Genomic DNA, 72,089 nt, shown 5'->3' with positions numbered 1-72,089 from the left:
TACTGTGTATAAAATAGATAAATAATGAGAACCTACTGTATAGCTCAGGGGGGGCTTCCCTGGTGGCTCAATAGTAAAGAATCAGCCAGCAATGCAGGAGCTATGGTTTGCACAGGTTCCTTCCCTGAGTCAAGAAGATACCCTGGAAGAGAAAATAGCAACCCCTTCCAGTATTCTTGCTCAGATAATCCCATGAACAGAAGACCCTGGTGAGCCACAGTCCAGGGGGTCTCAAAGAGTTGGACACAACTGAGTGACTGAGCATGTGCATATAGCTCAAGGAACACTAATCAGTGCTCTGTGGTGACCTAAATGGGAAGGACATCCAAAATGAGTGGATATATGTATATGTACAGCTGATTTGCTTTGCTGTACAGCAGAAGATAACACAACATTGTAAAGCAACCATGTTCCAATAAAAATTAATTAAAGTCATAATGTTTGATTGAGTAAAAAAATAAAATAAATGATACCCACCACCCTAACTTTCTAGGGAAATTTGAAGCTGATGGTGAACCCAAGGTCACCACAGCAACAAAAAGCCCAAACTCAGCTCAACTACTGACTAAACCTAACCCAACTCTGGCCTCCAGCACACCCTAAGGGCCTAGAAGAGGTATATCATTTCTATGCACAAATACTATTTGCTTCGGTCTATACTCTTCTAAATGTTGTTCATGGCAATGAATAAAATATGAGGGAAATACAGAAAAAGTGAGAATAAATAATCCATGGTAAAGAGCAAAGCAATCAACAGAATCAGATTCAGAGATAACCCAGATACTGGAGTTAAATGACAAGGGGAGTTACAGAGATGAAGTATATCTTTGATGGCTGTGATGGTTAATTTTGTGTTAATTTGGCTGAGCTAAAGGATGCCCAGATCACTGGTAAAACATTATTTCTGGATGTATTTTGTGAGGATTTTTCCAGAAGAGATTACTGATTCAAGGCAGGCTGAGTAAAGAAGATTGCCCTCATCCCTAACCAGTGTGGGTGGGCATCACCTAATCCACTGAGGACTGGAAGAGAATAAAAAATGAAGGGAGGGTGAATTTAGTCTTTCTAATTTAGACAGGATACCTATATTTTTCTACCCATAGACATCAGTGCTTCTTGTTCTCCAGGCTTTGGACTTGGACCAGAACTTATATATATATCAACATTTATATCCCGGGTCTCCCACATTGCAGGCAGAAGAAAATAAACAACTCAATTAAAAACTGGCAAAATTTTAAACATTTCACCAAAGAACATATACAGAAAATAAATGAATGTATAAAAAGATGCTCAGCATCACCAAATATTAGGAAGTGAAAGTTAAAATTATTGGGTTGGCCAAAAAGTTCACTCGGGTTTTTCTATACCCTCTTATGGAAAACCCAAACAAACTTGTTGGCCAATCCCAGTATAATGGTATATGACTATACATCTATTAGAATGTCTAAAAAACACCCTGTGAGTACCAAGTGCTGACACGACTGTGGAGCAGCTGAAACTTTCATACATTGCTAATAGGGTATGCAAAAATGGTGAAGACACTGTGAAAAGCAGTTTGGAAATGTCTTATAATGTTAAAATAGACCTCTCATATTACTCAGAATGACCACTATCCGAGAGAAATGAAAACTGATACTCACACAAAAACCTGTGTATGAATGTATATAGAAAGTTTATTTACAACTGCCAAAAAACTGGAAATAATTCAAATGTCCTTCAATTGTGTTAGCAAGCTGAGATACATCCATATAATGGAATACTACTCAACAGAGAAAAGGAACAGACTTCTGAGAGATACACAGCGTATGAATCTAAAATGTACTATGCTAAGAAAAAGAACCTAGACTAAAAAGGCTTATAGGATATTCTGGAAAATGATGGGAATAGAAAATAGGTTAGGGGTGTGCAATGCAGGAGACCGGAGTTCAATTCTTAAGTCAGGAAAATCCCCTGGAGAAGGAAATGGCAATCCACTCCAGTATTCTTGCCTGGAAAATTCCATGGATAGAGGAGCCTGGTGGGCTACAGTCCATGGGGTTGCCAAGAGTCAGACACGACTTAGTGACTAAACCACCACCACCACTAGGAGTTGGAGCAAGGATTGGCCACAAAGGGACATGAGATAATGTTTTGGGTAATGGAATTGTTCCATATCTTGATTGTGGTCATGGCCATTTGACTGTCAAAACTCACAGAATTGCATACTAAAATTGGTGAATTTTACTGTATATAAATTATATCTCAATAAATTGAATTGAAAAAATCTGGATGGGAGTGTCATTTTCCACATTTGATCCTGTCAGACTGTTCTGCACACCATGAAGAAAGGGGCTCCTTGAAGGTACATGTTCTTTAAAGGGACAGGCATATAATTTTGTACACACTTAGATACATGATATCATATATTGTCTTATTTGTTAGCTTTCATTTTCCAATGAAAACACAGAGTTTCATTATAGATATGTAATGTCATTCTCATTTTCTTTATGATAATGCTATTATCTTGGTAAAACATATCTATTTAAGATTAGATCAAAAAGATTTTCTCATCAGTTATACGACAACTAATTTGAAATGTTGATTTTTTTTTTTCTCCAACCAGCTCTCCAATTAGAATGCTGTCAGTGTATCGCATCTTGATGATTTGTTAACAAAAAATGTATGGCCTGAACTTGTTCAAAGTTTGAAAAATTTATGGGCATTTTTGTCCCTTTGGTAGTCATAATTTACTGGGGATTATGGTAGTATTTGGTAGTATTTGGGTTTCCAGGTGGCTGAGTGATGAAGAATCCACAATGCAGGAGATGTGGGTTTGACCCCTGGGTCAGGAAGATCCCCTGGAGGAGGAAATAGTAACCCACTCCAATATTCTTGACTGGAGAACCCCTTGGACAGAGGAGCCTGGCAGACTATATAGTCCATGGGGTCACAAAGAGTCAGACACAACTGAGTATGCACACATGGTAGAACTTAATATGTTAATTCTAAAAATATAAGGGTTCGTAAAGTCTGAAGATCTCAAAGCATGTGAAAAGACTTGTAGCTTTTAAAATACTTCAACATCTTCTCTGAAGCCCACGTAGTTAACATTGAGAGTTACTGGGCTGGCCATGGACAGCAAGAGCCCATTGCTGAGTCAGTGTAGGTGGGAAATAGTTTGGCATGTTAGAAAGAATTTATAATTTAGAGTTAGAAAGGCTGAGTGTGTAGGTGGCAAAGTCAAGCTCAAGATCTAGGGATTCAGAGAAGGGCTGACCATCAAGATTTGAAGCTCCTCCTTGGAGTTCCCCTTCCTACGCCACCTCATTCTAAGTAAAGCTACTATGTTTGAACACGGACACTGCATTACGACTTTTCTTGCACTGAAACATTAATAATCTTCATGACAAACCTGTGTGCCATTATTATCATTCTCATTTTACAGGAAAAGAGACTGTACTTGTAGCAAAGTCAGGAATATCTTTTCGATTCCAACGTCCCTCCCCTACTTGATGTTCCACACTATCCTGCATCTTACAAGGAACTGCCCAGCATTCAGCCTTTCTGGCCCTCTCACACATTTTCCAGATTTGTGAAGTCTCTTTCCACATCTCCGAACAATCAAGCCACTATTTCCACTGATACTATCTCCTTTCTTTATGATTTATGGCACCTTCTAGACATCAGAGAGGACTGCTCCTAACCCAGGCCTTGTCTCACAGGCTCCTACTCTTTGCTTTTTTGAAAGGAACACACGTTCTCTCTCCTGTAGAAGGTTCATACTTTTTTTTTTTTTTTTTTTTAACTAAGATCACCTTTCTCATTTGAAGCATCACCATTTTCAGTTTTATAACATTTCTTGCTAGCCTGGAGCCAATGTCAAGGTCTTCTTCACAGTGAAAACCTCATAGCATCATAATTATCCTTAATCAAGGGATAGGGAAAAATCTTCCCCCTAAAAAAATCCAATTTGATGATTATTATCAAGATTTAAAAGGTACATCCCCAGATCAGTTCTGATTTGTTTTAAAATGTTTTCTCTGAACTCTCAAACAAAAGACAGGTTTTATTTTGTTTCTTTCCAGAAATGGTAACATAGTATAACTGAAACCCACTGTGTGAATGCCTGTGTGCTCAGCTGTGTTGATGAACTGGTAATTAAGAGACTTGTTCTATCAGAAATCCATTGTTGAAACAGCTGTATGGCCTTGAGTAAATCATATAATTGATTTGAACTTTGGCTTCTTCGTTCAGAAAATCAGGTATTGTTTTGCCAAACAGTTTCTAAATAGGTCTTAGAGACCCCAGCCTTACTCTAGATTGCCAAAGTATGCATGTGATAAACTTTTACTAGCTAGTGAACAGCTTGTCTTAGAATGTTCTCCTCATGTAATTGTGTTTTCTTTGTATTTATAGCCTTTGTTTGAACAGAATTCTTGTTCCGTCATGATGGACAAAATGACCAAAGAAAAAACAAACACCTCATTTAGAATATACACACCTCTATAGAAAACATACATAAAACACACGCCTACACACATCCAGTTTTACTTGCGGAGGTAACTCCTTTAAAGATGGTGTCTTGAATGAACACGTTGCCAGCACAAAGCCAGAAAAAGAACCAGGCCACCTCCCCCAACTTAGGCCCCTTTGTTTTAAAGATCTTGGTTGATTATGAAAACTGACCATTTGGGCCTTATTGGTTTTTTTCGTCTTCTCACATTTACATTCCTACTTTTATGTTTTAAATTTAACAATAAAGGAGGAGCCTGAAAGACACTAGGCCCCCACCCTTGACCTCAATAAAAGCAGAACTCCAGGACCACACCCTCTGCCTATAACCTCCTGACTGCAGATGTACTGTGTAAGTTTCAGGTCCTGGAAGTAATAAACCTTTATTTTTCCAAAGTTTCCTGCCGGTTACTGCTGAAGGGTGACTTGCGCTCACAGTAAGAACCACAAGGGCTTGTCTACAACACTGGTTATTGATGGGCTGAGACAGGCACAGAAAACACCCTGTATGTACATGCCTCAGACACACAAAGGCAGCGCTGAAAGTGGCAACTAAAATTGTCACTCCCCATCTGCCTCTGCAGGGATCAATTCACTAGCCATTGCAAGTACTGACCTTCAATGCATCCTAAAAGGAGGTTAGGGCACAGGTCAGGAATGGGGCACTGGATGCTCTGGGAAAAACTGGCCGAAGAGGCTTTAAGAAAGTTAGATATTTTTCAGGAAAAGATTTTATGCGTCCTATTTTTTACATCTTCTTATAACTAGAAAAGTACTAAAATCATTAACAGAGACATCTGCTTCTCTTGACTAGCAGGAACCTTCTGTGGAGATGTGTGCCTGACTGCCCGTACCCCTTCACCAAAATCGTACGTATATTGACACTCCCCTACCTCTTTGGAGCAGTTCCTCACAGTTGTCTGGTAGTCTGTCTCCCAGGCTATAGTCCTCATATTTTTCCCCAAATAAAACTTAACTCACAACTCTCATGCTGTGGATTTTTTTTCAACTGACAAATATTGAAGAACACCTAAGCTCTCCACCTCTGAACTTAGGCACCTACTTTCCTTAGCTCATTTGAGCTGCTATAACAAATTACCATGGACTGGGAAGGCTTTAAACATACATTTTTAAATGTATTTATTAAAAATACATAAATGTATTTTTTCAGTTCTGGAGGGCTTGGAGTATGCTATCAGGGTGCCAGCATGGTTGGGTTCTGGTGAGAGCCCTCAGTTGGGCTATAGACTGACTTCTTGCTGAGTCCTCATGTGGCAGAAAGAAGGCCAGGCGTCTCTTTCATGAGGGCAGTCATTCCATCATAAGGATTCCATTTTCATGAACTTATCAACTCGCAAAGGCCCCATCTACTAATACCCTCACATTGAGGGTTAGAATTTCAACATGTAAATTTGAGAGGAGGGAACACACACATTCAGTCCATAAAAATGGTCATTCTTTCATTTATTCAACAAAATTTTATTAACCATCTACTACTACATGCTGAGTGCTGTTCTACTGTGTTATGAGAGTCATATGGGCCAGTGAGTTATCTAAGTATCAACAGGTATTTTTATGAAGATCAAGATTCTGCTCAACAGAGAGCAATTGAGCGGTTATTTTCTTCTAGAACTTAAAGGAATATGTCTGGATTTTTCTAATTCTTTTTTTTCCCCCCAGTTTACAAGTCAGAAGACTGAGAAACGGAGTAGCAGAGTGAAGATAAAAGGAGAAAGGGCTTCTTTATTAATCTAATTATAATTAGCAACTAGGCAAGTCTCTCTTAAAACACTTAAACACATTTGAAGCGACACTCTGAAGTAACAGACTTCTAAGTGTTTATTCAGCGGGAGGCCATTCATTTGTTAATTAAAAGAAAACATGCTATACGCTATATGTCATGATTCACTCTGCTGTATAGCAGAAACCAACACAATAATGTAAAGCAATTATCCTCCAATAAAAATAATAAAATCTTTAAAAAAGGAACTACCCTTATTGCCCTCTTCTCTAACTTTCAACATCCATAAAGGAATTCCCCCTTTAGTCTCTTGAGCCCTACTTCACCCGGACCCTCTGTGAAGCTTATGGGGTTTGATAATCCCACCTCTTTCCTAGGCTCCCCCAGCCCTAGGGTGATGACTGCTTTCTGCAGTTACTGTCTCATGTACCTCACTGTTCCTCCCCTTGGTTCTTTTTGACTCCACCAATATCTGTTTCACTTTTTCTCTAATTTAACTTCTCTCTGTTGAAATACCTAGTGTATGGTTTCTGTTTTCTTGAATGGTCCCGGATTGATACAGGTAGGGAGTAACCAGGTGAGAGAGTGAAGGGTATCCCAGACAGAAGGAAGAGAAACAACAAAGCAATGAAGGCATGAGTGTGCACAAGGTAATTTAGAACCTGGGCAGACAAGTGGGGAAAGGGACAACATAGGAAGATAATGGGAGAGGATAGGGGTTGTGACTTGTTTTTATATTTTCTTTACAAAATGTCAGTAATTAGTTTGTCAGTCTTTCAATGGACACTACAGGTATAAAATGAGACTACTGGGACATGACTGATGGATTAGTGGAACTGGAACCTTGGAAAATCCTTCCCCCCAAAACCAACTGGACAAAATTATTAAAAACAACTATTTCTGAACTCAGAAGTTAACCAAATGCATGCAACAAACAGAGAAGCATTTATTTGAGAAAAACAACTGGATCTTGATAAGAAGAGTGGAATCTCTGACATTTTAACTCAAAAATGCTCATTCCACTCCCAGTACCATGGAGCAGTAGCCATGAGGAATGGACAGGGCTGGACAGGGCTAAGCTGATTTCGAGATTCACAGAAAAGCTCTACCATCAGGGATGATTTTGAAAACAGAACAACCCAGAGACAACTTCTGAAACAGTGGTTTGAGGGGCAATGTGTGGACCTTCTTCCTAGTGAAACAACTGTAACTGGTGAAAATTATAAAACACAGATTTAATGTCTCTGGAAGTTATCCTAAGGGAATACAGTAAAGGAATAAACATTTAAAAAAGAAAATATGCTGAATCTTGGTTAGAACAGCAAGAGTTTATGGCATTTGAAACATGAAATGCTTCTTTTCTCCACACCCCACCCCGTACCTGCCCCCTTGCCAGATGAGAATGACGGAAACTCTGTTCTGGTGGGCACAACCAAGAACACAGGGCTTCCCTTTCCCTAGCTTCCAGTAGAGTGTATCTTCCCCAGAAGGGTTAAACACCAGCATTTCTCACCCTCTCCAGCTCCATGTTGCAGAAGTTCTATTCCAGGCAGAAAGACTGAGAAATTGAAGACTCCCTTCCTCCTCCTAGCCTCTACTTGTAGGGCACGAATTTGTATTCCAGGTGTGGTAGACTAATAATCCTGGGCCCAAATATCACTCCCATCCAACTTCCTTGTTGGGAGAGACAAGCTGAGAAGATCTGTGTGCAAAGCTGGCATGTCACTCTGGGGACAGTGGGCCACTGTCCCTGTCCTCAGTTCTGGAGCAAATTGCAGAGGTTTCAGAAAGGCAGAACATAGAACAGAGTGCTCCAAAGTTCTCACTGAGAGAACTGAGTTTATTTGGGAAGTTCAAGCCTAAGGACACTCTCTAAAACAGTGGATACTGGTGGTAGGCAATTAGGAAGAGGCTGGTAGTTACATGAGAGCAACAAATTAAACCACAGACTGACTAGTTTACCAGAGAAAACCCATAGAAAGAGGAAACTAAGAGCCCTCTGGAGTTGGAACAAATTGCAATGACTAGTCTCAAAGACTACCCATGCAGAGGGGCCTACATTTAATTGACTGGTCAAAAATAATGAAGTAATCAGTCAGCAATTACTCGAGCTGTTAGGATGCTGTGTCAATAGATGCAGACAGCTTAACAGATCAGGATAAGAGATAGTCAAAGAGCCAAGAAATTTTCCTAAAATCACTGTCAATTCAGGGTGATTGTGTGCACGCCCAGGGTTACACCTTCTGAGGAGTAAAAGCTGCATTCTCCAGGAGAAATAATCTTTACTAAAATAGTCAAGTAAACCACTAAACAAACAAGTAAACAGCATCAACATCCAGCTCCACAGAGGGAGATCAGTGCACAGAGTTACTACAGTATATTACCTCAAATGTTCAGCCTTCAACCAAAACAACAGCAGCAACAAAAAGAGACATGCAAAGAAACAGGAAAGTATGACCCTAAAACAGGAAAAAAGAAAAAGAGCAAGCAACAGAAACTGCCCCAGATAGGACCAAGTTATCAGATTTAGTAGGGGTATGCCTCGATGTTCAGAGAACTAAAGGAAATTCTGCTAAAAGACATTAAAGAAAGATGTTATGACACTATCTCATCAAAGAGATCATCAATAAAGAAAAATTATTTTTAAAATAGCAAAATACAAATTTTAGAGTTGAAAAGTACACTGCTGCTAAGTCGCGTCAGTCGTATCTGACTCTGTGTGACCCCATAGACGGCAGCCTAACAGGCTCCCCCGTCCCTGGGATTCTCCAGGCAAGAACACTGGAGTGGGTTGCCATTTCCTTCTCCAGTGCATTAAAGTGAAAAGTGAACGTGAAGTCGCTCAGGTGTGTCCGACTCCTAGCGACCCCATGGACTGCAGCCTATCAGGCTCCTCCATCCATAGGATTTCCCAGGCAAGAGTACTGGAATGGGGTGCCATTGCCTTCTCTGGAAAAGTACACTAGTTGACTTGAAGTGAAAAGCTCAATAGTATATTTGAATTGGAAAATTATATTTGTAGATACATTGATAGAGATTATAGAGGAATAGAGAGAAAGATCATGAGAAAAATAGATATGTTCTCATAGATATGTGGCACAATTTTAAGTACATGAACATACACATCATAGGCAAACCACGGGAGAGGGGAAAGAAAAAAAATAGGAAAACTATTAGAAGAAATAACTTGAAACTTTCTCAAATTTAATGAAAAACACTAATCTGCATATCCAAGAAGCTCAGCCAGCTCCAACTAGGATAGTATAAAATAATACACTTCCAGACAATTAGAAAAAGTAAATAAGTTCAGCAAAGCTACAGAGTATAAGGTCAATATACCAAAACCAATAATATTTCTATAAATTACCAATGAAAAATCTGAAAATGAAATTAATAAAAGATTCTGAAACCATTTACCTCAGATTGGGAATTGAACCCATGTGTTGGGACTTTAACCCAGCCAAAACCCAGTTTGGGACTTGAACCCACGTGGCTGGGGCTTGAACCCAGTCAAAATCCTGCTTGGGACTCTAACCCACGTGGCTGGGACTCAAATCTAGCCAAAACCCATGGTCTTCCAACTGAGATTTGGTTTTAGGACCTAATGAAGTTCAGGTTCTTAATGTCTCATCACAGAATGAATTCAGTGAAAGACAAAATGATATGTAAGAAGTATACTTATTAAGACAGAAACATACTCCACAGACAGAGTGTGGGCCATCGCAAAGGGCAAGTGCAACAGCCTTTAAATGTGGCATGGTTAGTTTTTATGGGCTGGGTAATTTCATAGGTTAACGACCATGTGGATCACAACAAACTGTGGAAAATTCTTAACGAGATGGGAATACCAGACCCCCTGACCTGCCTCCTGCAAAACTGTATGCAGGTCAAGAAGCAGCAATAGTTAGGACTGGACATGGAACAACAGACTGGTTCAAAATTGGGAAAGAAGTATGTCAAGGCTATATATTGTCATGCTGCTTATTTAACTTATATTCAGAGTACATCATGTGAAATGCCGGGCTGGATGAAGCACAAGCTGGAATCAAGATTGCCAGGAGAAATAACAATAACCTCAGATATGTAGATGAAAACCACCTTTATGGCAGAAAGCGAAGAGGAACTAAAGAGCCTCTTGATGAAAGTGAAAAAGGAGAGTGAAAAAGTTGGCTTAAAACCCAGAATTCCAAAAACTAAGATCATACCATCTGGTCCCATCACTTCGTGGCAAATAGATGGAGAAATAATGGAAACAGTGAGAGACTTTATTTTCTTGGATTACAAAAATCACTGCAGATGGTGACTGCAGCCATGAAATTAAAAGATGCCTGCTCCTTGGAAGAAAAACTATGACCAATCCAGACAGCATATTAAAGAGCAGAGACATAGTTTGCATAGCTTATTTGACAAATGGTGCTCAGTCCAGTTCACTTCAGTTCAGTCACTCAGTCGTGTCTGACTCTTTGAGACCCCATGAATTGCAGCACGCCAGGCCTCCCTGTCCATCACCAACTCCTGGAGTTCACTCAAACTCACCTCCATCGAGTCAGTGATCCCATCCAACCATCTCATCCTCTGTTGTCCCCTTCTCTTCCTGCCCCCAATCCCTCTCAGCATCAGAGTCTTTTCCAATGAGTCAACTCTTCACATGAGGTGGCCAAAGTACTGGAGTTTCAGCTTGAGCATCATTCCTTCCAAACAACACCCAGGACTGATCTCCTTTAGAATGGACTGGCTGGATCTCCTTGCAGTCCAAGGGACTCTCAAGAGTTTTCTCCAACACCACAGTTCAAAAGCATCAATTCTTCAGTGCTCAGCTTTCTTCACAGTCCAACTCTCACATCCATACATGACTACTGGAAAAACCATAGCCTTGACTAGACAGACCTTTGTTGGCAAAGTAATGTCTCTGCTTTTGAATATGCTATCTAGGTTGGTCATAACTTTCCTTCTAAGGAGTAAGCATCTTTTAATTTCATGGCTGCAATCACCATCTGCAGTGATTTTGGAGCCCAGAAAAATAAAGTCTGACACTGTTTCCACTGTTTCCCCATCTATTTGCCATGAAGTGATGGGACCAGATGCCATGAGCTTCGTTTTCTGAATGTTGAGCTTTTTAAAGCCAACTTTTTCACTCTCCTTTTTCACTTTCATCAAGAGGCTTTTGAGTTCCTCTTCACTTTCTGCCATAAGGGTGATGTCATCTGCATATCTGAGGTTATTAATATTTCTCCCAGCAATCTTTATTCCAGCTTGTGCTTCTTCCAGCCCAGCGTTTCTCATGATGTACTCTGCAGATAAGTTAAACAAGCAGGGTGACAATATACAGCCTTGACGTGCTCCTTTTCCTATTTGGAACCAGTCTGTTGTTCCATGTCCAGTTCTAACTGTTGCTTCCTGACCTGCATAGAGGTTTCTCAAGAGGCAGGTCAGGTGGTCTGGTATTCCCATTTCTTTCAGAATTTTCCACAGTTTATTGCAATCCACGCAGGACAACTGCATATTCACACACAAAAATAAAGTTAGAACACTTCCTCATAGCTTATATGAAGACAAACTCAAAATGGATTATAGTCCCATTGTTACAGCAAATCTACAAAACTCTTGAAGAGAAAATATATAACAGAAAAGAATCTGAAAAGAAATATTTGTATAGGAATGACTTTGTTGTACACATGAAATTAGCACAATATTGTAAATCAACTATAGTTCAATAATAATAATAAAAATATAAGACCTATGCTAAGAAAAAACAGCCAGGCATAAAATACCATATATTGAACAATTAATATTTATATGAAATATCCAGGAAAGGCCAAGTGACTGGAAGAAGATTAGTGGTTGCCTGGAGCTGGAGGTGTGAATATGGAGACAAGGAGTCTTTGGGGGTGATAAAGATATTCTAAAATTGATTTTTGTAATGGTTTGATAATTAAGTACATTTATTAAAAGTCAGTGAACTAAGCACTTAAAGTGGGTAATTTTACCGAGTGGATATTATAACTTAATAAAGCTGTTAAAACAAAAAATTTACAGTTATGTGGGATATATGTCCAAATAGCAAAAGGCATCACATACTAGAAACAAATTGAGGGAAAATCAATCACTGTGTTTTGGGTTGGAGGGTACTAAACATGAAACATAGATTGGAAACCATTCTTGGTTTTGTCTGTACCTGAACAAACCCCAAAACCCACTAAATACAGTCACTTGTGGTTTTCTAAGGTTAAAGTTTAAGCCAGTCCACCATGAGATTGGTGTAGAGGAAAAGTTCACATAGGTACTGGTGGTGGGAGCCAAGGGAGCAGAATCTACATTGCAGCACTGCTTTGTTATTTTCTCCTAGTGTGATATGAATATTATATGTAGAAAGTTGAATGTGACAGTAGTATTTGAAATGGGGAGATTCTTAAAACATCACCTTGGAGGTCTCCTATACAGTCCCTTTAACAACAGTGTTTTTTTGTTTAGTTACACACATTTTTATTTGTCTGCAGATCCTCATTGAATTATGTGCAGGTGGAGCAGCAGATGCTGTGATGTTTGGTAAACGACTCTTTGTTGTTGTTGTTTTCAAAATTTTAATTTTATTATAGTTGATTTGCAATGTTGGGTTTGTTTCAGATGTACAGCAAAGTGAATCAGTTGTATGTATCCACATATCCATTCCTTATTAGATTCTTTTCCCATATAGGCCATTACAGAGTATTAAGTAGAGTTCCCTGTGTTTTACAGTATGTCCTTGTTAGTTATCCAACTTGTATATCAGTTCAGTTCAGTTCAGTCGCTCAGTCGTGTCAGACTCTTTGCGACCCCATGAATCGCAGCACGCCAGGCCTCCCTGTCCATCACCAACTCCCAGAGTTCACTCAAACTCACCTCCATCAAGTCAGTGATGCCATCCAAACATCTCATCCTCTGTCGTCCCCTTCTCTTCCTGCCCCCAATCCCTCCCAGCATCAGAGTCTTTTCCAATGAGTCAACTCTTCGCATGAGGTGGCCAAAGTACTGGAGTTTCAGCTTTAGCATCATTCCTTCCAAAGAACACCCAGGACTGATCTCCTTCAGAATGGACTGGCTGGATCTCCTTGCAGTCCAAGGGACTCTCAAGAGTTTTCTCCAACACCACAGTTCAAAAGCATCAATTCTTCAGCGCTCAGCTTTCTTCACAGTCCAACCCTCATATCCATACATGACCACAGGAAAAACCATAGCCTTGACTAGATGAACCTTTGTTGGCAAAGTAATGTCTCTGCTTTTGAATATGTTATCTCGGTTGGTCATAAACTTTCTTCCAAGGAGTAAGCGTCTTTGAATTTCATGCAGTCACCATCTGCAGTGATTTTGGAGCCCCCAAAAATCAAGTCTGACACTGTTTCCACTGTTTCCCCATCTATTTGCCATGAAGTGATGGGACCAGATGCCATGAGCTTCGTTTTCTGAATGTTGTAGATAGTAGTGTGTATATTCATCCTAAGCTCCTGATTTATCCCTCCCCCACCTGTTTCCCTTTGGGAACCATAAGCTTGTTTTTTACATCTGTAAGTCTGATCCTGTTTTATAAATAAGTTCATTTGTATCATTTAAAAAATTATATTCCACATATGAGTGATATAATTTGATATTTGTCTTTTTCTGCCTTACTTCTCTTAGTATGATAATATCTAGGTCTATCCATGTGGCTGTAAATTCATTATTTATAGCTGAGTAATATTCCACTATAGGGCTTCCCTGGTGGCCCAGTGGTAAAGAATCTTCCTGTAGGTGTCACTTCAAAATTATAGCACTATTTACAATAGCCAACATACGCAAGCAACCTTTAAGAGCAATTCAAATAAAAATGCCTAGAAATTTATAGGGTTTCCCTGATGACTCAGCAGGTAAAGAGTCCACCTGAAATGCAGGAGACACAGGAGACATGGGTTCGATTCCTGGATCAGGAAGATCCCCTGGAGGAGGTTATAGCAACCCACTCCAGTATTCTTGCCTGGAGAATCCCATGGACAAAAGAGTCTGGTGGGCTGCAGTCCAAAGGATTACAAACAGCTGGATACAACTGAGTGACTACACATACACACATACAGAAATTTGTTAGTGATACAAAAGGACATGTCAGCCAGGAGAGCACTATGATCTGTGATGGCCTTAGGTGATTACTGGGTACTGGATTTATCAGTGTAAGTGGCAAGGAGCCAGTAGAAAGCGAGGGCTGCCATCAACAGAGCTGCTTTCAAACAATTAAATCTCCATTTTCTTCTGTAGAATTCCCCCTCATTTTTGAGGATCATTCTCTTCTGCTAATACCCATCACACCCTCCTTTATTTGCCATGTATCAATCTTTCCCTTACATTGTAATTGAGTTTAGTATTGAGTTCATGACCTTCTTTCCATCCTAAATTTTGCTTTCATTCCACGTGTTTTCAATAGTCTTCCGGATGACACATCTGACATCTAAACCCTCATAGTTTCTTGCCTTTTCAATCCAGTGATCTTCTTCCCCTTTTCATCACTTTAGAGAATCAGACCCATGGGCATACATTACAGCTTGTCATTAGCTGTAATTTCTCTGCCACCTCACTGCTCCTCTTAGTGAGTACACCCTCCTTTTCTTCCTGTAGCCTCCTGGATTTTTCACTCTTACTAATCTAATAAGTTATTAGACTGCTTAGACCCAATATCGAAGGCAAATTTTCCTGTCAATGGCCAGATAGTAAAAATTTTAGCCTTTTGGATCACATGCTCTCTATCACAATTATTCAAATCTGCTGTTTCAGGGGAAAAGCAGTCCTAGACAATATGTAAGCAAATAGGAATGGCTGTCTTCCAAGGAACACTTTACTTACAAAAACAGGCCACAGATCAGATATGATCCATGACCACAGTTTATACTCCTCCCTGGAGTTTAGACTCAGACCTAGACGTGGGCTTATGCAAGAAAATGCAAGTTATTTAATTTTTCTGAGCCTTGTTTCTCTGTCTATGTATTGGGGATGATGCTTTCTAACTCTCCAAGTTTATAAGAATGAAATGAAGGAACTTTGCTGGTGGTGCAGTGGCTAAAACTCCATTCTCCCAGTTCAGGGGATCTGGGTTTGATCTCTGATCAGGGAAGTAGATCTCACATGCCTCAACTGAGAGTTCACATGCCACAGCTAAAGATCCCTCATGCCGCAACTAAAAAATATCTCATATACTGCAACAAAGATGGAAGATCTGGTGTGCCTCAGAAAACTCTGTGCAGCCAAGGAAATAAATAAATATTAAAATAAGAATTAACTGAGAAGATGTATCAGCATCATGTGATTGACGGCACACAGTTGAGGAATTAGAAAAAAGCAAATGGAAAACATTGCCCCACCCCCAAATTCACTGTTATTTATAAGAAATCTGGCATTGGAGAAGGTGGCTTATATCTGTAGGTAAGTGGCCTTTCTAATACTGAACCTCAGAATCACAGAAGCTTACCTACGTTGTCTAGGCAGCACCACACCAAGCCAGGCCTTCTCAAACAGGAAGAAGTTGAGGAGACTGGGTACCTTTTTATAAAAAATCATTAAGGTCTGTCCAAATGGATGGAAATACCAGGAATGGGTTCTTAATGTTCTGGCGAGGGCAAATGTTCATCCCCTTCTCCCACTGTTGCCAGTCTGGATGTTTATGTTTATGAGGTCAAGGCCGCCTCTCCCACCAGGGTGCTGGCAACATGCTGACACATTGGCATAGTTTCCTGAGTGTGTGCCAGGGGAGTTTTTCTGCGTTTAGCTCTAATTTCTCTGTGAATGTATTCCAAAAGCAGACTAGAAGGGAATTTAAGCTTCCAGGGCTTCTGGATGTGAGTAAAAAAGACCCCACTAAGGGGGTAAGATTCCTTGGCCATCTTTTCTTTTTATGCCAATGTTGCATTTCCCTTGGGGTATGCTAAAGTTTAAATTGACAAAATTGTCTAAGTTATTTTCCAATTAAATATTTTTAATCCTCCCTCACCCACCAAATCATTGAGTAAAATTAACACTATAGGAAAAGTGTACTTTTGAAGTATATAAGTACCCTCTTCCCCTCGAATGTGGCTTCATACCGTCCCTGCCATTGGGCAAAGTAATTTTGAGAAGCAAAAGCCAAGGCTTTGTTATTTCAACCAAAAATAGTTCTCCTTCATTACACTTATTTCCTTTCAAATTGGTCTCTGTGATGTGGAGACACACGCTGAACCCACCACACCCATTCCTGTGGAGTGCGGGCTTGCACAAGTCCAGGGCTGGGAGCTCTAGCCTCAGCTCAGAGGCCAGCCTCAGCTAGCCTCACCTCAGCTCTAACTGCAGCTCAGTTGCTGATGAGGTGACCTCAGGCCAGTTTTGTAGATCCTCTCTGTGTCTCAGGGTGGTAGTAACTATCCCAACTAGCTCAGCAACTCTTACATAAACAAAATGAGTTAATTACATATTTTAGGGGTACAAAGCATTTGTCTGTTTACTATGCTATTATCTAAGGGACTGTGGGAATTATGCTGTGGCTCGGAGCATACATTTATCATCAAAAATTTAGGGAGCCAAGTGTTTTCACTTATTTCTACATGAGAGAAGGCTGTTAGGGTTTACTTTAAGAATCCTGGACCCACTATTATCAATGTCAGAATTTGAGTAGTACAAGGCAATAGTCAGAAATATGCCTTAGAAGGGGCAGGGAAGGATTGGCAGGATCTAGATCTCTTTTCTTTCAATATAATCCTTTAGAAATTATCTACTCAATCTCTGTGCCAGTCTCCTACATGCTGTGATCACAGTCCTGATAGCCATACAGTTATATATATAGATTAATACAGATGCAAACACACAAATGTTATGTGTACATCATAGTATGTATGTGAAATAAACATATGTCTATCTATATATGGGCTTCCCTGGTGGTTCACTGGTAAAGAATCCACCTGCAAATGCAGGAGACCTGGGTTCAACCCCTGGCTTGGGAAGATCTTCTGGAGAAGGAAATGGCAAGCCACCCTAGTATTCTTGTCCAGGAAATCCATGGACAGAGGAGCCTGGTGGGCTACAGTCCATAGGGTTGCAGAGTCAGACATGACTTAGTGCCTAAAGAACAACATCTATATACACATCTCTACCTAGATATTCATCTCTATAGTTATCTTTATGCAAGTGTACATGCATACTCAGTCGCTCAGACGTGTCTGAATCTTTGCCAATAGAATTTTAGCATGGAGTCCATTCTATGGACTCTGTCCATAGAATTTTCTCTTTTGGATGCTCCCCTATCCTGTTACAGAGGCAGGGTATGGTGGGATTTAGACCTATGCCTCCTCCTTTTACAGCCTGAGATTTAATCTAGATCATCATTGTTGGATTGCTCAATCGATGTAGTTGCTTAGAGCAAGGGAAAGACTTTACAAAGAATACAACCTGAATGTTGAGAAGAACCAGTCAAATCAAATTTTAGTCATTCAGCAACTGTGGTCAAAGGCTGTTTTCCTTCTTTCCAGTTTTTCAGATACTTCTGCTATTGTGTAAGTAACTAATTCCACGTGACAGGGAAATGAGGGCATAAGCAAGGGAAATTCATTATGTAAATACGTAAAAAGTGAAGACTGCAATAAGAGGTGACCATGGGCTGGGATTAGATGTGTCTGTTTTCTAAAATGAATTTCCTCCTCCTCCTGGCTTCTTTCTCTGGCTCTGTGAAGTGAGCGGGGCAGGGCTGTGATCCTATGAGTCACACTTGAGCCACCAATGGCATTTCAGCTTTTGATCAATGAAGCTTATAGGCAAACTCCAGTCCCGAAATAAATGCAAAGACTGCTTTATCTGAAGAGAGTCTGGACGGCTGCAATTTCTGTGAGAGAATATGAGAATATGATGGAGAAGACATTCATTCATAGGTACTGTCCAACTCTTATTTGTAGGTTTAATGGCAGAAACAGGAGGAAGAACCATAGACCCATCAGTGATTTTCAAATGGTGCAACCCTGTAGGGGATAAAAATGAGTTTTATTGGGGCATGAAAAAAATACTTTTAAAATGAAATAGTCACATAGAATAAATATAACAACTAGAAAATATCATAGTACAATGGATGCAATAAGAATAAGCATTGTTTATGAAACTTGTGTTGTGTATGTGTATACACGTGTGTGTGCCCTGAAATGAGATTTGATATGATCTTACTGTGTGTCTCAGGCAAAAGAAGTTTGGGAAATGCTGCCGTAATTTAGCTCTTTGCCACATACTTTTGGCATTCTGTGTTTGCAAAACAAACTAAATTTCTGGCCACTCAACAGTGACCTTCTCTAAGGAATATACCCTTGCCCTTTATGGCAATGTTTCTCAACTACTTCAACATGAGGCGATTAAAAACCCGAGGTGGAAATAAGCTGCCTAAGAAAGCAAAAGGGAGATTTAGAAGGAAGCCTCCTGAAGCGGGTAACACCCCCTTCAGGGAGACAGGATACCAGATAATGCATATATACGTATGTGTGTGCGTGCATGCATGTGTGTGTGTCTGAGAGAGATTTAGAGACCAGAATTCATTAGAGGGCACCAGAAAAAAAAAAAACAAAACCCTGTTTCTTAGGGTAAACAGCTGTAAAACATTACTACACCTGCTGCTGCTGCTGCAACAACTGCTGAGCCATTAATGCGAGACCCCTGATATGACTCAAATGGAAAAGTTCATCTGAGAGTTAGGAACCAAGAGTTCTTTCCTGCTTCACCCAGTTCAGTTCTTTTCTTTGGGGAGGACAACTGTTTCTGATTTCTAATAGAACCTACGATGGAACATCCTGGAAACCCAGAAGAGGGCAGCTGTCTAGAACATAACCTATTCTGGAAAAGTACTGAGGAGGAAGCTAGGTATGCAGAGCAATGTCATGTTTATTTGATTCAACATGTGATTATTTTTCCTGTCCTCTCTTATAGGCTCCTCACTTTGTTTCCAAATGCCATAGTTCATAAGTTACTGCTGATGTGGATGTTTGTATTAGCTTTCTGGGTCATTTTCTTCTCTCTCAAAGACCATACAAAGGTAGGTATTGTTTCCTTTTTCAGAATTTCAGAAAAGATCACAATGGAATGTTGGAAAGTTCACTGGGATTAATGCAAGAATTAAATGTTAAAAGCATGTAATCTTAGCAATAGATGTGGGTGAGAGGATCCTTTTTTTTTTTTTACTTTACAGTATTGTATTGGTTCTGCCACACATCAACGTGAATCCGCTACGGGCGTACACGTGTTCCTCATCCTGAACCCTCCTCCCACCTCCCTCCCTGTACCATCTCCGGGTCATCTTTTTCAGCAGTAATTCCTTTAACAATATGCATTCTATTATTATTATTTTTTGAGTGGCAGGTAGATTGCAGCCTCTATGTAGTGTTTGGCACTGCTAACCATCCTGCCTAAGCGTTTTCTCCAACCTTGGCCTCGGAGCCTCCAATCCAATTATCTCCGTGTCAGCCCTTGCCTTTTTCAGTTTTTTTTTTTTTTTTTTTCCAATTCTTTACATCAGTTCAGTTCAGTCACTCACTTGTGTTCGACTCTTTCCGACCCCATGAATCACAGCATGCCAGACCTCCCTGTCCATCACCAACTCCCAGAATTCATCCAAACTCATGTGCGTCGAGTTGGTGATGCCATCCAGCCATCTCATCCTCTGTCGTCCCCTTTTCCTCCTGCCCCCAATCCCTCCCAGCATCAGGGTCTTTTCCAATGAGTCAACTTTTTGCATGAGGTGGCCAAAGTACTGGAGTTTCAGCCTCAGCATCAGTCCTTCCAATGAACACCCAGGACTAGTCTCCTTTAGGATGGACTGGTTGGATCTCCTTGCAGTCCAATGGACTCTCAAGAGTCTTCTCCAACACCACAGTTCAAAAGCATCAATTCTTTGGCAGTCAGCTTTCTTCACAGTCCAACTCTCACATCCATACATGACCACTGGAAGAACCATAGCCTTGCCTAGATGGACCTTTGTTGGCAAAACAATGTCTCTGCTTTTGAATATGACATCTAGGTTGGTCATAACTTTCCTTCCAAGGAGTAAGCATCTTTTAATTTCATGGCTGCAATCACCACCTACAGTGATTTTGGAGCCCCAAAAAATAAAGTCTGACATTGTTTCCACTGTTTCCCCATCTATTTCCCATGAACAGATGGGACCAGATGTCATAATTTTAGTTTTCTGAATGTTGAGCTTTAAGCCAATTTTTTCACTCTCCTCTTTCACTTTCTTCAAGAGGCTTTTTAGTTCCTCTTTACTTTCTGCCATAAGGGTGGGGTCATCTGCATATCTGAGGTTATTGATATTTCTCCCGGCAATCTTGATTCCAGCTTGTGCTTCTTCCAGCCCAGCGTTTCTCATGATGTACTCTGCATATAAGTTAAATAAGCAGGGTGATAATATACAGCTTTGACGTACTCTTTTTCCTATTTGGAACCAGTCTGTTGTTCCATGTTCAGTTCTAACTGTTGCCACCTGACCTGCATATAGGTTTCTCAAGAGGCAGGTCAGGTGATCTGGTATTCCCATCTTTTTCAGAATTTTCCACAGTTTATTATGATCCACACAGTCAAAGGCTTTGGCATAGTCAATAAAGCAGAAATAGATGCTTTTCTGGAACTCTCTTGCTTTTTCAATGATCCAGTGGATGTTGGCAATTTGATCTCTGGTCCCTCTGCCTTATCTAAATTCCAGCTTGAACATCTGGAAGTTCACAGTTCACATATTGCTGAAGCCTGGCTTGGAAAATTTTGAGCATTACTTTACTAGCGTGGGAGATGAGTGCAATTGTGCGGTAGTTTGAGCATTCTTTGGCATTGCCTTTCTTTGGGATTGGAATGAAAAGTGACCTTTTCCAGTCCTGTGGCCACTGCTGAGTTTTCCAAATTTGCTGGCATATTGAGTGTAGCACTTTCACAACATCATCTTTCAGGATTTGAAATAGCTCAACTGGAATTCCTTACCTCCACTAGCTTTGTTTGTAGTGATGCTTTCTAAGGCCCACTTGACTTCACATTCCAGGATGTCTGGCTCTAGGTGAGTGATCACATCATCGTGATTATCTGGGTCGTGAAGATCTTTTTTGTACAGTTCTTCTGTGTATTCTTGCCACCTCTTCTTAATATCTTCTGCTTCTGTTAGGTCCCTACCATTTCTGTCCTTTATTGAGCCCATCTTTGCATGAAATGTTCCCTTGGTATCTCTATTTTTCTTGAAGAGGTCTCTAGTCTTTCTCATTCTGTTGTTTTCCTCTATTTCTTTGCACTGGTTGATGAGGAAGTCTTTCTTATCTATCCTTGCTATTCTTTGAAAGTCTGCATTCAGATGCTTATATCTTTTCTTTTCTCCTTTGCTTTTCACTTCTCTTCTTTTCACAGCTATTTGTAAGGCCTCCTCAGACAGCCATTTTCTTTTTTGCATTTCTTTTCCATGGGGATGGTCTTGATCCCTGTCTTCTGTACAATGTCACGAATCTCTGTCCATAGTTCTTCAGGTACTCTGTCTATCAGATCTAGTCCCTTAAATCTATTTCTCACTTCCACTGTATAATCATAAGGGATTTGATTTAGGTCATACCTGAATGGTCTAGTGGTTTTCCCTACTTTCTTCAATTTCAGTCTGAATTTGGCAATAAGGAGTTCATGATCTGAGCCACAGTCAGCTCCTGGTCTTGTTTTTGCTGACTGTATAGAGCTTCTCCATCTTTGGCTGCAAAGAATATACTCAATCTGATTTTGGTGTTGATCATCTGGTGATGTCCATGTGTAGAGTTTTCTCTTGTGTTGTTGAAATAGGGTGTTTGCTATGACCAGTGCGTTCTCTTGGCAAAACTCTGTTATCCTTTGCCCTGCTTCATTCCGTACTCCAAGGCCAAATTTGCCTGTTACTCCAGGTGTTTCTTGACTTCCTACTTTTGCATTCCAGTCCCCTATAATGAAAAGGACATCTTTTTTGGTTGTTAGTTCTAAAAGGTCTTGTATGTCTTCACAGAACCGTTCAACTTCAGCTTCTTCAGCTTTACTGCTTGGGGCATAGGCTTGGATCATCATGATATTGAATGGCTTGCCTTTGAAATGAACAGAGATCATTCTGTCGTTTTTGAGATTGCATCCAAGTACTGCATTTTGGACTCTTTTGTTGAGCATGATGGCTACTCCATTTCTTCTAAGGGATTCCTGCCCACAGTAGTAGATATAATAGTCATCTGAGTTAAATTCACCCATTCCAGTCCATTTTAGCCACTGATTCCTAGAATGTCAACATTCGCTCTTGCCATCTCCTGTTTGACCACTTCCAATTTGCCTTGATTCATGGACCTAACATTCCAGGTTCCTATGCAATATTGCTCTTTACAGCATTGGACCTTGCTTCTATCACCAGTCACATCCACAACTGGGTATTGTTTTTGCTTTGGCTCCATTCCTTCATTCTTTCTGGAGTTATTTCTCCATTGATCTCCAGTAGCATATTGGGCACCTACTGACCTGGGGAGTTCCTCTTTCAGTATCCTATCATTTTGCCTTTTCATACTGTTCATGGGGTTCTCAAGGCAAGAATACTGAAGTGGTTTGCCATTCCCTTCTCCAGTGGACCACATTCTGTCAGACCTCTCCACTATGACCCCTCCATCTTTAGTGGCCCCATATGGCATGGCTTGGTTTCATTAAGTTAGACAAGGCTGTGGTCTGTGTGATCAGATTGGCTAGTTTTCTGTGATTATGGTTTCAGGTCTGCCCTCTGATGCCCTCTTGCAACACCTACCGTCTTACTTGGGTTTCTCTTACCTTGGACGTGGGGTATCTCTTCATAGCTGCTCTTTACTTTGGATGATGTTGCCCCTCCTGACCTTGAACTTGGAGTAGTTCCTCTCGGCCCTCCTGTACCCGCACAGCCTGGTGCTCTCGGTCGCCGCCCCTGACCTTGGGCGTGGGGTAGCTCCTCTCCGCGGCACTTCTGCGTGTTCTGTCGCAATTCTTTACATAGTTGAGTTCATATTTCTTGACTTTCCTTTTCCTCAGTCTTTTTAAGAACTGATTTTGCTTTACTTTTTCCTCTTCTCAACCATTCAGTACAAATCTGATCTTTCAAAAATTCTGTTTTCATCATCTTCTTGTCCTGATCAAAAACTTTCACCAGTGGCTTTCAGAGGGCAGTGCTGAAGAGATCAACTCCTTAACCATTCAAGTGTCTTCTAAATTTGAGCCCAGCTTCTTTTCAAAGTTATCTATTCCACCTTGGTCTAATACAGACCCTCACCTCCAAATGAGAAGGACCACAAATCTAGGATGTTCAGACAATGATGGAAACTGGTAAACTGTAGAGCTCTCAAACCACAGCTCAGAAACTTCCTCTCTGTGAACCCTCTCTGTAAATATGTGTCTTCTAGATTTCTTCCATCAATCTTCTTCTTGTTCATGCTTGTACCCTTTAATTCATATGTTCAGGTCCCATCCACAAATATTTGTGTTTCTTAAAGTGAGGCCTGGACAATCTGCACTGAAATGCCCATGTTTGTGCATGTGTGTGTAAAATGCAGATTCCTGAGCCCTACTCCGAAGCTGCTAAAAACAAATCTCTGGACTTGAGCCTAAAATGAAGTTTTGAAAAATCTAATCGAAAAGATACAAGTACACCAATGTTCATAACAGCACTGTTTACAACAGCCAAGACATGGAAGCAACCTAAGTGTCCATCAACAGAGGAATGGATAAAGAAGATGTGGAATACATACTCAGTGGGATATTACTCAGCCATGTAAAAGAATGAAATAATGCCATTTGCAGCAACATGGATGGACCTAGAGTTTATCATACTAAGTTCACTTCAGCAAGTCAGAGAAAGACAAATGTTGTATGATATCACTTATTTATGGAATATAATAAATGATACAAGTGAGGTTATTTTCAGAACAGAAATAGACTCACAGACTTGGAAAACAATCTTATGGTTGCTAAAGGGAAAGTAGGGATGGGGGAGGGGTAAATTAGGAGTTTAGGATTAACAGATACACACTACTGTATACAAAATAGAGGGACCTTGGTGATCCAGTGGTTCAGACTCTGATTCCACAGCAGGGAACTGATTTCTGCTTGGGGAGCTAAAGATACCACATGCTGTGCAGCACAGGCCCCCCCCCCTCCCCCCCCCCCCCCCCCCCCCCCCCCCCCCCCCCCCCCCCCCCCCCCGCCAAATAGAAAAACAACAGGACCTACTGTATAGAACAGGGAACTTTATTCAATATCTTGTAATAACCTATAATGAAAAAGAATCTGAAAAAGAATATATATATATAAATAAATAACTGAATCACTTTACTTTAGACCAGAAAACAAATACAACATTGTAAATCAACTGTACCCCAATAAAAATGAACAAAATGATAAAGTTTCAACAAGTCCCCCAGCTGATTCTCACACTCACTGAAGCTTGAGAATCACTGCCTTTGTATTTCCAGATCTGAGATCTTTTCTGTGCCTCACTCTTGAATTCATTCCTCGGTTATCTCTACCTCAGTTTCACTAGTGTTACCAACACAGAGAAAAGCACACAGAGGTTATCTTCTTCCTCGCCTCCCTCCTTGGCAAAACAGAATCATATGGAAACAAATTCTCTGCACTTTCTCCTATGTCTCCTGTGTTGCCTCAGCCCATTAGTCAACTAAACCAATACTCTCTGCACAAGCAATCAGTCACGAATCTCCTAAATTCTACCTCCTGTTTCTCTCATATCTATCCTTTTATCTCCATCCCCAGAGTCTTGATTTAGTCAAGTCCTTTGTCATTTCTCATCTATGGTGTTGAAATAGTCCCCTCATTAATTTCTCTGCCTCCAGTCTCAGCCTGATCCAATCATTCATTCAACAAACCTTTGTTGGGTATAGATCGTGTGTCAGAGCTGAACTGGGTATTAGGGATACAGAAATATAGGACATAATCTTTGTGTTCAAGATCCTGAGATTGTATTTCTAAAAGAAAAATGCCATGCTCCCAACTTTAGGGGAAACATGGCAAGGTTCAGACTTCTTGGCTCAGTGTCTTAGTCAGGCTTTTTTATGAAAAGATTTAGGACCTTTCATAAAAAAGGATCTAGGTATTCTTGCACTGGCTGATTCCTCTGCTTATTCTTCCTCCAAGTTTTCATGTAGCTAGTGCTCTGCCTTCAGGTCTTTGCTCAAATGTCGTCTTTATTTAGCACTAGAAATGACCCCCACCCCACCACTTAGCATTTCCCTTACTCTGACTTTAAAAAGTAATGATAATACTTTTCACTTTCTAAAATACTATATAATTTACTTATGTACTCTGTTCATTGATTATTGTCTCTCTTGGCCTGCTGTAAGGTGACCTCCATAAGAGAAGGATTTTTATCATTATTTATTTGTTGGTATATCCCAAGTGCCCAGAACAGTGGTTGGCACATAGTAGGTGCTTAACAAATAAATTTCTTTAAATTACAAAATAAGGACTGCTCAGTGGTCTTGGTGAGATATAATGGTGACCTGAAATAAGGTATAACAATGAGGATGGAAAAAAGTCAAGGAATTTGAGTTATAATTGACAGGAATAAATTGACTGTGGGGCGGGGGTGAGGATGTGGAATTAAGTAGGAATTATTCCAGATATGTACAACTGCCCGGCTGGTGATGCCATTCGTTGAAGTATAGAATAGAGTAAGAGAAATAGTTTTGGAAGAAAAAAGACAAGTTTAGATAGGAACAGTCTATGTTGGAGGTGCTTTTAGATCATCTAAATGGAGAAGTTGCTTCAGTAGACTTGAATATACAAAGCTGAAGCTAAGAAAGATGTGGTTTAGAAAAATGGATTTAGTGGCTCCCCACTTCAGTACTCTTGCCTGGCAAATCCCATGGATGGAGGAGCCTGGTAGGCTGCAGTCCATGGGGTTGCTAAGAGTCGGACACAACTGAGCGACTTCCCTTTCACTTTTCACTTTCATGCATTGGAGAAGGAAATGGCAACCCACTGCAGTGTTCTTGCCTGGAGAATCCCCAGGGACGGGGGAGACTGATGGGCTGCTGTCTAATGGGTCGCACAGAGTTGGACACGATTGAAGCGACTTAGCAGCAGCAGCAGCAGAATATAAATGGCAGCTTAGCTTATTGATGTGGGTGACAATTCCTTGGGTGAGCTACAGAGTGAAAAAGAAAGGGCCTACTATACAGCACAAGGAACTCTACTCAATACTCTGTAATGGCCTATATGGGAAAAGAATCTAAGAAAGAGTTCAGTTCAGTTCAGTCGCTCAGTCATGTCCGACTCTTTGCAACCCCATGAACCGCAGCACGCCAGGCCTCCCTGTCCATCACCAACTCCCGGAGTTTACCCAAACTCATGTCCATTGAGTTGGTGATGCCGTCCAGCCATCTCATCCTTTGTCGTCCCCTTCTCCTCCCGCCCTCAATCTTTCCCATCATCAGGGTCTTTTCAAATGAGTCAGCTCTGGTTATATGTATATGTATAACTGATTCACTTTTCTGTACACCTGAAACTAACACAATGTAAATCTACTATACCGCAATACAAATTTAAGAAAAGAAAAAAAAAATGTTGCTAAAGCTATTGCCCCAAGGAACAAAAAGAGCACTGGTCTGTGAAGTGAGTGGGAGGACAGAAAGAGACTGACAAGAACTCCCGAGAAGTTTAACTGTGTAGGTTTAGGGAATAAGCAGAAGTTTCAGTATAGCAGTTCTTTGTATAATATGGGAGATACGTGAATACATTTAAATTCTTATGGAAAGAAGTTAACAGAAGTAAATAGGAAGTAGAGGAAAAAAATGTGGGTCCAATTAAGTAGGGAAGGGTAACAGAAAGTTGAATTGCTATATGACTACTTAAAAAATTTATTTGGATTAAAATTTTTTTTAATTAATTAATTAATTTATTTTTGGCTGTACTGGGTTTTTGTTACTGTGTGGGCTTTTCTCTAGCTGAGGTGAGTGGGGGCTGCTATCTAGTTGCAGTACATGGGCTTCTCATCATGATGGCTTCTCTTCTTCTTGCTGAGCATGGGCTCTGGGACATGTGGATTTCAGGGCTCAGTAGCTGCAGGTCCCTGGGCTCTAGGGCACAGGCTTAGTTGTGGCGCATGGGCTAAGCTGCACTGTGGCATGTGGGATCTTCCTGGAATAGGGATCAAACCCGTGTCTCCTGCATTGGCAGGTGGATTCTTTACCACTGAACCACCAGGGAAGCCCTGGATCTTTTTTTAAAAATAAGAATTAAAAAAAAAAAGTACTTATTTGGCTATACCAAGTCTTTGTTGTGGCATGTAGGATCTTGGATTTAATTCCCTGACCAGGGATTGAATCCACACCCCTGCATTGGGAGAAAGGAGTCTTAGCCACTGGACCACCAGGAAGTCTCTGATGACTTTTTTAGATTTTTAAAGTTTAGGAACAAAAAAATTCAGTTATTGGAGGAGTTGCCTCCTGGATGTTGAGGGCTGCTTTGAGGTTATCAGGATTTTTAATGATGAAGACTATATAAGCCAATTTCTTCAAAATTTTCAGTCAATGAGTTGAATAGAAGCTACCAATCATTAGAACATGATGGATGATAGGAGGATTATGTAGTGATATTAGTGAAATTTGGTTAGACATATCTTAGAAGACTCTAAAATCTTTCAGAAGATCTTAGAGTCTTCTGAAAAATACAGTATGTATTAGGGCCTATATATGGGAAATATAAATGCATTTAAATTAGGTATTTATATTTAATATGCATTTGTATTTACTCTGTATTTATCTCTAATATACACTTGAAAAAATATATATATCCCTAATATTTATATTTGAAATAAGTATCTTTGAAACAGGTTGTCAAAGGAATGAGGCAACTGGATAGGAGAAATTGAGCACTGAATCCTGATCCCCACCCTACTACTACTATCTTAAAGAGATATTCCCCTTTCTAGGACTCATTTTAAGGGTCAGGCACAAAATTGTTTTCCCTAGCTCATATTTATGGCTCATATATTATGTGATTTCACTACATAATATTTTTCAAACAATGGAGGAAGAGAGAACAAAGGATAATGGATTAAGAAGGGGTGGGAATGGGAGGGACTAAGTGTGACTAAAAAGGGCTATATGAAGGAGGCAGATGGTGATGGAAATATTCTGTATCTTGATTATCTGAGTGTCAGTCTCTCAGTCATGTCCTACTCTTTGTGACCCTATGACTGTAGCCTGACAGGCTCCTCTGTCCATCAATTCTTCAGGCAAGAATACTGGAGTTGTTAGCCATTCCCTTCTCCAGGGGATCTTCCTGACCTGGGATCCAACCTAGGTCTCCTGTGTTGCAGGCAGGTTCTTTAATATCTGAGCCACCAGGGGAGCCCCATCTTGATTATATTCAGTGTCATTATGCTGGTTGTGATATTTTACTACAGTTTTACAAGGTGCTATTGTTGAAACTGGGTAAAGGATACATGAGGTCTCTCTGTTATTCTTATTTTTTTGTATTTATTTTATTCTATTGTATTTTTATTTACTTTATTCTATTGTTATTATTACATATGTGTGAATTTACAGTTGTCTAAAAATAGTTTTTGTTCGCTCACTGCTATACTACTGTTCAGATTAAACATCTCATTACAACCTGAATCTTGCCCGAACTGTATATCCCTTAAGAGTAGATCCTCATGAGGTACTTAGATTGCCTTTATCAGTTGTTGTTGTTGTTTACTAGCTAAGATGTGTCCAGTTCTTTGTGAGTCCATGGACGGTAGCCCCCCAAGGCTCCTTTGTCCATGGGATTTCCCAGGCAAAAATGCTGGAGTGCCATTTTCCTACTCAAGGAGATCTCCCAGACTCAGGGATCGAACCCACATCTCCTGCCTGTCAGGCAGATTCTTTACTACTGAGCCACCCGGGCCTTGTTCAAATGCTCCTGCCTGATTCGGGTGCTACAGGAGTTATAGGGAAACATGTTAAGTTTCTCATGCAGGCTACGAAACCTTCTTCTTGCCCCATTTGCCTGGCTGAAGGGCCAAAAGTAGGGATTCCATAGAGTGGGCAGAGAAGACAAAGCTCAAAAGGGTTATCCCGCAAAGCAGAGGTTAGCCCGAGTCATTCTTACCCTAAATAGCATGCTAAAGGCTTGGGGGAATTGAACTACAGGCTGGACATTGCCCAGGTCCCAGGGTGGCCACTGGATGTTAGATGCATGGGACAGATTCAAACAGTACAGGCAAAGGCTTACAGAGCTGAACGGACCTTGAAACTAGGGCTTGTAAAAGGTAGGTTGGAAGTTATGGGTTTACCCTAACTAGGTTTGATTGCCTGGTTAAAAAAAAAAAAATCAATATTATCTTTAGGGTTTAACAAGACCCGAACCTCATAGCACAATAGTTAAAATATCCAGTATCTGAGCCAAAACGATTTAGCATATGAGGAACCAGGAAAACTATAACTTTCAGGAGAATAAACAAAGTTACTAACTCTTAGACACATAGCTGTTGAAGTTATCAAAAACTTTAAGACAGTAGTTATAATTGTATTATAACCACTGCTGTGACATATTGGCACCAACTTGGTGGCTTACATGATACAAATGTATTTTATGTTAGGTTTCTTGAGGTCAAAATTCCAGAATGAGGTTCAACTGGGCTAAAGTCAAGGTGTTGGCAGTATGTACACCTTTCTGGACACTCTGTGGGAGAGTACATGCCCTTGCCTTCTCTAGCTTCTAGAATTTGTCTGCTTTTCTTGGCTCCTCCATCAGTGAAAGCCAGCAACTTTGGGCCAAATTCTTCTTAGCCGGCTGTCTGGTCCTCCCTCCTCTGCCTTCCTCCTTTATTTTTTTTTCCCCTATTTTACTTTTGAGGACCCTTGTTACATTTGGCCCACCTAGATAATTCAATATAATTCAGTATTCCCTATTTTAAGGTCAGCTGATTGGCAACTTTAATTGCATCTTTGATTTTACTCTTGAGATGCAATCATCCTGGGTGGACCCTAAAGCCCATGACAAGTGTCTTTTTAAAAGAGAAGAAGGTAGAAGATGCACAAGGAGAAGGTGAATCTGATGGCAGAGATGGCAGTGATGCTTCTGTAGGCCAAGAATACCAAGGACTGCCAGCATCCACCAGAAGCGAGGAGAGAGGCATGGAGTATATGCTCCTTCAGAACCCCTAGAAGGAATCGTATCTGTTGACATCTTGATTTTAGAATTCTGGCCTCCATAACTGTGAGAGAATACATTTATGTTGTTTTAAGCCACCAAATTAGTGACAATTTGTAATGGCAGCCCTAGGAATCTAAAACAGTCAGCAAAAATATAGAAGAACTAAAGAATACAAGTAACTGAATCTGTTTGACATTTATAGAACATTTCACCCAGCAATAGCAGAATATATATTTTCAGTGCACATAAAACATTCACCAAGATAGAACATATCTAAAGTCATAAAATAAACCTTAATAGACTTTAAAGTGACTGAAATTACACAAAGTTTGTTCTCTGACCATAATGAAATTATACTGGAAATCAGTAACAGAACAATAACTGGTAAATCTCTCAGCATTTGGAAATTAAGTGACACAATTCTGCATAATCCATGAATCAAAGAATAAGCTTCAAGGGACATGAGAGAACATTTTGAACTAAACAAAAATGGCAATATAACATTAATATTTGTTGTGTTTCTAGTAGAGCTAAGGCAGTAGAGTGAAATTTATACATGAAAGAAGAGCAATGCAGGAGTCAACAACTATACTTTTTAATTTGTTCTTTTTTTCTTTCATGTATAACTCATTTATAAATTAAGTGGTTATTTTAAAAAAGAAGAAAGTTACCAAATCAATAATCTAATTTCCACCTTAAAGAACAAGAAAGAGAAAGCAGAAATAAGGAAATAATGAATATTACAGTAGAAGTCATTAAAATTGGAAACAAATACAATGGGGAAAATCAATAGAACAAAAGTTGGTTCTTTAAAATGATTAATAGAATTGATCAAACTTTAGCCAAACTGATATTGAAAAAAGAAAGAGTAGGCATAAATAACCAATATCAGAATTGGCAAAAGAGACATTATTAAGGAAATTACAGACATTAAAGATAATAATAGAAAACCACAAGCTACTCTATGAATGTAAATTTGACAACTTAGATAAAATGGATGAATACCTTAATGACCATAAACTACCAAAAGTCACCAAGAATAAATAGATGTTCTGAATAGTTAAAACTCTTCTAAAATAGAAATATCTAGGCCCAGATAGTCATTTTACATGGTAAAATTCTATCACATACTTAAAAAATAAAGAACACTAATTTTACACAGTCTCTTTTTCTATAGGATAGAAGAGAAAGGAAAATTCCTAAATTATGTTATTAGGCCAACATTACACTGATGCCCAAACCAAAGAGTACAAGGAAATAAAATAACAGACCAATATGCTTTATGAACACAGGTGCAAATATCCTCAACAAAATATTAACAAATCAAATCTAGCAATATATAAAAAGACTAATATACCATAACTAACTGGATTTTATCCCAGGAATTCAATTGCTGGTTTAATGTTTTTAAAAATCAATCAAAATATTCAACCATGTCAACAGGCTACAGAAGAAAAAAATACTTGATCATATCAATTTATACAGAAAAAATTTGATAAGATTCACATGTCATTTATGACAAAACCTTGAGCAAGCTAGGAATGAAAGAGAACCTCTTTAACCCATTAAAGTACATCCATAGCAAATATAGAGCTAACATAATTCTTAATGGTGAAAAGGATTCTTAATCCCTGAGACTGTAATGAAGGCAAGGATGTCCATTTTCACCACTTCTGTTTAACATCATACTGGAAGGGCTAGCCATTGTAGCAAGAGAAGAAAAAGGAAGTAAAGCACATATACATTGGAAATGAGGAGATAGAACTGAACCTATTTGCCCTATTTGTCCCAGGTGACTTGATTGTCTACATAGAAAATCCTGAAGAACCGACAAAAATGCTCCCAGAACTATTATGTAATTTTATCAACGTCATAGGCTATAAGGGTAACACAAAATTCAGTTTTTTTCTATATACCATAATTTTAGCAATGAAAAATCAGATATAAAAACCCACATAATGCTATTTTAGTTCAGTTCAGTCGCTCAGTCATGTCCGACTCTTTGTGACCCCATGAACCGCAGCACGCCAGGCCTCCCTCTCCGTCACCAACTCCTGGAGTCCACTCAAACCCATGTCCACTGAGTCGGGATGCCATCCAACCATCTCATCCTCTGTCGTCCCTTTCTCCTCCTGCCTTCAATCTTCCCCAGCATCAGGGTCTTTTCAAATGAGTCAGCTCTTTGCATCAGGTGGCCAAAGTATTAGTTTCAGCTTCAGCATCAGTCCCTCCAATGAATATTCAGGACTGATCTCCTTTAGGATGGACTGGTTGGATCTCCTTGCAGTCCAAGGGACTCTCAAGAGTCTTCTCCAACACCACAGTTCAAAAGCATCAATCCACATAATGCCATTTACAAGAGATTAAAAAATGAAATCCTGAGATAAAATCATAACAAAATAGGGCAGAATCTATAGTCTTAAACTTTAAAATACTGAAAAAATATTATATACATAAAAATGTTCATACAGTGTTCATGGATTGGAAGACTCAATATAACTGTCATCAAACTATAGATTTAACATGATTTGAAACAAAATCGTCACAGGAATTTTTGTTGATCTAGATAAGATAATTCTAAAATTTATATGGAAAAGCAAAGGAAGTAGCACAGACAAAGCAAGTTTTAAAAAGAAGAATAGAGTTGGAGGCCACACTTAAATAATTCAAGACTCATTATAAAGATACAGTAGTTGATACAGTACAGAATTAATGAAGGAATAGACCACAAAGGTGAGTAAAACAGAATAGAAAGTCCAGGAATGTAGCCGCACAAATAAGGTGACTTGACTTTTGAGGGATGTAGAAAGGAAGTTCAATGGAAAAATGATAGTTTTATAATGTGGTTAGAATCATCAGCCATCTGTATGGTAATAAAATGAATATCAACCTAAACCTCACAAATTATACAAAAATTAACTCAAGTGGATCATAAAGTGTTAAACCCATAAAAGTTTTAAGGAAGCAAATTATCTTAACCTCCTGTGGTTAGTCAGATTTCTTAGATATAATGCTAAAAACATGATCCATAAAATTAAAAAAAATAATAATATGGGACTTCATCAAAGTTAAAACATTTTTCTTTCCAAAAGATACTGTTGAGAGAATGAAATGACAAGGAATGGAATGGGAGAAAATATTTGCAAATTATACATTCAACAAAGCACTTGTATCTATAAAATACAGTGAACACTTGAATAACATGAGTTTGAACAGCACAGGTCCACTTACATGTGGATTGTTTTCAACAATAAACATGCCAGTTCTACAGGATCTGCCGCTGATTGAATCCATGGATGTGGAATCAAGTGTATGGAGGAGTTGCATTTACTGTTTGTAAATGACTATGAGTTATACTTCTAGTATACCTGACACATAGTGTAAATATAGCTGACTATAAGTTATACTTGGATTTTTGACTGTGTGGAGAGTTGGTCCCCCAACCTCCACATTGTCCACGGGACAATTGTATAAAAAAAACTCTCAAAATTCAACAGTAAGAAAGCAAATAATTCAATTAAAAATTAGGCCCCCAAACTTGAATAGATCCTTCACCAAAAAGATATAATGGATGGCAACTAAGCAAAATAAAAATATATAATCCATGTGATTTGGCACTAAAGACATCCAAATTAAAACTCTGATGAGCTGACCCTATGTACTTACTAGAATGGCAAAAAAAAAATACAAAAAATGAAAACCCTGCAATTTCAACTGCTGGTAAAGACATGGCACTTTCATTGCTGGTGAGAATGTAAAAAATACACATGTTCTAGAAAACAATTTGGAAGAGAAGGAGAAGGGGACGACAGAGGATGAGATGGTTGGATGGCATCACCGACTCGTTGGAGGTGAGTCTCAGTGAACTCCGGGAGTCGGTGATGGACAGGGAGGCCTGGCGTGCTGCAATTCATGGGGTCGCAAAGAGTTGGACACGACTGAGCGACTGAACTGAACTGAACTGAACTGATTGTCAGAAAGAAGGAAACCAAGATGGCTGATTCTCCTTATTAGTTTGTTCCCCTGAGCTCCTCCAAGTCCTTTAAATATTTAGATTAGACTTTTTGTTCTTTTTTCTTTTCTTTTTTGACACTAATTGCCTTCTTGACTCAAAGAATTGTTCTTGATGAAAGGTTAATGTTTCTGGACTTATGGCCACAGTTTAGAGATACGTAGTAAAGATAGTCCTTTTCTGCAAAGATAAAAATCTCAGTGCAAGAAATAGCTCTCTTTAAAAAGCCTTTTTTTCTCTTCTCTATGTGGTAATCTTCCTCTTATCTTTTGAGAACTATATGTCATCAGCTCTGTGAAGCCATTCATTCTTCAAGAGGGCAAAAAATTTTATTGGGGTATAACTCGTATAACATACTACTCACTCATTTAAAATATATAATTCAATAATTTTGGGTTACAATTGGTTTTACAATTATTAATTGTAAAAACTGTGATCAAATATAACATAAAACTTTAACATTTTAACAATTTTAATGTGTATAACACAATGGCATTAATAACATTTATAATATTGTGCAACCATTACCACTATCTATTTCTAAAACATTTTTATTGCTCCAAATAGAAACTCTGTGACCACTAAACCCCAATTCCCATTTCCCCCTCAGGAAGCCATTTTTAACAGTCTGGGGCCAAGTTTGCAGCAATCTCTTTGAAATGCCCTTGCAGTTCTACTTACATGTCTTTCAAATTATTCTTTTTTTAATAATAAGTTTATATATTCATTCTTTTCACTAGGTCAGTTTTTCTGGATATACAATCATATCCTCTCATAATTAGTCAGAAATAATTAATTAAATTAAAATTATTATTATTAAGATCAATAAAGGCAAAGAATATCTATACCATAAGAACCAGTAGACAGAAATCAACACAATATTGTAGTGAAATTATCTTCCAGTTGAAAAAAAGAGCCAATGGAGTAGATCTTTCTATTCACTTACTTGAATTCTAGATAGACAAAAGAATTTAAAAATCCAGTCATACAAAATATGAAAAAACTGATTCTAAAGTTTGTGTGGAGAAGCAAAACCCCCAGGGTAACCAAATCAAGAGTAAAGAACAGAGTCAGAAGGCTGACTTCAAGACTTACTATAAAGCTTACTATACTTACTATAGTACAGTAATCAAGACAGAATGAGATTAGTGAAAGAATGATGAACAAATCAGTGGAGCAGAGACGAGACTCCAGAAACAGACCCACATATATAAAGTCAACTAATGGTTGACAATGGAGTAAAGACAGTCTTTTCAATAAATGGTACTGGAACATGTTAAAAAAAAAAAAACAACCTAGACAACTTTTCTAAAAATGAATCACTGACCTAAATGTAAAATGTAAAACTATAAAATTTCAAGAGATAACAGGAGAAAATGATACTGACTTTGGGTATGGAGATGACGTTTTAGATATCATACCAAAGGCACAATCTATAAAAGAAATAATTCATAAACTGAACCTCTTTAAAAGTAAACCTGTGCCCTATGAAAGGCAAGAGAATGAGAAGACAAGCTGCAGACAGAGAAAATATTTGCATAAGACACATCTGATAAATAAATGTTATCCAAAATATACAAAGAACCCTTTTTTCCCCTCTAGGATTATTTGGCACATTTACACGTGAAAAAATTAGAAACCACTTGAAACATATATAATACACACACAGAGCAACTGAAGCATCATCTTTAGAATTTGAAATATGAACCTTAGATAAAGCTGTAGCTGTGATAGCACATCCGTTTCCAAACTGAAAGATCCTCTTATTTAATCTCAAAATTGCCACAGGAGATGGTAGTTGTGCAATATTAAACATCTTCTCCTAAGGGAACACTCTACCATTGCTTAAACATGAAATTTATCTTCACTACACACATATCCTTTGCCAAACCCAATTGAAAAGCCATTTATTTGGAACATTTATTTGATCAATCTAGTTTGTAGCCAAAATATCTTCTAGTCCTGTAATCAAAATTTGGAGCGTATTTTCAAACAGAACCAGATTCTATATCCTAAAAGATAAATGTGAACTAAAACTTAGTAAGACAACTCACAGTAACCACATCAAGATGAAATGTTCCCTGCTAAAGTAGGTCAAAATTGTTTATAAAAAGCACAAAATACATATATATTAAAAAAAAGACTTCATGGTAAAAAATAAACCAACTAAGCTTTTTAATTTATTCCCTTCTTGTCGACCAAAGAACTTCTTCAGCGTGTAGTACAATTTAGTGGTTAAGACTACAGGTTCTAGACTCTGCCTTCCTGCATTTGAATCATACTTCCCATCACTTACTAGCTCTGCATCTCTGGCCAAGTTATTTAACTTTCTCAGGGCTTCAGTTTCACTTTCTGTAGAAGAGGGGAAGCAGTTCTACTAGCTTCAAAGGATTGTCACGAGGCTAAATTAGAAAATCCAATTAAAACAATTAGAACAGCATTGACACATAGAAAACGCTTGCTTATTATTATTATTAATGTTATTTAATACTGTTGTAATTTCTTACTTTGTTCTCTAATTTTCCATCTAAGTCTTCCAACTTAAAAATTCAGGGGAGATCAGGTGCGTCTTGCTTATGTTTCCACATGTCTCCATAGTTAACACAAGGTTGGGTGCATAGCATGGACTCACTATGTATTTTATGAAAGAAGGAAGGGGAAAGAAGGAAAAAAGAGAAATGAAGTAGGGAGGAAGGGAAGGAAGGAAAAGGAGGAGGGGAGGAGAGGAGAGAAGAGAGGTGGGAGAAGAGAGGAAAGGAGAGAAAATAAGGAGTAAAAGAAGTGAAAATGTTTACTCAGAAGCAGAAAACCAATAATAATACGGCATGATTTCATGATTTGGAGTAATACTCTCTTAATAATTTCACAGGTAACTTGATTGTTCTTTATCTAAATCTATTTATTTAATACTTTTTATATATATGTACAATCACAGTTTGAATACATTATAGATCTGTTTTCACCTGTGGCTCATTTATGCTGATGTGTGGCAGAGGCCAACGCAATATTATAGAACAATTGTCCTCCAAAAAATAAACAAAAAATGTATCCAAATATTTTAAAACATTTAATCCATTTGGTTTATACACATACACTGAAAGGTATGAGGGAAAACACAGAATGAAGCATAAATTCATGTACACAGGCTAATTCAAAGTTTAGCTTTTAGACTTATTTACCTTGAGACCCGTCTTCAGCTTTCAGGTTGGTTGGGGTGGTAGGCCCAAGGCAGCTTCTGGAATTTCTGAGTGGCTCTAGTCAGTACCAGATAGTTCCGGTAGTGTTGAGTTATATGTATAGTCTACTGAGGCTGTCAGACGTCTCACTACTGATCCTCCAAGCTGGCTCAGTGACCGTATTACTGGGTCTGCCTTTGAGCACTTTGTCAACAGTCAACTCCATGACTGCTCTGACCACATCTGCTTCATCAGCCCTGAAGCCACTCAGTTCATCAAGGACACTGGCAACCCAGGTATTAAAAAGTTTTTTTCTATGGGTAGATATAGCCCAAGCCATTAGGTGTTAAATGTGTTCATTTGAAAGTGCTATATGTTACATGGCAGCTTGGATGGGAGGGCTGTTTGGGGGAGAATGGATACATGTTTATGTATGGCTGAGTTTTGACCAGACCCCAGTACAAAATAAAAAAAAATTTTTTTTTTTAAAGTGCTATAATTGAGACTTTCTTGGTGGTCCAGTGGCTGAGACTACAGCTCCCAATGCTGGAGACATGAGTTCAATCCCTGGCCAGGAAACTAGATCCTGTGTGCTGCAACTAAGACCCAATGCAGCCAAATAAATAAACAAACAAAGTAAATATTTAAAAAGTGCTATAATCTTAATAAGAAATAATAAAGTTGTTATCCAATTTAAGATTAAAAATTGCGGGGAGTGATTATTTACTAGGTAGTGAAATTACGATCATATATGGTAATAAAAAGGAATGAAAATAATGCAATAAAGTGAATAAATTCAAAACAGGTAATAATCCTGCTAATTTAACTAAATCTAATTAGAATGATTATGGGTAGCTAAATGATCTAGTTTGGCTGACTAGGTTTTTTCCTTAATAAAATAGTTGATTTTTTTCTTTGACTTAGTACCTGATAGACTTAGTACAAAGGTACTTGTTTATAATTTGAAATGACATATTTTTCATGATTTTCCAATAGTGCTAATTCCTATAGAACAAATGCTTTCTCAAAATTTTGCTCTCTACTGAGCGGGTATTTTTATTCACTAAATAAACATTTTATTTTGTTTAAAAAATAGAATTGAATATTTAGAAAATGAAAGTGTGGAGAACAGTCTAAGATTAGAAGCAATAGAAGTATATCACAAAGGGATTTTTCAGCACTTTTACAGCAAACATTAAATACTTGTAAAAATGTCAAGAAGTGACATTTGCAGGTAAAAAGTTTTTTCTGCAAAACTGAGAGACAAAATGTTAAAATGTTTGTTATATAAAGTACTGATGTACCAAGAAATTAAAAAACATTGAAATCAATGAAATCAAAATAAAAAATTGAACAAATGAAATAAACTATATGGAAGAGAAGAAAACACTATTTCTTATACAATATTTGAGAGAAAATAAAGTTGAAACATACTAGTATTAAAATAAATGTAATTTAAAACAACAGTAAGTCTCCATTTTTACCTGTCAACTTTGCAAATAGTTTTAATGACAATGTTTTGTAATTTCACCAACAGTATTTAAAATGATGAATTTTGTAAGGGAAACTTAATTAACTGAGATATCCAACTCCTTTCTCTCGGTGAGCAGACAGCTATCCAAACTTCTCAGTCAGAAGGCAGATTTTATATGACTCTTTTAGTCAGCCCACAATCCAATTATTATAATATGAAATGGATGCATGTGTGCTAAGCTGCTTCATTTGTGTTTGACTTTTTGCAACCCCATGGGCTGTAGTCCACCAGACTCCTCTGTCCATGGGATTCTCCAGTATTCTTGCCAGGAGAATGGAGTTGCCATGCCCTCATTTAGGAGATCTTCCCAACCCAGGGATTAAACCCACATCTCTTATGCCTCCTGCATTGGCGGGCAGGTTCTTTACCACTAGTGCCACCGGGGAGGCAGAATATGATATATGTGATGTTATATATTGTTTTGGCATAACTAAATATCTTGTTCCAGAAAAACCTTTGACTATAGTTGCAGTGCTGCTTAGTCGCTCAATCATGTCTGATTCTTTGCAACCCCATGGACTGTAGCCTGACAGGCTCCTCCGTGGAGTTTTCCAAGCAAGAATACTGGAGCAGGTTGCCATTTCTTACTCCAAGGGGTTTTCCTGACCCTGCAATTGAACCCGCGTCTCTTGCATATCCTGCATTGCATCTTTATGACAGAGGAAATAAGACATCTGAGCCTCAAGCCTTTCTGTATAAATATTAAACAGCAGTTGACTTAAAAAGCAAAACAAAGTAAAACAAACCACCAACAAGCCAATTAAGAAACAAACAGGAGTTGTTTCCAACCCTGGCTTTACTCATGTCATTTTAGGCTACAGCTAAATGTACTTCCTTGAGGCCTGAGAGATTCCTGGGACCTGAACAGACTTTAAACTGGTGGTGATGTTTCCTCCAATTACCTCATTGTCCCGCAGAAACCATGCATTCCTTGTCAGCTAAACAAACTTCTGAGTTGATTCAAGATGTCTTTCAGTACCCTTGTAATGGAGCATTGTACTTCACTCATACTTTGCTGCAATGTGGCATGCCAGCTAGTCTTACATATTGTTGGTGGCAATGAAAACTCTTATCTTGAGGATATATATTTGACAGTTAAGAATAGAAATGTTTATATTCTTTGGTTGACAGATAATTCAATAATATGTGATCTGATATGCCCATCCCTAGGAATCCTTCAAAGAAGTATCCTATGTTTGGAAAGTTGGAAACTATCCAAATGTTATGTAAGATGGAAGTGAATAACTATAATCCAATTGTCTAGTGGCACTGGCCACAGAATTCATTTTGCATCCTCTTGACAGAGTATCATGCAACCATTAAAACTGATCATGAAAATTATCTAACAATATTAAAATGTGTATAATCCATGGTATTATCTGCAAATATGTGTTAGTACTATATATTTAGTATGGTTACAACTAAATGAATTATATGCATGGAAGGAAAAAGAAAGAGTGAACATAACAATTCAAAAACACCATAAAGAGCAAAGCTTAGGTAAGATCATATTTTTAACACATGGTGTTTTCCCTATTGCCTATAATATGGCTATATGATATTCATAAAGAAAAGTAGGCCAAGTGAAGCGTTGGTGAAGGAAAACATTAAACAGCCAATCATTTGGTAGTATAAAATTATTTCATATATTTAATTTTTAAGCCAATGACTTCTAACAGAAATCATCAGCTGGTAGCTAAGGAAGTTACATTTCATGGAAATTAGTCCTGTGATTCCAAAACTGAAAACTAGTTAGAATCCATTTTTTATCTGTGTGATTATACCAATTGAAATGTATATAACTAACCCATAATAGTTTATTTTGAAAAGCAAGCCATATTATTTGCTGATAATATATCCTTTTTTCCTCAATACTTCAGTTCTTGTTCAGCTTGAGAAATTCTATTTCTCTGAATCATTGGAACATATTCAGAAATTCCACCTACCTGGAAGCCCCACCAAATCCAGAAATTTCACCAACTGAGACTGAGCTGAGGATAAAGAGGATCATGGAGAAACTAGACCAGCTGATCCCGCCGAGACCCTTCACCAACGTGAGCTCCACCACCAGCGCCACACACAGCAGAGCCACACTCCTCAGCCCTCGAGACACATACTGCAGGGGGGACCGGCTGGACGTCCTGCTGGAGATGAGGGACCACCTGGGACGCAGGAAGGAATATGGCGGGGATTTCCTCAGGGCCAGGTTATTTTCCCCAGGCCTGAAGGCAGGTGCTTCTGGAAAGGTGACAGACTTCAACAATGGCACCTACCTTGTGAGTTTCACCCTGTTCTGGGAAGGCCAGGTGTCCCTGTCTGTCCTGCTCATCCACCCCAGTGAAGGGGTGTCGGCTCTCTGGAGGGCCAGGAACCAAGGCTACGACAGGGTGAACTTTACAGGCCAGTTTGCTAATGGCTCCTCCCCGGTCTTCTCTAAATGTGGCCTGACCCTTCACACCAGTACTGAACTGTGCAAGTACCTGGACTATCGCGACCAGGAAGCCTTCTACTGCTTGAAGCCTCCCCGTGTTCCCTGTGAGGCGCTGACCCACATAACCACCAGGAATGCAAATATTTCCTATATTAGACAGAAAGAATGGGCCCTTTTCCACAGGTAAATAGGCCTTCAAATACTATTACTGATACAAAGAGGGAGACTTAGGTTCAGACCAACTCTGCTTAATAACTTTTCATAATCAAGCTCCCTTAAGTCAATAATGTTGACTAGGTTATAATCAGAGTCAGTTGGGATGGTAATATATTAGCAGAGCCCCATACAGGTCACCTTCTCAACTGTGCTTTTAGTCATCCTGACTATTTGTAAAACAAGTATAACCCATGAAGCAATTTCTATAGGTTGAAGGAGATCAGCCCTGGGATTTTTTTGGAAGGAATGATGCTAAAGCTGAAACTCCAGTACTTTGGCCACCTCATGCGAAGAGTTGACTCATTGGAAAAGACTCTGATGCTGGGAGGGATTGGGGGCAGGAGGAGAAGGGGACGACAGAGGATGAGATAGCTGGATGGCATCACTGACTCGATGGTCGTGAGTCTGAGTGAACTCCGGGAGTTGGTGATGGACAGGGAGGCCTGGCGTGCTGTGATTCATAGGGTCGCAAAGAGTCAGGCATGACTGAGCGACTGATCTGATCTGATCTGATAGTTCTCCATGGCTTGTCACACTTTTAGATTCAGTAATTTTCTGGAGACCAACATTTTCTATAATATATTCCATGGGATGCCAATCCTACAGAGTGTTAATAGATGCTATGCAAAATCAAAAACAGAACAACAATGATAAAAAAAAAAAACCCCAAACAAACCAACAAAAAACCCACAGGGAGTGAATGTTGTCATTATTTGGTCTACCTCACCCTTTACATCAAATGACTCACCAAATCCCATGAATTGTACCTTCCAAATATTTCCTGAACCCAGCCATTTCATTCCATGGCTGTTCCCTCTGTCCTTGTATAAACTATCATCCTGCCTCAGATAATTGCAACGATCTCCAGAGATGTTTCCTTGCTCACAGCCTGGTTTCCTTCCTATCCATACTGCATTCAGACCAGTGTTTTACTTTTCCTTGCCTAAAATCCTTAATATGATCCCATTCCTCTAAGGATGACATCTAAACTCTTTAGTATGTTTACAAGGGCTTGTCTCTCTCTGAAGCCCCTTATCTCACCTTTCAGCTACCTTGCTCTCTGTCACTCAAATTGAACTCCTTTAATTATACAAAAGGACCATGCTCTCTCTCAGCTCTGGCATTTCACAAGCCTGCATCTAAACATCATTTCCGCTTTGTTTGGGTAAACTGCTAGTCCCATAGTCTTCCATTGTATTCTATTCTCCCCCAATCAAAATACTCATTACACTATTAAATTTCAGATAAACATTTTATATCCTCTGCCAAGCTGTAAGCTCTGTGACCCAATAACTGTGACGATTGGGTTGGCTAAAACGTTCTTTTGGGTTTTTCTGTAACATCTTATGGAAAAACCCAAACGAACCTTTTGGCCAATCAAATTTTTTTCAACATTCATTCATTCAATTTGTAAATAGTTCTCACTTTCTATATTCCAGACATAGCTCTAGGTGTTGAGAATTTAACATTCTGGGCTGGGGTAGAAAGACAACAAAGAGATTTGTAACATAAAGTCATCAGAATAAGATCAGAATGTGATAGTGAATGTTATTTTATTTATTTTTCATATGCATGCTCCTGTGCTCTTGGAGTCATCTATGATATTTATTTTTTTCTCTCTTTTTTAAAAATTTTATTTTATTTTTAAACTTTACAATATTGTATTAGTTTTGCCAAATATTGAAATGAAAAGCATGGTCAGGTAAGTATCTTGAGCAGCAAACTGAGAATGGGTTACTTGAACAGCAACCTGAATGAAGTGAAGAAGTTAGCCACATGCATTTAAGGGGAACACTATTTCAAGAAGGGGACTAGAACCTGAAGCAACAGCATGCTGGAATCTTCCAGGAACATGAAGGGGACCATTGAGGCTGGAATGCAGTGAATGAAGGAAAAAGGAGATCCAGCAAGTAGGTAGAGCGTTGGAATATCTATTAACTTTAGTATCTATTCCTTCAAGTCAGATAGAACACAAAACACTTCCCAAAATTATTTGACTATGGACCACCCATTTAATGGATTATTTTAAGGGGTTGTGGTTCTATAGTAAATGCTGCTGCAGAATGGCCTTGGTTTTCTAAAACAGGTTCAGAAAAGCAAGTTGGATAGCATAATACCCTGGAAGTTCAAGTTCAAATCCAATTCAAACATTATGATGACACAAGGGGAGGGGGCAGGATACAACAGACCCTACCTGGCTATAAGATTTCCCTTCCACGCCTAGGTTGCCTTTATTTCTTTTTGTTTTCCTGGTCAAGGTGTGAAAAAATCCATTGATCTTATAGCTCAGCCAAAAAAGGCAGGACTTTTTCAAATATTTTGCTAATAACTAAAGGATACATAATCATGGAGACATAAAGGCCTAAATAATCACAAAAGCATAGAGACTTTCCTGTCTTGAAGGTCTCAAAACCACATCTCAACTCTATGCACAAAGATTACCTGTGCTGATTCCATATTTCCCATTCACTACACCTGCTCCCTCTTGAGAAAATGGTCCTCCTTGCAGTTTGGGATGGAGGAGCTCTCCTTGCACATTCTCCTGTCTGCTCTCAGGAATGCTAAGTTCTGGGTCTGGCAGGTCTGCAGATCTGTATTTTGGGTCTAATCATACTTCTCATCTCACACGCTAGTAAAGTAATGCTCAAAATTCTCCAAGCCAGGCTTCAGCAATATGTGAACCATGAGCTTCCTGATGTTCAAGCTGGTTTTAGAAAAGGCAGAGGAACCAGAGATCAAATTGCCAACATCTGCTGGATCATGGGAAAAGCAAGAGAGTTCCAGAAAAGCATCTATTTCTGCTTTATTGACTATGCCAAAGCCTTTGACTGTGTGGATCACAATAAACTGTGGAAAATTCTGAAAGAGATGGGAATATCAGACCACCTGATCTGCCTCTTGAGAAATTTGTATGCAGGTCAGGAAGCAACAGTTAGAACAGGACATGGAACAACAGACTGGTTCCAAATAGGAAAAGGAGTTCGTCAAGGCTGTATATTGTCACCCTGTTTATTTAACTTATATGCAGAGTACATCATGAGAAACGCTGGGCTGGAAGAAACTCAAGCTGGAATCAAGATTGCCGGGAGAAATATCAATAACCTCAGATATGCAGATGACACCACCCTTATGGCAGAAAGTGAAGAGGAACTCAAAAGCCTCTTGATGAAAGTGAAAGAGGAGAGTGAAAAAGTTGGCTTAAAGCTCAACATTCAGAAAACGAAGATCATGGCATTCGGTCCCATCACTTCATGGGAAATAGATGGGGAAACAGTGTCTGACTTTATTTTTTCTGGGCTCCAAAATCACTGCAGATGGTGACTGCAGCCATGAAATTAAAAGACGCTTACTCCTTGGAAAGAAAGTTATGACCAACCTAGATAGCATATTGAAAAGCAGAGATATTACTTTGCCAACAAAAGTCCGTCTAGTCAAGGCTATGGTTTTTCCTGTGGTCATATATGGATGTGAGAGTTGGACTGTGAAGAAGGCTGAGCACCGAAGAATTGATGATTTTGAACTGTGGTGTTGGAGAAGACTCTTGAGAGTCCCTTGGACTCCAAGGAGATCCAACCAGTCCATTCTGAAGTAGATCAGCCCTGGGATTTCTTTGGAAGGAATGAGGCTAAAGCTGAAACTCTAGTACTTTGGCCACCTCATGCGAAGAGTTGACTCATTGGAAAAGACTCTGATGTTGGGAGGGATTGGGGGCAAGAGGAGAAGGGGACGACAGGGGATGAGATGGCTGGATGGCATCATTGACTCGATGGATGTGAGTCTAAGTGAACTCAGGGAGTTGGTGGTGGACAAGGAGGTCTGGCGTGCTGCGATTCATGGGGTCACAAAGAGTCGGACATGACCGAGCGACTGATCTGATCTGATATTTCTCAAGTGAGCTATGTTCATGACAATAATCTGCCTGACTTCATTTTACTTCCCCAAAGACACATTTACTTCCTCCATACCCTGCTCTATTCAAGCCATTTATCCCTCCCTCCCTTACCACACACCCCCTCCCCCCTCCCCTGCCTATCAATGCATGGAAGTAGAGATATCAGTAGTTGAGTTCATGCTGCTGCTGCTAAGTCTCTTCAGTCGTGTCTAACTCTGTGCGACCCCATAGACTATAGCCCACCAGGCTCCTCTGTCCATGGGATTTCCCAGGCAAGAATACTGGAGTGGGCTGCCATTTCCTTCTCCATATCTGGCTTATTTATTTAGCAAAATGGTCTCTAGAATCATCCATATTGTTGCAAATGGCAGGACTTTCTTAAGGCTGAGAAATATCCCACTGTACATATAAACCATATTTTTCTTTATCTATTTACCCATTGATAGACACTTAGGTTGTTCCCATATCATGGATATTGCCAATAATGCTGCTATGACCACAGAACTGCAGATATCTCTTCAAGTTTGCAGAACTCTTACATCAGAAGCTCTGAAGATGAAGCCCAGTGATCTGAGTTATAACAAGCACTCTAGATGATTCTGATGCAAACTCGAATTAGAGAAGTACTCGCCTAGGAAAATATCCATGAAGGACTAAATTACTATGCATGCTAAATGTGGTAGAATGTGGTCAAAAATAATTTGGATGGTAAAATCGAAGAGATTTATACTTGATTAATTGCACATACAAGGTGAGTGACTCTCTGGATCTCTGGATTCCTATCATTAGCAGGAGAACAGTTTTACAGAATCCTGACCTGTTTCTTTTCTGTATAATATCTAAAATATATCAAAATAAAGAAAAAATGTATTTACAGAGAGTTGAGAGTGGTTTGATTGTTCTAAGTCCCCCATGATTTATTCTTACTTTAATGTCTCAACAGTTATCAGGCTAATTTATTTTCTAATTTCTTCAAGGTCCAATGTGGGGGTTGAAATGATGAAGAACTTTGCCTCCATCAAGGTCTTAGCATGTGGCAGTAAGTCTATTGTGTTCAAAATTTATCCATTTAATGGACATCCTTACTTCAAGAGATATTTATTGAATATTAACCATTTCAATTTTTCATTTCCTGGGATAAATAGTATTAATTATCTTGGGCTTTGCAGAAGGGGTTTTATTCTTGGAAATTATTTTCATATAAATTTAAACCAATTTTCATCTTGAGTCAGCTATAAAAGGCTAGGCAACCCTTCATTTCAGCTGCCTTCTCTCAAAATGTACAGGTTATTTGTATTTGTATTTCAACTTGGGATTTGTTCCTGAAAAACCAATAATTGGGTACTGGTGAAAATGTCTCAGATGAACTACAGAGCTTGGAAATTTCTTTGATGGTTTCTAATCTCTCTTTCAGCCAAACCATCTCAGTTAAAGTTCTATAAATGAAAATTCCTGTGGATTTCTTTCAGTTTTATCACATAAACTTCGGTGGTCAATTCAAAGCCATCTCAGTTATCAAAGTGATGTTTCTGCTATACTGAAATTAAAGTGAACTTCAAAGAAGCAAATTACTTCCATTTTAACAGTCAATAGGGTATACATCTACCCATTGCCCTTTTCTCATGTATTCAGAAATGTTTATTGAGGACCTACTATAGGCTAAGAACTTTGCTAAACCCTGTGGGGATATAAATAAACCAGAAACCCAGATCTAAAGCTCACAGGCTATGGGTGAAAGATAGATTCCTTCCCTGCCATGGCAACCATCATCTATACATCACTTTTACACCAATGAAAGTTCTTTGACTCTTGAGGCCAATTAATTTGTAACACCCCTTCTTGGTTTCCCTCTTGCCTAGATAGTAATTTCTAGTAAAGTCTTATAAGATGATGTGTTCCTGAACATATATCCCAAATCTGAGCAATGTAGGTAGATAACAAAAAGATGTGGCTTTAAAAAAATTATGTATTTATTTATTTATTGGCTGCACTGGTCTTCGTTGCTGCACATGGGCTTTCTCCAGTTGTGGTGAACAGGGGCTACTCTTCCTTGTAGTTCATGGGCTTCTCACTGCGTTGGCTTCTCTTGTTGTAGAGTACAGTCTATAGGCTCAAGAAATCAGTAGTTGTGGCTCTTGGGCTTAGTTGCTCCGTGGCATGTGGCATCTTCTCGGGCCAGAGACTGAACTACCGTCACCTGCGTTGGCAGGTGGATTCTTAACCACTGGACCACCAGAGAAGTCCCAAGATTTTTTCTTTTTAACTTATTTATTTATTTTAGTTGGAGGACAATTACAATATTGTGATGTGGCTGATTCATGTTGATGTATGCCAAGATTGGTTTTAAAGTGGCAAAAGATAAAAATAGCTCAGTTACACATGGATGGAAAGATTTTGATATGAGTCAGTGAGTTCAACTTAGGCCACTTTTAAAGTGGAATATTCGGGCTTCTCTGGTGGCTCAGATGATAAAGAATCCACCAGCAATGCAGGAGACCTGGGTTCGATCTCTGGGTTGGGAAAATACCCTGGAGGAGGGCATGGCAACCCACACCAGTATCCTTGCCTGGAGAATCTCCATGGACAGAGGAGCCTGACAGAGGACAGAGTCGGACATGACCGAGCGACTAAGCACTGCAAAGCAGAATATTCAGAAAAAGCTGATATTGTTCTTCTCTTTTTCTGCACTAATCAGACCACACAGCATATTAAGTTCAGTTTTGGGCACAAGGAAGAAACACTGAAGGAGTTTTCCTGTGAACTAGAAAACATGGCTCTGATATATACAGAATAAGAAGCAGCAGTCATTTCGTAAATGTGTTCAAACTTTCTCCATGAGTAAGTAGTTTGAGGAAGAGATGTCCAGTCCTACCTGGCCAGGGTCATGGGAATGATATTCAGTTGGGCTACTGATTGCTGCTTTTTACCACCACGCATTTCTCCCTCAATTTTGGCTAGCTGTCTCACAACTGCATGGCCTTAGGAATAACATGAAGTCCTGGGAAACACTGAAAATTCACAAGGGAAAAATCTAACCCCTCTCTGTGCGTGTGCATGCTCAGTCATCCAGTCGTGTCTAATTCTTTGCGACCCTATGGATTGTAGCCCTCAAGGCTCCTCTATCCATTGGCTATTCCAGGCAAGAATACTGAAGTGGATTGCCATTTTCTACTCAAGAGGATCTTCCCAACTCAGGGTTCAAACCTGCGTCTCTTGTATCTCCTGCACTGGCAGGCAAATTCTTTACCACTAAGCCACCTGGGAAGCCTCAACCCCATTCTAGGGAATACCATTCATTACTGAGATTATTCAAAAGTGATAAGTTTTAAGTCATCCCTTTAACATGATCTAAATATTTGGGAAGAAGACAAAGCAATAGAGAAGGGTGGAGGGAAAAGGGGCAAAAGAGGAAGAAAATGAGGAAACTGTCTTTGAAATAATTTGTGAGAATAAAAATTGCTGATTGTGGGAATTCTTATCACCAGAGAGTAAGAACATAGAAGCAAAATGTCGGCTCGGCATGAAGAGTCCTTTCCCCAGTGGTTATACTGTGAAAAGAAAGTGGATTGCAGCATTTTGTAAACAGATAGAATTAAATGAAACAAAAACTATAAATGACTGCTTGAAGAGAAAACTTATTTACCTAATGGGAGACTCAACACTGCGTCAGTGGATTCAATATTTACCAAAAATGGTAAAAAGTACGTGTCTTATTTTTATTTTGAAATTATAGTTGCCTTCAGAGGCTGTTTTTATAATAGAAGTCTTCATTTTCCTTTTCTAATGTTAATTATTTTTTAAAACATGTCAAACATTTAGATTTGGGCTTTTAATCAAAAGTTAAATTTTATCTTTTCATTCTCAAATATCAACATTTTATTCCTCTGTCTCTATGCTGGTAATAATTTCACAATTTTGTTAAGATTTTAATGCATTTGGTAAAGTTCTCTTCTTCCCATAGGCAGCAATGTTTTTATAGTTAGAAGTGATCTTGGTCAGAATTTTATAAATATGTACATCTAAAAATTATATCATTATTTTCCTTTTGTTAAAAGAGTTATTGATTTTTTTTTTACCCATCAGCCTTAAAAGATTTTGATCTTCATGGAGTTGGGCCCTTTAAAACACATATGCTTCTGGATGCTGAAAGACATATTTTGATTCAGTGGAAAAAGCATGGTCATCCATTTATTACTCAAAGTCTGTTCTCGGTAAAGGATGATAATTATATCCCACGGGAAATTGACCGGATAGCAGGAGACAAGGACACCGCCATCGTTATCACTCTTGGTCAGCACTTGAGACCCTTCCCCATAAAAATTTTTATCCGTAGGGCCATCAATGTTCAAAAGGCCATAGAACGACTATTCTTGCGAAGCCCAGAAACCAAGGTGATCCTGAAAACTGAAAACACTAGGAGGATGTTTGATAATGCAGAGATGTTTAGTGATTTTCACGGTTATATTCAGAATCTTATCATGAGGGATATTTTCATGGATCTCAATGTGGGTATTATTGATGCCTGGGACATGACTATTGCTGATAGCACCAATAATATCCATCCACCTGATTATGTGGTTGAAAATCAGATTAACATGTTCTTAAACTACATTTGCTAGAGGAAAAATATAGCAATAACAAAAGTACCCCGTGCTAGCCATTCTATATAGATGACCTCACTTATACTGCAAGGGTAGTTTAATACAATCCAAGGTAGGAGGAAACAAAATTGAAAAGTTACTGTTAAAATAAACATAATATAAAATTTAAAACCTAAGCCATTTTATGTGTACAATTCCATGGCATTAATTACATTCACCATATTGTGCAACCACCATCATGATCTCCAGATATTTTTTATCATCCCAAACAGAAACTTATATCCATTGACTAATAATTCCCCAACTGCTCTTACCCCCAGATAACAACCATTCTACTTTCTGTCTCTATGAATTAAACCATTCTAGGTGGCTCATATCGGAGAAGGAAATGGCACCTCACTCCAATACTCTTGCCTGGAAAATCCCACGGGCAGAGGAGCCTGGTAGGTTGCAGTCTATGGGGTCTCGAAGAGTTGGACACAACTGAGCAACTTCACTTTCACTTTTCACTTTCATGCATTGAGAAAGAAATGGCAACCCACTCCAGTGTTCTTGCCTGGAGAATCCCAGGGATGGGGGAGCCTGGTGGGCTGCCATCTGTGGGGTCGCACAGAGTCAGACACGACTGAAACAACTTAGCAGAGGCGGGTAGTTCATACAAGTGGAATTATATAGTATTTTTCCATTGTTCTGGCTTATTTTTCTCAGTATAATGTCTTTTGAGTTTCATACATGTTGTAGCATGTGTCAGAATTTCCTTCCATTTTTGCAGATGAAAAATTCCATTGTATTATGTCTATACGCATTTTGTCTTTCCAGGCATCTGTTGATAGGGATATTTGGGTTGTTTCCATCTTTTGGATATTGTGAATAATACTGCTATGAAGAGGAAATAAAACTTAAAGGATTGTTTCTAGTGCTGAGTGTGATGACAGAACAGCAAAAGGTCATCATTCATAGTTTAATTTTAGGAAATATAAGGCCTGGAAATGAGCAGTCTAAATGATTAAAGTTTAGAGAAGTTTAGAGAAAATGTAAAATATAGAAGAAAACCTAGTGGAATCATAATAGCAGTCTTTGTACTTAAGATAATTATTTGAAATTTGTTAACCAGTTGTTCTCTAGATTTCAGTAAGAATCAGGAATCACAGCCCAAACCCGCAAACATGTTGAGAAAACCAGCTACTATTATTATGTCAATGTACAGACCCTACAATCCTGGTTCTTGCTGATCCTAAAAGTATGAGAGGAGGTCTCCTTGAGATGACTTCAAATGACTTCATAAGATTTTCTCTAGATTGTCCTCTCAAAATAAAATTATCCTCCCTTTCTATTAATATACTTGAGGTTCAGTCAGTTCAGTCACTCAGTTGTGGACTTAGTGGACCCCATGGACTGCAGTACGCCAGGCCTCCCTGTCCATCACCAACTCCTGGAGTTTACTCAAACTCATGTTCATAGAGTTGGTGATGCCATCTGAACATTTCATCCTCTGCCATCCCACCATCTCATTCTCTGTCATCTCCTTCTCCTCCTGCCTTCAATCTTTCCCAGCATCAGGGTCTTTTCCAATGAGTCGTCAGTTCTTCACATCAGGTGGCCAAAGTATGAGTGTCTCAGCTTCAGTCCTTCCAATGAATTTTCAGGACTGATTTTCTTTAGGATGGACTGGTTGGATCTCCTTGCAGTCCCAGGGACTCTCCAAGAGTCTTCTCCAACACCACAGTTCAAAAGCATCAATTCTTCCGCACTCAGCTTTCTTTATGGTCCAGCACTCACATCCATATATGACTACTGGAAAAATCATAGCTTTGACTAGATGGACCTTTGTCAGCAAAGTAATGTCTCTGCTTTTAATATGCTGTCTAGGTTGGTCACAGCTTTTCTTCCAAGGAGCAGGTGTCTTTTAATTTCATGGCTGCAGTCAACATCTGCAGTGATTTTGGAGCCCAAGAAAATAAAGTCTGTCACTGTTTCCAGTCTTTCTCCACCTACTTGTCATGGAGTGATGGGACCAGATGCTATGATCTTAGTTTTTTTAATGTTGAATTTTAAGCCAACTTTTTCACTCTCCTCTCTCACTTTCATCAAGAGGCTCTTTAGTTCTACACTTTCTGCTGTAAGGGTGGTGTCATCTGCATATCTGAGGTTATTGATATTTCTCCCAGCAATCTTGATTTCAGCTTGAACTTCATCCAGCCTGGCATTTCACATGATGTACTCTGCATAGAAGTTAAATAAGCAGATTGACAATATAAAGCCTTGACATACTCCTTTCCTGATTTTGAGCCAGTCTGTTGTTCCATGTCCGGTTCTAACTGTTGCTTCTTGACCTGCATTCAGATTTCTCAGGAAGCAGGTAAGATGGTCTGGTATTCCCATCTCTTTAAGAATTTTCCACAGTTTGTTGTGATCTACACAGTCAAAGCCTTTGGTGTAATCAACAAAGCAGAAGTAGATGTTTTTCTGGAACTCTCTTCCTTTTTTGATGATCCAACAGATGTTGGCAATTTGATCTCTGGTTCCTCTGCCTTTTCTAAAACCAGCTTGAACATCTGGAAGTTCTTGGTTCACATACTGTTGAAGCCTGGCTTGGAGAATTTTGAGCATTACTTTGCGGGCATGTGAAATGAATGTAATTGTGCTATAGTTTTAACATTCTTTGGCATTGTCCTTCTTTGGGATTGGAATGAAAACTGACTTTTACAATCCTGTGGCAACTGCTGAGTTTTCCAGGATTGCTGGCATATTGAGTGCAGCACTTTCACAGCATCATCTTTCAGGATTTGAAATAGCTCAACTGGAATTCCATTACCTCCACTAGCTTTGTTCGTAGTGATGCTTCCTAAAGCCCACTTGACTTCACATTCCAGAATGTCTGGCTCTAGGTTGGTGATCACATCATCGTGATTATCTGGGTTGTGAAGATCTTTTTGTACAGTTCTTCTGTATATTCTTGCCACTTCTTCTTAATATCTTCTGCTTCTGTTAGGTCCATGCCATTTCTGTCCTTTATTGTGCCCATCTTTGTATGAAACGTTCCCTTTAATCTCTAATTTTCTTGAAGATATCTCTAGTCTTTCCCATTCTACTGTTATCCTCTATTTCTTTCATTGATCACTGAGGAAGGCTTTCTTATCTCTCCTTGCTATTCTTTGGAACTCTGCATTCAAATGGGTATGTCTTTCCTCTTCTCCTTTGCCTTTGGCATCTCTTCTTTTTTCAGCTATTTGCAAGGCCTTGTCAGACAACCATTTTGCCTTTTTGCATTTCTTTTTCTTGGGGATGGTCTTGATCCCTGTCTCCTGTACAATGTCACGAACCTCCATCCATAGTTCTTCAGGCACTCTGTCTATCAGATTTAATCCCTTGAGTCTATTTGTCACTGCCACTGAATAATCATAAGGGATTTGATTTAGGTCATACCTGAATGACCTAGTGGTTTTCCCTACCTTATTCAATTTAAGTCTGAATTTGGCAATAAGGAGTTCATGATCTGAGCCACAGTCAGCTCCTGGTCTTGTTTTTGCTGACTGTATAGAGCTTCTCCATCTTTGGCTGCAAAGAATATAATCAATCTGATTTCAGTGTTGACCATCTGGTGATGTCCATGTGTAGAGTCTTCTCTTGTGTTGTTGGAAGAGGGTGTTTCTATGATCAGTGTGTGCTGTCTTAGGAAAAGTCTGTTATCCTTTGCCCTGCTTCATTTTGTACTCCAAGGCCAAATTTGCCTGTTACTCCAGATATCTCTTGACTTCCTACTTTTGCATTCTATTCCCCTATGATGAAAAGGACATCATTCACAGAAGACTGAGTCAGACCTGTGTTTGAGTCTCCTGTGGAGGTATGGGTCAGCAGTGGCCTGCCACAGGGGCAGGAGCTCTGGGTGCAGCTGCCTGGTCACATAGCCTGTGGCATAAGCCCTCTTGGAGGTCACCATTAACCCCACCACAGAGATGCAGAGCAGATGACCCACAAACTGCAGAACAATTATACCAAAGAAATTATTGCACTGTTAAGAAAGTTCTAGGACTCACAACAGATTTCCCAACCTTGGGATCTGGCAAAGGGACTGAGAACCCCCAGGGTATTTAACTTTGGAGGCCAGTGGGATTTGATTATAGAACTTACACAGGACTGGGGAAACGGACTCTTGCAGGGCACAAACAAAACCTGTGTGCACCGGGACCAAGGGGAAAGGAACAGTGACCCCCACAAGAGACTGACCCAGACTTGCCTGTGAGTGTCTGGAGTCTCCAGCAGAGGCATGGGCTGGTGGTCACCTGCTGCAGGATCGAGGGCACTGAGTGCAGCAGTGCATGCCTGGGGCCTTTTGAAGGAGGTCGCCATTATCTTCATTACCTCCACCATAGTTTGGTCTCAGGTCAAACAGCAGGGAGGGAACACAACCTCGCCCATCAACAGAAAATTGGATTAAAGAGTTACTGAACATGGCCCCACCCATCAGAACAAGACCCAGTTTCCCCCACAGTCAGTCTCTCCCATCAGGAAGCTTCCATAAGCCTCTTATCCTTATCCTTCAGGGGGAAGACAGAATGAAAACCACAATCATAGAAAACTAACCAAACTGATCACATGGACCACAGCCTTGTCTAGCTCAATGAAACCATGAGCCATGCCATGTAGGGCCACCCAAGCTGGACGGGTCATGGTGGAGAGTTCTGACAAAATGTGGTCCACTGGAGAAGGGAATGGCAAAGCACTTCAGTAGTCTTGCCTTGAGAATCCCATGAACAGTATGAAAAATCAAAAAGATGGGACACTGAAAGATGAACTCCCCAGGCTGGTAGGTGCCCAATATGCTACTGAAAATATTGGAGAAATAACTCCAGAAGGAACGAAGAGATGGAGCCAAAGCAAAAGCAAAAACAACACCCAGGTGTGGATGTGACAGGTGATGGAAGTAAAGTCTGATGCTGTAAAGAGCAATATTGCATAGGAACCCGGAATGTTAGGTCCATGAATGAAGGTAAATTAGAAGTGGTCAAACAGGAGATGGCACAAGTGAACACTGACATTTTAGGAATCAGTGAACTAAAATGGACTGGAATGGTTGAATTTAATTCAGATGACCATTATATCTACTCCTGTGGGCAAGAATCCCTTAGAATAAATGGAGTAGCCCTCATAGTCAACAAAGAGTATGAAATGCAGTATTTGGGTGCAATCTCAAAAATGACAGAATGATCTCTGTTCGTTTCCAAGGCAAACCATTCAGTATCACAGCAATCCAAGTCTATGCCCCAACCAGTAATGCTGAAGAAACTGGAATCGAATGGTTCTATGAAGACCACTTGAAGTTATAAGAGTGGAAATGTTGTTACTCCAGGGTGATTTCTTTTTTGTACTATGTTTCTTAGGGAGAGGAAGTGAAATTATAGTGGGGTAACATCAGTATGAATGTCAATCCGTACAGCTTAGAAACAGGCTTCTCTAAATAAGAGAAACATATTAGAAGTCTTTTCCTTTGGTTCTAAATTGTCACATAGAAGCTTTCAAAATAAATCTATCTGTTCTTCCAATCATTGCACTCTTAAATGCTTATATGAGTTATCATTGTCCTTCCAACCAAAGTTATCTTAAGTCCCTTTAACCTGATTCTGAGGTGATAGAGTTTACACTTTTATTATGATTACTCTTCTCTGATTGCACTGAACTGTGTCTGTGTCATTCTACAACATGTGTTCTATCCCATCTCTCACTTCCACAAAGTCAATGCTCTAATTTAAATGTGATTAATCAGCATTGAATAGTAAGGGTCTGTTCGCTTGTTCTAAAGCTGCACTGTAAGTATTATAGCTGTGAGTCACATGTCACTGTTTAAATTAAAATTAAATTAAATTCAAAATCATCTACTTGGTTGCACTAATCACATTTTGTGTTCAGTGGCCACATGTGGCTAGTGGCACTCTGCTGACAGTATAATACTTCCTTCCATTTGAAAAGCCCACACATTTTAGTCAACATAGAAAGACTAAAACTTAGCTTCTAGAATCAGGAACAAGGCAAAGATTCGACATAGTACTGGATATTCTAGCCAATGCAATTAGATAAGAAAAATAAACAAAAGGCATGGAAATTGAAAAAGAAGAAATAAAATTATTTCCATTTCCAGGTGACATGATCTTATATTTAGAATCCTAAGGATGTTACAAAAATACCTGTTTGAACTAATAAATTCAGCAAATTTGCAGAAAACAAAATCAACGTTTACAATCAGTTGCATTTTTAAATAAAAAACACAATGAGGTGTCACCTCACAATGGTCAGAATGGCTATTATTAAAGAAATCTACATATAATAAATGCTGCAGTGGGTGTGGAGAAATGGGAACCTTTGTACACTGCTGATAGGTATGAAAATTGGTTCAGCTACTATGGAAAACAGTATAGCTATTCCTTAAAAAACTAAAAATAGACCTACTATATGATCTGGCAACCCCACTCCTAGATATATACTCAGGAAAAAAAGCTTATAATTCAAAAAGATACATGCATCCCAAAGTTTATAGCCACATTATTTATAGTCAAGACATGGAAACAAGAGATAATTGGATTAAGAAGATGTGGTACATATACAATGGACTATTCAGATCAGATCAGATCAGTCGCTCAGTCATGTCCGACTCTTTGCGACCACATGAATCACAGCACGCCAGGCCTCCCTGTCCATCACCAATTCCCAGAGTTCACTGAGACTCACGTCCATCGAGTCAGTGATGCCATCCAGCCATCTCATCCTCTGTCGTCCCCTTCTCCTCTTGCCCCCAATCCCTCCCAACATCAGAGTCTTTTCCAATGAGTCAACTCTTCGCATGAGGTGGCCAAAGTACTGGAGTTTCAGCTTTAGCATCATTCCTTCCAAAGAACACCCAGGGCTGATCTCCTTTAGGATGGACTGGTTGGATCTCCTTGCAGTCCAAGGGACTCTCAAGAGTCTTCTCCAACACCACAGTTCAAAAGCATCAATTCTTGGGCGCTCAGCCTTCTTCACAGTCCAACTCTCACATCCATACATGACCACAAGAAAAACCATAGCCTTGACTAGACAAATCTTTGTTGGCAAAGTAATGTCTCTGCTTTTCAATATGCTATCTAGGTTGGTCATAACTTTCCTTCCAAGGAGTAAGCGTCTTTTAATTTCACGGCTGCAGTCACCATCTGTAGTGATTTTGGAGCCTAGGAAAATAGAGTCAGACACTGTTTCCACTGTTTCCCCATCTATTTCCCATGAAGTGATGGGACCGGATGCCATGATCTTTGTTTTCTGCATGTTGAGCTTTAAGCCAACTTTTTCACTCTCCACTTTCACTTTCATCAAGAGGCTTTTGAGTTCCTCTTCACTTTCTGCCATAAGGGTGGTGTCATCTGCATATCTGAGGTTATTGATATTTCTCCTGGCAATCTTGATTCCAGCTTGCATTTCTTCCAGCCCAGCGTTTCTCATGATGTACTCTGCATATAAGTTAAATAAACAGGGTGACAATATACAGCCTTGATGTACTCCTTTTCCTATTTGGAACCAGTCTGTTGTTCCATGTCCAGTTCTAACTGTTGCTTCCTGACCTGCATACAGGTTTCTCAAGAGGCAGATCAGGTGGTCTGATATTCCCATCTCTTTCAGAATTTTCCATAGTTTATTGTGATCCACACAGTCAAAGGCTTTGGCATAGTCAATAAAGCAGAAATAGATGCTTTTCTGGAACTCTCTTGCTTTTTCCATGATCCAGCGGATGTTGGCAATTTGATCTCTGGTTCCTCTGCCTTTTCTAAAACCAGCTTGAACATCAGGAAGTTTACGGTTCACATATTGCTGAAGCCTGGCTTGGAGAATTTTGAACATTACTTTACTAGCGTGTGAGATGAGTGCAATTGTGCAGTAGTTTGAGAGTTCTTGGGCATTGCCTTTCTTTGGGATTGGAATGAAAACTGACCTTTTCCAGTCCTGTGGCAACTGCTGAGTTTTCCAAATTTGCTGGCATATTGAGTGCAGCACTTTCACAGCATCATCTTTCAGGATTTGGAATAGCTCAACTGGAATTCCATTACCTCCACTAGCTTTGTTCGTAGTGATGCTTCCTAAAGCCCACTTGACTTCACATTCCAGAATGTCTGGCTCTAGGTTGGTGATCACATCATCGTGATTATCTGGGTTGTGAAGATCTTTTTTGTACAGTTCTTCTGTATATTCTTGCCACTTCTTCTTAATATCTTCTGCTTCTGTTAGGTCCATGCCATTTCTGTCCTTTATTGTGCCCATCTTTGTATGAAACGTTCCCTTTAATCTCTAATTTTCTTGAAGATATCTCTAGTCTTTCCCATTCTACTGTTATCCTCTATTTCTTTCATTGATCACTGAGGAAGGCTTTCTTATCTCTCCTTGCTATTCTTTGGAACTCTGCATTCAAATGGGTATGTCTTTCCTCTTCTCCTTTGCCTTTGGCATCTCTTCTTTTTTCAGCTATTTGCAAGGCCTTGTCAGACAACCATTTTGCCTTTTTGCATTTCTTTTTCTTGGGGATGGTCTTGATCCCTGTCTCCTGTACAATGTCACGAACCTCCATCCATAGTTCTTCAGGCACTCTGTCTATCAGATTTAATCCCTTGAGTCTATTTGTCACTGCCACTGAATAATCATAAGGGATTTGATTTAGGTCATACCTGAATGACCTAGTGGTTTTCCCTACCTTATTCAATTTAAGTCTGAATTTGGCAATAAGGAGTTCATGATCTGAGCCACAGTCAGCTCCTGGTCTTGTTTTTGCTGACTGTATAGAGCTTCTCCATCTTTGGCTGCAAAGAATATAATCAATCTGATTTCAGTGTTGACCATCTGGTGATGTCCATGTGTAGAGTCTTCTCTTGTGTTGTTGGAAGAGGGTGTTTCTATGATCAGTGTGTGCTGTCTTAGGAAAAGTCTGTTATCCTTTGCCCTGCTTCATTTTGTACTCCAAGGCCAAATTTGCCTGTTACTCCAGATATCTCTTGACTTCCTACTTTTGCATTCTATTCCCCTATGATGAAAAGGACATCATTCACAGAAGACTGAGTCAGACCTGTGTTTGAGTCTCCTGTGGAGGTATGGGTCAGCAGTGGCCTGCCACAGGGGCAGGAGCTCTGGGTGCAGCTGCCTGGTCACATAGCCTGTGGCATAAGCCCTCTTGGAGGTCACCATTAACCCCACCACAGAGATGCAGAGCAGATGACCCACAAACTGCAGAACAATTATACCAAAGAAATTATTGCACTGTTAAGAAAGTTCTAGGACTCACAACAGATTTCCCAACCTTGGGATCTGGCAAAGGGACTGAGAACCCCCAGGGTATTTAACTTTGGAGGCCAGTGGGATTTGATTATAGAACTTACACAGGACTGGGGAAACGGACTCTTGCAGGGCACAAACAAAACCTGTGTGCACCGGGACCAAGGGGAAAGGAACAGTGACCCCCACAAGAGACTGACCCAGACTTGCCTGTGAGTGTCTGGAGTCTCCAGCAGAGGCATGGGCTGGTGGTCACCTGCTGCAGGATCGAGGGCACTGAGTGCAGCAGTGCATGCCTGGGGCCTTTTGAAGGAGGTCGCCATTATCTTCATTACCTCCACCATAGTTTGGTCTCAGGTCAAACAGCAGGGAGGGAACACAACCTCGCCCATCAACAGAAAATTGGATTAAAGAGTTACTGAACATGGCCCCACCCATCAGAACAAGACCCAGTTTCCCCCACAGTCAGTCTCTCCCATCAGGAAGCTTCCATAAGCCTCTTATCCTTATCCTTCAGGGGGAAGACAGAATGAAAACCACAATCATAGAAAACTAACCAAACTGATCACATGGACCACAGCCTTGTCTAGCTCAATGAAACCATGAGCCATGCCATGTAGGGCCACCCAAGCTGGACGGGTCATGGTGGAGAGTTCTGACAAAATGTGGTCCACTGGAGAAGGGAATGGCAAAGCACTTCAGTAGTCTTGCCTTGAGAATCCCATGAACAGTATGAAAAATCAAAAAGATGGGACACTGAAAGATGAACTCCCCAGGCTGGTAGGTGCCCAATATGCTACTGAAAAATATTGGAGAAATAACTCCAGAAGGAACGAAGAGATGGAGCCAAAGCAAAAGCAAAAACAACACCCAGGTGTGGATGTGACAGGTGATGGAAGTAAAGTCTGATGCTGTAAAGAGCAATATTGCATAGGAACCCGGAATGTTAGGTCCATGAATGAAGGTAAATTAGAAGTGGTCAAACAGGAGATGGCACAAGTGAACACTGACATTTTAGGAATCAGTGAACTAAAATGGACTGGAATGGTTGAATTTAATTCAGATGACCATTATATCTACTCCTGTGGGCAAGAATCCCTTAGAATAAATGGAGTAGCCCTCATAGTCAACAAAGAGTATGAAATGCAGTATTTGGGTGCAATCTCAAAAATGACAGAATGATCTCTGTTCGTTTCCAAGGCAAACCATTCAGTATCACAGCAATCCAAGTCTATGCCCCAACCAGTAATGCTGAAGAAACTGGAATCGAATGGTTCTATGAAGACCACTTGAAGTTATAAGAGTGGAAATGTTGTTACTCCAGGGTGATTTCTTTTTTGTACTATGTTTCTTAGGGAGAGGAAGTGAAATTATAGTGGGGTAACATCAGTATGAATGTCAATCCGTACAGCTTAGAAACAGGCTTCTCTAAATAAGAGAAACATATTAGAAGTCTTTTCCTTTGGTTCTAAATTGTCACATAGAAGCTTTCAAAATAAATCTATCTGTTCTTCCAATCATTGCACTCTTAAATGCTTATATGAGTTATCATTGTCCTTCCAACCAAAGTTATCTTAAGTCCCTTTAACCTGATTCTGAGGTGATAGAGTTTACACTTTTATTATGATTACTCTTCTCTGATTGCACTGAACTGTGTCTGTGTCATTCTACAACATGTGTTCTATCCCATCTCTCACTTCCACAAAGTCAATGCTCTAATTTAAATGTGATTAATCAGCATTGAATAGTAAGGGTCTGTTCGCTTGTTCTAAAGCTGCACTGTAAGTATTATAGCTGTGAGTCACATGTCACTGTTTAAATTAAAATTAAATTAAATTCAAAATCATCTACTTGGTTGCACTAATCACATTTTGTGTTCAGTGGCCACATGTGGCTAGTGGCACTCTGCTGACAGTATAATACTTCCTTCCATTTGAAAAGCCCACACATTTTAGTCAACATAGAAAGACTAAAACTTAGCTTCTAGAATCAGGAACAAGGCAAAGATTCGACATAGTACTGGATATTCTAGCCAATGCAATTAGATAAGAAAAATAAACAAAAGGCATGGAAATTGAAAAAGAAGAAATAAAATTATTTCCATTTCCAGGTGACATGATCTTATATTTAGAATCCTAAGGATGTTACAAAAATACCTGTTTGAACTAATAAATTCAGCAAATTTGCAGAAAACAAAATCAACGTTTACAATCAGTTGCATTTTTAAATAAAAAACACAATGAGGTGTCACCTCACAATGGTCAGAATGGCTATTATTAAAGAAATCTACATATAATAAATGCTGCAGTGGGTGTGGAGAAATGGGAACCTTTGTACACTGCTGATAGGTATGAAAATTGGTTCAGCTACTATGGAAAACAGTATAGCTATTCCTTAAAAAACTAAAAATAGACCTACTATATGATCTGGCAACCCCACTCCTAGATATATACTCAGGAAAAAAAGCTTATAATTCAAAAAGATACATGCATCCCAAAGTTTATAGCCACATTATTTATAGTCAAGACATGGAAACAAGAGATAATTGGATTAAGAAGATGTGGTACATATACAATGGACTATTCAGATCAGATCAGATCAGTCGCTCAGTCATGTCCGACTCTTTGCGACCACATGAATCACAGCACGCCAGGCCTCCCTGTCCATCACCAATTCCCAGAGTTCACTGAGACTCACGTCCATCGAGTCAGTGATGCCATCCAGCCATCTCATCCTCTGTCGTCCCCTTCTCCTCTTGCCCCCAATCCCTCCCAACATCAGAGTCTTTTCCAATGAGTCAACTCTTCGCATGAGGTGGCCAAAGTACTGGAGTTTCAGCTTTAGCATCATTCCTTCCAAAGAACACCCAGGGCTGATCTCCTTTAGGATGGACTGGTTGGATCTCCTTGCAGTCCAAGGGACTCTCAAGAGTCTTCTCCAACACCACAGTTCAAAAGCATCAATTCTTGGGCGCTCAGCCTTCTTCACAGTCCAACTCTCACATCCATACATGACCACAAGAAAAACCATAGCCTTGACTAGACAAATCTTTGTTGGCAAAGTAATGTCTCTGCTTTTCAATATGCTATCTAGGTTGGTCATAACTTTCCTTCCAAGGAGTAAGCGTCTTTTAATTTCACGGCTGCAGTCACCATCTGTAGTGATTTTGGAGCCTAGGAAAATAGAGTCAGACACTGTTTCCACTGTTTCCCCATCTATTTCCCATGAAGTGATGGGACCGGATGCCATGATCTTTGTTTTCTGCATGTTGAGCTTTAAGCCAACTTTTTCACTCTCCACTTTCACTTTCATCAAGAGGCTTTTGAGTTCCTCTTCACTTTCTGCCATAAGGGTGGTGTCATCTGCATATCTGAGGTTATTGATATTTCTCCTGGCAATCTTGATTCCAGCTTGCATTTCTTCCAGCCCAGCGTTTCTCATGATGTACTCTGCATATAAGTTAAATAAACAGGGTGACAATATACAGCCTTGATGTACTCCTTTTCCTATTTGGAACCAGTCTGTTGTTCCATGTCCAGTTCTAACTGTTGCTTCCTGACCTGCATACAGGTTTCTCAAGAGGCAGATCAGGTGGTCTGATATTCCCATCTCTTTCAGAATTTTCCATAGTTTATTGTGATCCACACAGTCAAAGGCTTTGGCATAGTCAATAAAGCAGAAATAGATGCTTTTCTGGAACTCTCTTGCTTTTTCCATGATCCAGCGGATGTTGGCAATTTGATCTCTGGTTCCTCTGCCTTTTCTAAAACCAGCTTGAACATCAGGAAGTTTACGGTTCACATATTGCTGAAGCCTGGCTTGGAGAATTTTGAACATTACTTTACTAGCGTGTGAGATGAGTGCAATTGTGCAGTAGTTTGAGAGTTCTTGGGCATTGCCTTTCTTTGGGATTGGAATGAAAACTGACCTTTTCCAGTCCTGTGGCAACTGCTGAGTTTTCCAAATTTGCTGGCATATTGAGTGCAGCACTTTCACAGCATCATCTTTCAGGATTTGGAATAGCTCAACTGGAATTCCATCACCTCCACTAGCTTTGTTTGTAGTGATGCTTTCTAAGACCCACTTGACTTCACATTCCAGGCTGTCTGGCTCTAGGTGAGTGATCACAGCATCGTGATTATCTGGGTCGTGAAGATCTTTTTTGTACAGTTCTTCTGTGTATTCTTGCCATCTCTTCTTAATATCTTCTGCTTCTGTTAGGTCCATACCATTTCTGTCCTTTATCGAGCCCATCTTTGCATGAAATATTCCTTTGGTATCTCTGATTTTCTTGAAGAGATCCCTAGTCTTTCCCATTCTGTTGTTTTCCTCTATTTCTTTGCATTGATCACTGAAGAAGGCTTTCTTATCTCTTCTTGCTATTCTTTGGAACTCTGCATTCAGATGTTTATATCTTTCCTTTTCTCTTTTGCTTTTCACTTCTCTTCTTTTCACAGCTATTTGTAAGGCCTCCCCAGACAGCAATTTTGCCCTTTTGCATTTCTTTTCCATGGGGATGGTCTTCATCCCTGTCTCTGGTACAATGTCACGAACCTCATTCCATAGTTCATCAGGCACTCTATCTATCAGATCTAGGCCCTTAAATCTATTTTTCACTTCCACTGTATAATCATAAGGTATTTGATTTAGGTCATACCTGAATAGTCTAGTGGTTTTCCCTACTTTCTTCAATTTCTGTCTGAATTTGGCAATAAGGAGTTCATGGTCTGAGCCACAGTCAGCTCCTGGTCTTGTTTTTGCTGACTGTATGGAGCTTCTCCATCTTTGGCTGCAAAGAATATAATCAATCTGATTTTGGTGTTGACCATTTGGTGATGTCCATGTATAGAGTCTTCTCTTGTGTTGTTAGAAGAGGGTGTTTGTTATGACCAGTGCATTTTCTTGGCAAAACTCTATTAGTCTTTGCCCTGCTTCATTCCGTATTTCAAGGCCAAACTTGTCTGTTACTCCAGGTGTTTCTTGACTTCCTACTTTTGTATTCCAGTCCCCTATAATGAAAAGGATATCTTTTTTGGGTGTTATTTCTAAAAGGTCTTGTAGGTCTTCATAGAACCGTTCAACTTCAGCTTCTTCAGCCTTACTGGTTGGGGCATAGACTTGGATTACTGTGATATTGAATGGTTTGCCTTGGAAACAAACAGAGATCATTCTGTCGTTTTTGAGATTGTATCCAAGTACTGCATTTCAGACTCTTTTGTTGACCATGATGGCTACTCCATTTCTTCTGAGGGATTCCTGCCCGCAGTAGTAGATATAATGGTCATCTGAGTTAAATTCACCCATTCCAGACCATTTCATTTCACTGATTCCTAGAATGTCAACATTCATTCTTGCCATCTCTTGTTTGATCACTTCCAATTTGCCTTGATTCATGGACCTGACATTCCAGGTTCCTATGCAATATTGCTCTTTACAGCATCAGACCTTGCTTCTATCACCAGTCACATCCACAGCTGGGTGTTCTTTTTGCTTTGGCTCCATCCCTTCATTGTTTCTGGAGTTATTTCTCCACTGATCTCCAGTAGCATATTGGGCACCTACTGACCTGGGGAGTTTCTCTTTCAGTATCCTATCATTTTGCCTTTTCATACTGTTCATGGAGTTCTCAAGGCAAGAATACTGAAGTGGTTTGCCATTCCCTTCTCCAGTGGACCACATTCTGTCAGATCTCTCCACCATGACCCGCCCGTCTTGGGTTGCCCCACGGGCATGTCTTAGTTTCATTGAGTTAGACAAGGCTGTGGTCCTTGTGTGATTAGATTGACTAGTTTTCTGTGAGTATGGTTTCAGTGTGTTTGCCCTCTGATGCCCTCTTGCAACACCTACTGTCTTACTTGTTTCTCTTACCTTGGGTGTGGGGTATCTCTTCACGGCTGCTCCAGCAAAGCGCAGCCATTGCTCCTTACCTTGAATGAGGGATATCTCCTCACCGCTGCCCTTCCTGACCTTCAACGTGGGATAGCTACTCTAGGCCCTGTTACTCAGCCGTAAAAATGGAATGAAATAATGCCATTTGCAATAGCATTGATAAACCTAGAGAATACTATACTTAGTGAAGTAAGTCAGGCAGAGAAGGACAAATACTCTGTGATTTCACTTAAATATGGAATCTAAAATATAATATAAATAAATTTGTATACAAAACAGAAACAGACAGAAAACAAAACTTATGGTTACCAAAGGGGAGAGGGAGGAAGGGAAGAAGGGAAAAATTAGGAGTGTGGGATTAACAGATAAAAACCACTATATAGAAATAGATAGGCAACAAGACTTTATTGTATAGCACAGAGAATTATATTCTACATCTTGTAATAAACTATAGGGAATATAATCAGAAAAAAATAACTGAATCACTATGCTGCACATGTGAAACTTACACAGTATTGTACATCAACTGTACTTTGATTTAAAAAAATTCATTTGCATTTTTATATACTTACAATGACCAACCTGAAAAAGAAATTAAGAAGGCAGTCCTATTTACTATGCCTCAAAAAGGATAAAATATTTTGGAATAAACTTAATGAAGTAGATTATAGACTTGTACACTAAATGATACAAAAAATACTTTTAAAATCAAAGAGGTTACAAATAAATGGAAAGACATTCACATACTTGTAGAGTGGAAGACTTAATATTATCAGAATGTTCATACATACCAAATAAAGCAATCTACAGACTCAATGCAATACTTATAAAAATTCCAGTGGGTTTTTTTTGTGTGTGAAAATAGAAAAAAATTCTAAAATTCATATGAACTCTCAAAGGAACCTGAATATCCAAAACAATCTTGAAGAAGAACAAAGTTGGAAGACTCAGACTTCCTGATTTCAAAATGATACTACAAAGTAACAGTGATTAAGGCAGTGTTCTTGTTGTTTAGTCAGGCAGTCTTCTGCAACTCTTTGTAACCCGTTGGACTGTGGCCTGCCAGGCTCCTCTGCCCATGGGATTTTCCAGGCAAGAATACTGGAATGTGTTGCCATTTCCTTCTCCAGGGGATCTTCACTACCCAGGGATTGAACCCACGTTTCCTGCATCTCCTACATTTCCTGCATTGGCAGGTGGATTCTTTATCACTGAACCGCCTAGGAAGCCCAAGTAATGTGATATGGTACAGGCATAAAGATAGATATATAGGCCAATGGAACAGGATAGCGAGTATAGAAATAACCCCTTGCATATATGGTCAAATAATTTTTTAACAAGGGTGCTAAGCCTAATCAATGGGGAAAGAACAGTCTTTTCAACAAATGGTGTCAGGAAAACTGGGTATGCACATACAACACAATGAAGCTGGACCCTTACCTTATACTGTATATAAGAATTCACTCAAAATTTATGAAATAACTAAACAGAAGACCTAATACTGCTAAACTTGTAGAAGAAAACATAGGGGAAAGTCTTTAAGACAATAGATTTGTCAATGACTTCTTTGATATGACATCAAAAGCACAAGTAACAAAATAAACACAAATGGGACTATACCATGAACTCAAAAACTTTTGCATGTCAAAGGGAAAAATGCATGAAAAGACAGCCTACAGAATGGGATAAAATAATTTTAAATTGTACATCTGGCAAAGCTTAATATCCACAATATATAACGAAGAGCTACAACTCAACAACAGTAATACAACAACCTGATTGAAACAATGGGCAAAGGATTGAGGCTGGAGTCAATTCTAGTGGAATTCTCAAGGCAAGAATGCTGGAGTGGGTAGCCATTCCCTTCTCCAGGGGATTTTCCTGACCCACGGATCAAATCCAGGTCTCCTGCATTGCAGGTAGATTCTTTACCATCTGAGCCACCTGGGTATCAGCTATTGATTTAGGGTGCTAGAGTCCTTGAAGAGTAACTGCTGACCTTATTCACTGGCTGTGGCGTAGTCAGTCACCAGGCTAGTGACATGCAACAGAGGAAAAAACTGAGCAAAGGAATCGATTAGATTTTCTCCAAAGAATATATACAAATGGCCAATAAGCATATGAAAAGATGTTCATCATCACTGATCATTAGGGAAAAGTAAATCAAAACCAAAATAAGACATCACTTCATGCCTATCAGAAGGGCCACAATCAAAACAATGTTGGTGAGAATGCAGAGAAGTTGGGACTCTTGTGCACTGTTAGCGGGAATGTAAAATGGTGCCGTTATTGTGGAAAAAAGTATGGAGCTTACACAGAAAGTTAAAAATAAAATTACCATGTAACCCACTGATTCTGCTTCTAGGTATATTCAGAAGAACTAAAATCAGGATCTCAAAGAGTTATGTGCACTCCCATGTTCATTGCAGCAAGATTCACAATAACCAAGATATGGAAACAACCCAAATGCCCACTGAAAAATGAATGAATGTATGAAGAAAATGAGGTATATACATGTAATGGAACATAATGGAAGTCTTAGGGAAAAAAGGAAACCCTGTCACATGTTATAACATGATGACCCTCAAGGAAATTATGCTAAGCAAAATAAGTCAGTCACAAAAGGACAAACAGTGTTATGATTCCGCTAATATGAAGCATCTAAAGTAGTTAAAATCATAGAAACAAGAAGTACAAACGTGGTTATCAATGTGGGGAAGGGCAACAAGTATTGAGTGGGTGTGGAGTTTTGATGCTGCAAGACAAAAGTTCTAGAGACCTGTTGGAGAGCAATGTGAATATACTTAACGCTACTGAAATGAGCATTAAAAGTAGTTAAGGTGGTAAATTTAATATTATGTGTTTTTTACACGATGTGTGTTCTTTCCATATTATAGCAAATAAACATCAGTGTTGAAATCCAAAGCAGTTCATTTCTTTGCTCAACATGTTAAAATGAAACAGCCACAGTTGCACAGTAGCTGTTAGTGTCTTGAATTCTTAATTTTCTTTCATAATGAGTCAACATTAGGAGGCATATTGTTGTTTTTTTAAAAAAAACTCTGACTGTTCTGTTAGTAAGCAGCACGTGAATTGGCTCCAGGTATAAGTCTTGCTGCGCACATAGCTGCTGTCCTAATGGGAGTAATCCCAACGCTCCTTTCCATTCTACACCCTAGCACACAAAATAACTTATATGAAAATTCTTCCTCTACAGCATGAGTTTTCAGTGACAACCAGAAGCAAAAAATCAAGTGCTTCAGCTTCTTATAAATGCTGCACAGATGCCAAGAGCTTATTTATACCCTACATATCAATCACTTCAACCTATTGTCAAGCAAAATGTAGTCTAGCACACACCTTTCAATCCACATCCTATGTTATTGACGTTGTGTTTGCACAACAGTATCATTTGATAAAGGAATTTTACCAGCAGTTCCTTCTGATTTAGCAGTAACCATATTTGTCATTAACTTGTGGTTGGCTTTGTGGTTTGACATGTACCTTTTTCCATTATCAGGAGTGCAATGCTGAATGATACCTTAGTAATTCTAATCTTTCTTTTGGCTTTACTGATAGAACTCATCAAGTTTGTACTAGAAGGAAATCTTTTGTGCCTGCTCTGAAAAAAAAAAAGTAGATTGCTTTAGCAGAGAGGTTATGGTGCTTTCTCTGACAATTACATAAAATCTTTGATGGCTTTAGTCCTCTGCATTAGATGAGACTTTTTTTAGCAGGTGATAGAAATCAACATCAAACTAACCTAAGAAGGGGTACGATGAAATACATTTCATTTCAACTCTATGAAATATAAGTACAAAATATTTACATGTTTTTCTTTGAGAACTACCCAAATACCTCCTGACTCCTTGATAAACTATTGTGGTCACACTCTGAGGGTTAGTGCTTTCTTCTAAAAGGGTATTTTCTTTTCTAAAAAAAAAATTTTTTTAATTTATTTATTTTTAATTGGAGGATGATTGCTTTACAGTATTCAGGATGATTGCAATACAGTATTGCTTTTCAGTATTTACAGTATGATGTGATGGCTTCTGCCACACATCAACATGAATCACTCATAGGTATACATATGTCCTCTCCCTCCTAAACCACCCTCCCACCTCCAACTCCATCCCATTCCCCTAGGCTGTCACAGAGTACTTGTTTTCCAGGCCACAGGACTGGAAAATGTCAGTTTCCATTCCAATCCCAAAGACAAGCAATGTCAAAGAATGTTCAAACTACTGCACAATTGCACTCATTTCACATGCTAGCAGGGTAATATTCAAAATCCTTTAAGCTAGGCTTCAACAGTATGTGCACCAAGAACTTCCAGATGTACAAGCTGGAGCAAGAAGAGGCAGAGGAACCAAAGATCAAATTGCCAACATCCGTTGGATGATAGAAAAAGCAAGAGAATTCCAGAAAAAACATCTACTTCTGCTTCACTGAGTATGCTAAAGCCTTTGACTGTGTGGATCATAACAAACTATGGAAAATTCTTAAAGAGATGGGAATACCAGACCTTCTGTATGCAGGTCAAGAAGCAACAGTTAGAACCAGACATGGAACAATGAATTGGTTCCAAACTGGCAAAGGAGTACATCAAGGCTGTATATCATCACCCTACTTATTTCACTTATAATGGAGAGTACATCATGCAAAATGCCAGGCTGGATGAAGTTCAACCTGGAATCAAGATTGCTGGGACAAATATCAATAACCTCAGATATGGAGATGACACCACCCTAATGGCAGAAAGTGACGAGGAACTAAAGAGCCTCTTGATGAAAGTGAAAGAGAAGAGTGACAAAGCTGGCTTAAAACTCAACATTCAAAAAACTAAGATCATATATATGCGTTAGTATACTGTATTGGTGTTTTTCTTTCTGGCTTACTTCACTCTGTGTAATGTTGATGTATGGCAAAACCAATACAATATTGTAAAGTGAAAAAAAAAACAAAAACTAAGATCATGGCATCTGGTCCCTTCACTTCACTTCAAACAGATGGGGAAAAAATGAAAACAGTGACAGATTTTATTTTCTTGGGCTCCAAAATCATTGTGGACAGTGACTGTAGCCTTGCAATTAAAAGATGCTTGCTCCTTGGAAGAAAAGCTATAACAAACCTAGACAGCATATTAAAAAGCAGAGACATCACTTTGCCAACAAAGGTCTGTATTGTCATAGCTATGGTTTTTTTTCAGTAGTTATGTACGGATGTGAGAGTTGGACCATAATAATGCTGAGTGCCGCAGAACTGATGTTTTCAAATTGTGGTGCTGGAGAAGACTCTTGACAGTCCCTTGAACAGCAAGGACATCAAACCAGTCAGTGCTAAAGGAAATAAATCCTGAATATTTATTGGAATAACTGATGCTGAAACTGAAGCTCCAATACTTTGGCCACCTGATGCAAAGAGCTGACTCATTAGAAAAGACCCTGATGCTGGGAAAGATTGAGGACAAAAGCAGAAACAGACAACAGAGGGTGAGATGGTTGGATGGCATCACGGATTCAATGGACCTGAGTTTGAGCAAACTCTGAGAGATAGTGAAGGACAGGGAAGCCTGGCGTACTGCAGTCAGTCTATGGGGTTTCAAAGAGTCGGACATGGCTGAGCAACTGAACAATACCAACCAGTTTGAACTCCCTGAGTCATACAGCAAATTCCCACTGACTATCTATTTTACACACGCTAAGGTATATGTTTCCATGCTACTCTGTTTGTCTCACCCTCTCATTCCCCCGCTATTTCCACAAGTCCATTCTCTGTGTCTGCAAGAATATTTTCAAAGTCAGCTCCTCCAAGAGCCTGGGTACCACAACTACCTCTGAAGCTTATAAAAGACGTTGATTGACATGTCCAACTTCTGGCCAGCCAAATAAGACCTTCCTTGTGTGATGCTCAGAAATCTCTATTTTAAATGGTCTTCCAGTGTAACTCTAACATACCCATCCTGGCATCTTGCAGTAAGATCAATTTAGGAATCATATTCTACAGTATTCTCTCTCTACTCTATTTCCTGAGGTCAAGCAGCTTACACTTGTCCATTTTCCCTGTTTATATCCCTCCTCAGTTCTCATCGGAGAAGGCAATGGCACCCCACTCCAGTACTCTTGCCTGGAAAAATCCCATGGATGGAGGAGCCTGGAAGGCTGCAGTCCATGGGATTGCTAAGATCGGACACGACTGAATGACTTCACTCACTTTTCACTTTCATGCATTGGAGAAGGAAATGGCAACCCACTCCAGTGTTTTGCCTGGAGAATCCCAGGGACAGGGAAGCCTGGTGGGCTGCTGTCTATGGGGTCACACAGAGTCGGACATGACTGAAGCAACTTAGCAGCAGAAGCAGCAGCAGTTCTCATCTAAACCCATCACATACCTGAGTCCTCACCACGGGATACTATGGGAAACAGCTCCCAAGACAGGGAACTCATAATCCTTGTGGAAGTTTCATCAGCAGGTAGGACAAGGAAAAGCAGCCTTCATGGGACCTGATTACCAGCAGTTTGTCTCTATCCTCACCTGCTCTGGATCCAATAAAGCTCAGTGTCTACATCTCCACTTCTACTCTACTTCATGAAAAAAGGAATTTCAGTGCTCAAGGAAGGTCACTCCACTTACGGCATAGAAGTTACCCTAGGAATAGGGGAGGCACGATGAGGGATGAAATA

General features: G+C 39.5%; 1 protein-coding gene and 1 non-coding gene across 2 annotated transcripts; both read left to right on the top strand.

The window, feature by feature from the left end:
* Positions 1-17,933: 17,933 nt before the first annotated feature.
* NXPE2 (neurexophilin and PC-esterase domain family member 2) lies at positions 17,934-50,710 on the top strand. Its single transcript, XM_006079229.4, has 6 exons — positions 17,934-18,120; positions 19,157-19,262; positions 40,976-41,709; positions 46,612-46,673; positions 49,120-49,335; positions 49,718-50,710. The coding sequence occupies exons 1-6, from the start codon at positions 18,029-18,031 to the stop codon at positions 50,251-50,253; spliced, it is 1,746 nt and encodes a 581-aa protein (XP_006079291.3). The 5' UTR covers positions 17,934-18,028; the 3' UTR covers positions 50,254-50,710.
* A 16,626-nt stretch (positions 50,711-67,336) lies between these two features.
* On the top strand, positions 67,337-67,452 carry LOC112579745. The gene has a single exon (XR_003104081.1). It is a non-coding gene; the product is annotated as a small nucleolar RNA SNORA3/SNORA45 family (small nucleolar RNA).
* The last annotated feature ends 4,637 nt before the right edge of the window (positions 67,453-72,089 follow it).

This window comes from Bubalus bubalis, chromosome 16 (genome assembly GCF_019923935.1).
Source record: "Bubalus bubalis isolate 160015118507 breed Murrah chromosome 16, NDDB_SH_1, whole genome shotgun sequence".
NCBI classification, from domain to species: Eukaryota; Metazoa; Chordata; class Mammalia; order Artiodactyla; family Bovidae; genus Bubalus; species Bubalus bubalis.
Note: the sequence above shows the minus strand (reverse complement) of the source record. Positions and strands in the feature narration are given on the sequence as shown.

Excerpts from the sequence above, each read along its gene's own strand:
- NXPE2 (XM_006079229.4), top strand. The coding sequence starts at position 18,029 with ATGCAAAGACTGCTTTATCTGAAGAGAGTCTGGACGGCTGCAATTTCT. Across the intron at positions 18,121-19,156 it reads GAGAAGACATTCATTCATAG|GCTCCTCACTTTGTTTCCAA; the intron begins GTACTGTCCAAC and ends CCTCTCTTATAG. Across the intron at positions 49,336-49,717 it reads TTTACCAAAAATGGTAAAAA|CCTTAAAAGATTTTGATCTT; the intron begins GTACGTGTCTTA and ends TTTACCCATCAG.